A 72,089-nucleotide genomic window follows, 5' to 3' on the forward strand; every position below is an offset into this window, starting at 1 on the left:
ATGAGGAACAACGAGGGGAGAGGAGGAAACAGTCCACACAGGAAAGGAAAGAGCCACATTTAGAGGAGCGTCTGAGGGATAAAGACGAAGGACACACTTAAGGCATCTTGATCCCTGGAAACACTTAAGGCATCTACATCCTAGGCAATCCTCCAAGGGTTAAGTCACAGAGGGTAGTTAGGTTGGGTTAGATTTGCTAGTTTCTTTCCTAATAAGATACTGGACCTTTACTTCCCAAGGACCGATCCTTCAGCATTGTTGAGTACCTAACTTGTGCCAGGGATCTGCACAGGAACTGGATTTGCAAAGGTGAAAAAGAGCACAGTTCGTCTTCAAGCGTTTCTGGTCTTTAAGACAGAACACCCTTAAGAGGTAAGCGTAAAGGAGCCTGCTGGAAAAAGAGAAAGCAACTAGAAGCTTGGAAGAGTCCTCAGGGCACCACGGAGGAAGTGAGTTGTGGTCTGAAGGACAAACTGAATTTCGATCGGCTTTTGTATCTTCCGAAAATAAATGATAATGTGAAATGAACAGATCCTCCCGAAAGGAAAGGGTTGGGATGAAGGATGACGTATTATATGGATGATTTAAAACACATTTAACTGGAGCAAAAACTTACACAAACCAGTCCCCTGTTAAGTGGCGGGAAAGAGGGGTCTAGATGGCAAACGAGTGCTCACTTATCAAACTGACATTCCCCCGCGTGCAGCGTCTCCTTCAGACTTGCACCTTGCTAAATGTAAATCTTGACTGCTATTCTCGAAAATCCAGTTTGGGGAGGGGGGAGAGGGCACCCACTTTCACTAGATTTTGCACACAGCATAGGGAGAACCCTACTTGCATGGTTCCAAGCCCTTTTCTCCCCTCAACCTGTGTAGTTTTAAGGGTTGTGCGAGGTCTATCTGCAGGGATTTTAGAGATTCTCCTCATCCTCTTGAAGAGAAGTAATAAAAGCATTTAAATTAGCGGGAGGGCGGTTAACACCCGCAGCCCTGGCTCCACTGCACGCCTCATCGCCCACTGGGGTTCACTCGGCGCCTGCTCTCGGCTGAGTCCCAACAGCGCTAACGGCCGCCGGGCAGCAACGGCTCCCGGGCAGCGCGCGGCGAGCGTTGGGCGCTCGAGACTCGCAGGCCAGCGGCTAGTTCACCAGGCGCAGGGAGGGGGGCGAGGCCGAGCCGTGGGCGGCTCTTGACGAACAGCCCTTCCGGCCAATTGGAAGCCCGGTCGACTTTTCCCCCTGCCAATAGGGAGCAGGACCCAGCCTGAGGGGCGCTTCCCGCGGGCTGCGGCTGGATTCGATCCTGCGCGGCGGCGGCTAAGGCGGGGGCGGAGGCTCGGCCTGGGCGGCTGGGAGCGGATTAGGGGAGGAGGGAAGACCGGAAGCCACGGTCGCGTCCCCATCCTTAGATTCGCTCCCCGGGTTGGGAGCGGAGACGGAGGAGGAGGGAGAGGCTGAATGTTGGCTCCGTAATAAAGGGGAGCGGTTGCTCCGGAGCTTCCTCCCGGGGCGCCCCCCTCATCCCGGCCCGCTCCCTGCACCCACCCGGCTCCTGGGCGCCCGGCCCCCGAGGCCGGCCCGGCAGCGCAGACCTTCGCTGAAGACACTCGGCCAGTGGCGGGGACTGGCCGGCGGCGTCCGAGGCCCGCGCCCCGCCGCCACCCCCACCCGCTTGCCCGCCGGTCCCTCCGGCCGCCGCCATGTCCTCCTCCTCATCCTCTCCCAGGGAGACGTACGAGGAGGACCGCGAGTACGAGAGCCAGGCCAAGCGCCTCAAGACCGAGGAAGGGGAGATCGACTACTCCGCCGAGGAAGGCGAGAACCGCCGGGAACCGACGCCCCGGGGCGGGGGCGATGGCGGCGGCGGCGGTCGGAGCTTCTCACAGCCGGTAACAAAGCGCGGCGCCTTGTCCCCTGTGCCTGGCGTCTCCCCGGGAAGCAGGGCCCGGCGGCGGGGACTCGGCCCCGGGGCCTTCCGCGCGCCCAGTTTCCCTCAGCTGCTGCGCTGACCCAGTCGGGAAGCGCCGGCTCTTCTCTTTAGGGCTTTTATTCTTTGCCCTACCTGTTTCCCGCATCCCGACCGCGAACCCGGCTCCGGCCTGGCTGCAGGCCCCGCGTGCGAGTCGTCTGCCGGCCCTGAACTTGGGGAGGGTATCCGGGCGGGGGCGGCGGGGCGGCGTTGCTTCCGCTCCGGGTGGGCTTTGGGGCGCGATTAGCTCTTTGTTACTTTAACTCCGCCGGCGGCTAGCCGACGTCGGGACGACCCTTTCTGTCCCTTCTGCCCCTGTGCCCGCAGCATCCGCGCGCCCGTCTCGGTCACAGGATGGTTGCGTGGGTTCCGCCGGGGTCTCTCCATCTGGGTCCCGGGCAGAGCTGTAACCGAATGACAGATTGGGCTCTGCGCTCACACCCTAGTTCCCCTGAAGGTTTAATTTCAAAATTTTTACTCTTGGCAGGCATGGCGTGCATGCTTTGCTACCCAGTTTTAAGATTGTTGCTCAGTACAGATTTTAGGTCTTCGATTAAAAAAAAAAAGTGTTGGTAGGTATTAACACCATCCTTATTTTCAGGTAAAACAGATCTTACCAGATTTGCCCCAAGAAAGGAGGAACTGAACTCGTAACTGCATTAAACACACATTCTTACATTCTTGTTGCTCTTATCAGAAATGTTAGGTGGAGGCAGAAGGAATGTGAAAATCGTTTTACCCACAGCAAGCAGTAGTAACTCAGCTTCAGTGCGTGGAGACTTTAAGGAAACAAAGCAAAGCAAAAGTTTTTGCCCTTTTTTGGTGCACTTAAGATGTCTTAATGGCTTAGATGTCGTTTAAACATTTATCACATTTTAATTGTGATTTTTTGAAAAGAAACTTTATCTGAAGTTTGAGAAATTATACACATATATTCTACTCAGAATGTTTTTCACCATTTTATAAGAGGCACATTATAAGCCATTTAGCTGTTGTTTGAATTTTTATGTGAAAAATTCTGGTCAGTAGTCCCCAATGTTAGAGTTTCCAAATATGAAACAGTGACACACAGGTTTCAACACATTAGAAAAAAGGAACTTTTTCTTCCTCAAAATAAGTGTTTTCTTATGGCTAGATGTGGCTTTTGATTTTTTGTGCCTAGGTATTTGGAATATTCAAAATGTAGCTTGAACATGTGAATAAAGGAAATGCATGTTTTCTTAAAGTTTCAGTTCAAAACCAATTCCACTGTGGAATTTGGAAGCAGGAATATAGTAACTGATATTTTAGGTGGAGCCGATGGATCAGTGTGTTTCTTTTGCCAGAAGTCTTGAGTTTTTTGTGTAGTAGCATGAAATGTTTTAAGTGTCTTGGAAAGATACTTTAATTTTTTTTATGAGAATTTTTTTCTTTGAAAAATAGATTTGGTATTAAGGCAGTGGCATTATTTTGGATGTTGGGAAGAAAATAATACCTAATTAATATATCTAGAGTGAATTGTATCTGGCAGTGGAAATAGCACTGGGCAGGGCTTAGAGAGAGTCAGAAGTCTTAGCTAGCATAGGATCTGTGTGCCTTTGGGAAAGTCCGTTAATTACTATTCTTGAGTTCGTTTAGTCTGTAAAATATAAAAGTTGAACCTTTCCGTACCTGAAGTTGTAGTTTGGTGATTAATGTAATGCAGCTTTTAAATCACCCAGGTAGAAACTAATACATGCAGATTGAGTTATAAATTCTAATTTTTGTTTATCTTACTGTTGTTTTATTTCTTAGGGGAGAGTGAATTGCTTTTATTTAACTGTAGAACCAATACTGCACTGTCAATTTTTTTAAGATTTTATTTATTTATTTGTCAGAGAGAGTGAGCACAGGCAGACAGAGTGGCAGGCAGAGGCAGAGGAGAAGCAGGCTCCCTGCTGAACAAGGAGCCTGATGTGGGACGCGATCCCAGGACGCTGGGATCATGACCTGTGCTGAAGGCAGCCGCTCAACCAACTGAGCCACCCAGGCGTCCCCTGCACTGTCAGTTTTAATGAAATTTTATTTTTCCCGTTTTTAAACCTTTTTATTCATGTAAATTGTGGTGCTATTTTGAAATTATTGCAGCTGTGGAAACCTGCACATAATAAAATTTTATTAGGATAGGCATTCCCTGGATAGAAGTTTAATGTCTAGTGCGTCATCAGCCAGAAATATGGTAATGCATCTAACTGAAATGGGTTTGGCTCAACCTCAGTTGTCCTCCAGTCCAGTCAGGGAAGAAAATACCTTGTGGTCAAACTGTTAAACAACAGTAAATGCAGGTTAGGTACAATGATAAGCAGTCTTTTCAATTCCAGTTGGAGGTTTGTAAGGTGCAAAGTAAGACTTCAAAGATTTACATTATTTAGCTTCAGATAATTAAGTTCCCACTAGTGTTTTAATAATATATTAATTAGATTTCAAGAGAAAAGTGAGTATTTAGGAAAAGCAGTGTTGGGGTGCCTGGGTGGCTCAGTCAGTTAAGCATCTGAGCTATTGATTTCTGCACAGGTCCTGATCTCAGGGTTGTGAGATCGAGCCCCACCTTGGCCTCTGAGCTGGTAGTCTACTTGTCCCTCTCCCTTTGCTCCTCCCCTCTTGCGTGCTCTCTGTCAAATCTTAAAAAAAAAAAAAAAAAAAAAAGGAAATCAGTGTTTTTACAAATGCTCCTATTTAAAAATGAGTTGATGATTGTGAATGGTCATGATGTGTTAAGGTGCATGGAGAAGTGAGTTAGGAAAAAAAATGAGGTAGTAGGTTGAATGTGAGAAATAAGACAGTCTTCAAATTTATGGCTTCTGGCACTTAATTTGAAGATCAAAAATTCCTAGAGTGTTTCAGATTCACTGGGCTGCATTGTTGAACAAAGCTGAATTATGGAGGTTTGTGATGTATTATATATTTAGTTATTCTTAGAGTGAGTGGTTGTCTTAAATTTAGCAGTCAGGACCTTCAGGATCATATTAACGGTAAATTTTATATCTACTTATTTTTAAGAAAGCAGCTTGACTCCCAAATATTGGAGTTTTACTTGGCAAAACCAATTGAGGAATTAAATGGGGAGGTTATGTAGAAAAGATCTGCTTTTTTAAAGACTGGTATCAATAAAGATTTATGGAGTGCTAATTCCTTTTGGAGACTTTCAAGTTTTTCTTTTATTCTTTTCTGCCAGTGACTCAAGAGGCAAATTAGATTGTTAAAATGGTTTGTTTGCTGATGTGGTGAAAATTTAAGTTTCTCAACTTTTAATAAATAGACTTACAAAATGGCAAAATGCCAAGATAAAAATGTAGATCCTAGGATTTCCTAATGATATATATTAGGTAGAGAATCTAGTTTGAATTTAAGATACACTCCTATACTTTAAGGATCTGAATTACAGAGATGTATAGGAATATTATGATGGCTTATTGGATGAATATAGGATAGGAGATGAGATGAGGTCACTTTGTTAGCTAGCTCCCATAGGAAAAGTTTAGAGGCTGACAGTGAGCATAGTAACTACACTCTGGGCAATAAAAAAGTTAAAGGGTGTGTTCCCTGGAGGTAAGTGCCAGCATCTTGAGGCTTCTATAGCAATAATGTTCTCTGTCTCCTTTAGCTAAGCTATTCCAGTAGAGTGAGGTGAGGATTTTCTGGCTTAGTATTAGGGAAAAAGTGAAAAAATAATAGGTTTTACTATCTTTTGGTTTTAATAAATGACTATATTTCTTTGTGTTAGTACATACAGTTAAAAGAGCTCTTAGTAGAGCCTTAAGCCCAACCAAGGCAGGTGTCTTGGATCTGCTACCAGTATGCTTTGTGACTTAACATCTATGGAACTCAGCTATCTCATGAGGAGGTTGGATTAGATGAACACTGTGATCTCTTAACTGATCAAAAAACAATACTTGAGGCCCTTTTATGTGCTGACTGCTGTTCTCAGTGATGGAGATATAAAAGTTAAAAATTCCATATCTAAGAATCTGTGATTCATTTAGTGCTTTTTTTGCCTCTATGAATTGAAAGCAAGTTTGAAAGCTTGTAGTTGCAGCCACAGCAACAATTCAGGTGAGCTTAAAGCAATACAAAAAGTGGCAGACAGAGGTAGGGAATTTATTGGCCCATGTCACTGAGAAAGCCCAGTTGTGGCAGTAATAGGCATGGCTGAGTCTATGGATTTAGATGATGTCGCTGAGACTTGATTCTGTATGCTCTGTTTCCTCTCTGTGTTTATAAAGCTAGACTTACATTCTTACACCTAGCAAATAGAGAACACTCTTCTTCCCAGTGTCCATACATATCCCTTCTGATCAACACTTTTTATCTTCTCTCTCCCTGCAACTAATCACTGGGCTACTTCTGTGTGCATGACTGTGTGATTGAGAATACCAGTGGGACAACAGCGTTCAAGACGCACAAGTGTGCATGTGTCTGTGCGTCCGTGCATGTGTATTTAACCAGAAGAAGGGGAAAGGGGTTCTGGGTGGCCAAAACCGAATAATTTCTACTACATGAGCAAAAAAGCAAAGATTTTTTTAGAAAGTTATTTGAAGCATATGGCTGTTCTTTTTAATTTTTGTTATGTGATCAGGTATACCTGAAAATGTTAAATAAGAAAATTAAAGTATTTCCCATATTTTGGATCTGCTCTATTATTTCTTAAAAAAAAAAAAAAGGAAGAGAGAAATGGGTGCCTGGGTGGCTCAGTTGGTTAAGTGTCCAACTCTTGATTTTGGCTCAGGTCGTCATCTTAGGGTGGTGGGATCAAGCCCATGTTGGGCTCCATGCGGGGCATGTAGCCTGCTTAAGATCCCCCGCTTGTCTCCCACGTTTCTTCCTCTCTAAAAAAAGAAAGAAAAAAAGAGCAAGTAAAGAGATGTGATTGTCTAATAAGAAAAATCATATAGTGCAGCTGCCCCCTTAAATAAACTCCTTTGTCCTTGGTTTGTATGAACTATCCAAATAAAAAGGATAACTTAATATCTAGAAATACTGTATTCATTTCTTGGTATAATGTTGATAAATTCTTTCTTTCTTTTTAAAGATTTATTTATTTATTTATTTATTTGACAGAAAGAGAGAGATATCACAAGTAGGTAGAGAGGCAGGCAGAGAGAGGGGGAAGCAGGCTCCCCGCTGAGCAGAGAGCCCGATGTGGGACTCAATCCCAGGACCCCGAGATCACCACCTGAGCTGAAGGCAGAGGCTTCAACCCACTGAGCCACCCAGGTACCCCCCACTTAAAAAAAAAAAAAAAGATTTATTTATTTATTTGACAGAGAGAGAGAGAATTCTTTCTTTTTTTAATGTTGATAAATTCTAATGCATCCAGAGAATGATTACCAGAATGGAAAAGACACTTTAAATCTCATTATAAGAGGAATGACAGAAGAATCTGGGGCTGTTCAGCCTGATGGGTATATTTAGGTGTGGTTTGAGCAATCGTTACAAATAATTGGAAGGTTATCATGTAGAAGAAGGAAATGTAGATAAGGGTAGGTGGCACCATTTAATATTTCTTGAACCATTGCTAAATAACTACATCTCTCACTGTGCTAGACATTTTATATTAGCATATTGTATATTTATTTACAGTAATCTTACGTGATATGGATTTTTTTTAGATAGTGAAACTGAGGTTCGGCAAAGTAATTAGCCTAAGATCAATGAGCCAGTAAGTGTCCAAATTTAAATGCTGGTCTGACTTCAAAGGCCATTTTGGATACAGAACTACAGAGAGGGTGATTTGGATGCATATTATGAAGAATTTTCTAAAAATATAATGGATTGTCTCATGAGTAGTATGTTTCCTGTCATTGGAGGTATGTAAGGAGAAGCTGGATAATCACTTGGCAGTGGTTCTGTGTCTGGGGTTGGCAAATGAATTACTGAGTTTGAGGTTGGACTTTTTTTTTTTTTTTAAAGATTTTATTTATTTATTTGACAGAGAGAGAGATCACAAGTAGTCAGAGCGGCAGGCAGAGGGAGAGGGACAAGCAGGCTCTCCGTGGAGTAGGGAGCCAATGTGGGACTTGATCCCAGCACCCTGGGATCATAACCTGAGCTGAAGGCAGCCACTTACCTGACTGAGCCACCCAGGCACCCAAGGTTGGACTTTTTAAATCCTATAATTATAAGAGGGCAGAAGAAGGTTGTTCAGTTGCTGTTGAGCATGGAGTGTTGGGCATGGAGATGTTGGGAAAACAAAAAAGCCTAGAAAGGACATTGTGCCTGTCTTTACTGGTTTACAGTTGTTGCTTTACTATGTGAAGAGGCATTAATGGGCCCTTCTTATTTCTCTCAGAAGTTTCATTTATACCTTACTGAGCTTCCCTTCTCTTCAGAAGAGCGTGCTCTTTAATCAACAATAGTCAAAATTCGCACTTAAAGTTGTTATTATTAGAGTTGGTCCTTCAGATAGCCTTTAAGGGGCTGGGAGTTTGGAATGGTTATAACTAGACTGGTCTATAGCCTGCAAAGGGGACCAGATAATGCCTCCATTATAGTTGACAAAGTTTGCCTAAGGAAGGGATAGAGTAATTAAAAAAGAAAAAAAAAGTGTATGTAAAATGAAGGCATGCCTTCATTTGCTGAGTGCTCACTTGGGATATTGTTTTTAGTCTGAAATAGATCAGGATGGAGCCTACATAACTAAATTATTAGAAATGGAAGGAATTGGGGCTTCTGTATGAGAAAGGATTTAAAAAAGAAATTTTTGAACTGGAGAAGACAAAGTGTTAATGCATGCATGGGGTAGATAATACTGATTTATTCACCATTAGGAGTTAAGATGCATAGTATGATACTTAAGAAGAGGTAATTTTAGGGTAATTTTAGGGTAAATGAAAGAAGTTGTACACAAGTACAAGGCATCTGCCTTTGGTCCAGGTCATGATCACAGGTCTGGGGATCGAGCCCCACATCAGGCAGGCTCTCCGCTTGGCGAGAATCCTTTTTCTCTCTCTCCCTTGCCTGCTGCTCTGCCTGCTTGTGTTCTCTCTGTCAAATAAATAAAGAAAAAAAAAAAGAAAAAAAATCAAAATTTTCATGCCGAACATTTAATTGATGATTTTTTTCTCAGGTTCTTTTGCTAACTTGTGAATGCAATTTGGTTTGGGGTTTTGTTTGTTTGTTTGCTTGCTTGCTTTTTAATGCAGAATTGAATTTACTAAAGATGCAATTTAGACTTTTAAAGTTTTTACCTATAAATTATTTTCTTTTGCTAGGAGGCAGGTGGAAGTCATCATAAAGTTTCTGTTTCACCTGTTGTCCATGTTCGAGGGCTATGTGAATCTGTGGTGGAAGCAGACCTTGTGGAGGCTCTGGAGAAATTTGGGACAATATGGTAAGGCTCATAGGGAATTCATGTAGACTGAAAACAGTATGGTAAAAGCCTTGATGTTTAAGTATATATTGATGTCATAGTATATATTGTTTGCCTGTGATTGTATTTCTTTAGAACCTTTGTATTTCTTTTAAACCTCTTAGTTTTAACCTTCTGGGATGATGCATGGATGTATTTTTGTGGATCCATGATCACCTTTCACTCCTCAGCCAGGTTATATGTAAAATAGATTACGTCACCTTTCATCTGATTTTCAAATGAGTCCATGATTCCTTGTTAAACACTGCTTTAATGTTTAAATGAGTTGATTACACCCTTCATCTTTAGAATTTTAAGTAGTGGTACTTAAAAACTGATTTTTTTTGGTTGTTTATTTTGAAATATTTAAGAATTAATTGGTAAGTAAAAGGGGGTAGATTAAGGGTAGGCATTATTTGTGTAGGTTTGTGTTGTTGAGTTCTTACGCAGACCATGAGCAATCAGTGTTTTATCCTAGTTTGTTTTATTTTGTGTTTTGTATTCACTCAGGCTCCTTCCTCCTTTCACTTCCCACAGCTGCTGTATGCTTAAGAATATTGACTTAAGTGAAAACATAATCAGAAAAGTGAATTTGCTGCCAAAAATAGACACTCAAAAATTCCAATTATTTTTGGAGTATGCCCGGCTGTTGTTCTCTTCTTAGTATGGGTAGTCTGGAGTTGATTTTATTATTTTTTTCCTTGGTGACTATGTTTGGGGTTTTGGTTATAGGCATCAGACACAGACTAACTTAAAATATACAAACAGCAAAGAAATTTCAGTATATTTGCTGAGATTGTTTGATTGCTTGATTGCTTCAAACTTATAAAAATTTATGTGGAGTTCTGAGTTTTGAAAGGATGCATAAATAGATGGTGAGAGAGTGATCAGAGATGTCCGACAGGAATCGTTGCTTCAAAGTAGCAGTAGTAGTAGTGTTAAGTGACACCTTCCATCATGGCGTCTTTTTTATTAATTTTCTTGATGACCTTATAGAGAGGTGGATGACTTGGCGAACCTGTTATCTGCAACTTATGAACCTCAGAAACCACAGTTACATATTGTTTATTCTTGGAGGTATGAATTGGCAATCTACACAGCAGAAGAAAGCCCATTTCTTAAAGTGTCATTAAGATGAGTATCATTTGTTAGTCATTTGAAGTGGATATTGGAAGTTAAGTTTTTGTCTGGAGCTTCATTTATTGAAGCAGACCTTTAGCCTTATTTAGACCTTGCATGTTAGTGCTAGGCTAGCCCTATGGGTTGCATTGTCTCATGAAGTTAGAAAGAGATGGCTATTTCTGGTTTATTCTCCCCCCCCCACTTTTTAAAAAAATACTGGGCTTTTAAAGTTATTTCCTTAAAGTGAAGAAATACTGAAGCAATATTAGAAAACCAGTTGATGAGCAAATACTGGTGTAAACTTTAGAGAAATAATAACTGTGTTGATACTTTGATGTTAATTATGATCATGACCTGAATGTTGGGCATTAAAGAAATAGGACTGTTTGTTGAAGTTGAATTATTTGAATCACTTTTGAGTGGCCTGTCCACTTTTAGCCTGTGTACTTTTTGATATTTAGTCCATGGTAAAGTGTTTTATATGTGAATATAATTCAGTGAATTTGCATAGTGCATCATTCTGCCCTCAGGATTGGTAGTTTTGTGGATAAAAAAGTGAAATAATTGGAACAAATTGGTATATAATTAGAAGTTTGATAGGCATAAATATGTGCCATAAGAGTTTTTAACTGTATGAAGTGATCTTGAGTAAGAGGTGGCTGCTTTTAAAGCTGAAAGAACCTTGAATAGCCTCCAATGAGGAATAGGTGTTTTGCTTCAGAATGTTGCATTTTAGAACCTTTTTCTGTTTATTTCTTTAGTCGTGTGTGTGGGATTATGAAGATTATATAGAAACTGCTCATATTAAAAAGATGTGTCGCTAAATTCAACATGTAGTAAATTTATACCTAAAAACTAGACGTGTAGGAAAGAAGTTTAGGAGCAAGTACAATATGATGTTGGTTGTGTCAGTTTAATGAAATTCTATGTATTTTTTATCTTTATTCTGTAGTGTATCCATGTATTAGGATCAAAAGAATGTTTAAAAATCTTTACTGAGTCTCTCTTCCTACCTTTCCCTCTCCCATTAAAGGAGAGGATGCTAGGTATAATTAGCTGTATTGGTTTAAAATTTTATTTTATTTATTTTTTAAGACTTTATTTATCCATTTGACAGACAGAGACACAGAAGGAGAGGGAACACAAGCAGGGGGAGTAAGAGAGGGGAGAAGCAGGCTTCCTGCGGAGCAGGGAGCCTGGGGCTACCACTGGAGCTGAAGGCTGACACCCAACCAAGCCACCTAGGCGCCCTGGTTTAAAATTTTAAAACAAAACTTTTGGGACCTAATTTTCTTTTCTTTTCATTTTTTTTTAAAGATTTTATTTATTTATTTGACAGAGATCACAAGTAGGCAGAGCAGCAGGCGGGGGGTGGGGGAGAAGCAGGCTCCCTGCTGAGCAGAGAGCTCGATGTGGGGCTCTATACCAGGACCCTGGGATCATGACCTAAGCCAAAGGCAGAGGCTTAACCCGCTGAGCCACCCAGGTACCCCTGGACCTAATTTTCATTTAAAAATTGGTAAATGTGTTTTGAGTTATAAGTTGAAAGCACTGACCCTACTATGTCCCTTAGTCCCGTTGTCTATTTTTTTCTTTTCTTTGGTCTTCCAGTCTCCCTCATGTTAGTGCTTTTAAGGATTTCATATAAATTATGTGCCAGACAGTTTAGATGCATTCTGAAACGTCTGAAACATTCTAATTTCCCCTTTATCTTCATGTAATGACACTTTTTAACTTTTATCTGTGCTTCTAGTTCACTTACTGTAGTTACAGAAGGCAGTTTTACTGTGACCAAGTCTATAATAGGCCAATAAAGAATTTATTTTTGAACCTTTATAAGTTACTGTGTGCCAAAGAATCAAAGGGCATTATTAACTTATTTACTTGGTAATACCATTTAGCTATTCAACCAACATATATATTTGAGAGGAGAATGTTTGTTCTTCCTTAATTTCTTTAGCATAGTCCTAATTCCATGGTTTTCTATTTTTCATGCAAGACATCAGAATGTTAGCAAGAAATTTCTAAAAGGAATGCTTTTCTCTCCTGGTATTTATATTTTGCATTCATAATTGGTAAATCTTTAATTCAAGGTCTGTTGTTATTTTCTTTAATTTTGAACAATGTGGGTGGGAGAGCTAACAAGCCTCACAGACGAATGAATACTGATTGAATGCCTGTTACGCATCAGCTCTGTTTTCTTGATTCTAAAGATATGAAAATGAGGCAAGGCAAGCAGTTTGTATGCAGCAACATAATCTTGACAACAGTCCTTCAAGTTTTATAAATGCAGAAGCTGAAATTCATAATAAATTACATAATTTGCCAGGTTACCAAGTGGTCTGTTTCTTACTAATAAACCATTTACCACTTTCTAAAGGGTAGCGGTAGGTCCAGATGCTTATTGAGAAATAGTGCGGTCACTGAGTACCTGACATGATGATTTTTCTTCAGCCTTCTACTGTTATAAAACCATGATGATTGTATTTTAAAACATTTTTAAGGGGCTTGTTCTTATGAACAGAGATGATTGTTTCCCCTGGTGTGATCCACATGCTTTGATTTCTTTCTTCCCTTCCTCCCTTCATTGCTTTATTATTTCATATATTTATTTAAAATATGTTCTTCTCCAAGAGTATACAGTGAAATGTGAATAACTTCACCCTTTTACTCATAGGCAACCATGATTACCATAATCCAGTGAATATTTTTTCATGGATTCTTTGATATTTAAAAATATTTTGGAGGAGATTATTTGTATGAAATTGGTTGGTTTGGAGTTGCTTCTCTGTATCTTTTGATTCTCTTGTTTTTAGTAAGATAAATGAAAGTGTATAGTCAGTTCTTAGTTATTAGTGTGGGCACTTAGTTATTTAGCAAAATCGATAGAGGTAGTAGTTTCTGTTGTTAGAGTTCCCATCTGCTAATCTTCTGTTCAGTTTTATTTCCATTGGTTTCTATATGTAGATATTTTCTAATATTGCTTGGGAGTGGCAACCTGAAGAGTAAATGGGGCGGTGTCATTAGTAACTAACAGAGACTTGTGCTTGAGGAGGGCAAAAGGTGGAAAACCTCTCAGTCACAGGAGGATAAGCTTGCAAATACGCGTCATCTACCTGATATTTGGATGATTTAAGAATTGACTAACATTAGGTATATGTAGTGAAGAATACTAATCTGTATAATTTGACATATATTTTTAAAGTCTGCTTTCCTTGATTGAGATAAAATGATGTTAACTGAATTTATTATAATTGTGTATTCATTCCCAATCTCCCTTTCAGCTATGTTATGATGATGCCGTTTAAACGGCAGGCTCTAGTGGAATTTGAAAACATAGATAGTGCCAAAGAATGCGTGACGTTTGCTGCGGATGAACCTGTGTACATTGCTGGTCAACAGGCTTTTTTCAACTATTCTACAAGCAAAAGGATCACTCGGCCAGGAAATACTGATGATCCATCAGGAGGCAACAAAGTTCTTCTCCTATCAATTCAAAATCCTCTTTATCCAATTACAGTGGTATGCATTTTGTATAATAAACTAAATTAAAAGTGATTTTGAAAATTGCCTCTATAATGACTAACCTGTAGTTTTCTTCACTGCCATCTAGATATTTGAAAATAGTGTTTTTTAAAGAATTATTAAAATGAATGTATCATGCTTAACAAAGAAATGGTGAGCACTGAAGTTAAAATGTCAGAAGTGCAGTTGTAACAAATAAGCACTTTTCAAAATTTGTATTATTTAGCGTCAGTGTTAACTATTTCTGATAAGGAATTAGACAGACTTGTTAGAAATAATCCAAGAAATTTCTCTCACTCATGTGCCAGCACATGTGTTAAGACACATGTGCCAGCACATGTGTTAAGACCATTAGGTAAGGACAGAATCTCAAAGATGTATATATTAGTGTAAGTGATTTTGAGATAACTTATTAAAAACTTGTCTGATTTACTTAAAATTTCCTGTTTCACCCTTTAAAACAGTGATATTAGTAGAATTTTTACAAAGGATTCATGTTCTGAACGAATTAAGTTTTTTACTTCATAATCACATGCTGTTTCATAATAACCCAGTGACAAGGACACTTTATTTTTGTGATGAATAGAATATCACAGTAAGGGAAGCTTCAGTTAGTATGACTTCTAGTAAGGACTTATGATATTGGGACATAAAGCATAAGATACAGATATAAGATATACAGATATTAAGATATACAAGATATACAGATATAAGAATACAGATATTAATAAGTCTATAATATCCCTAGACTTATTAATAAGCAGTATTAATTAGTATTAATTACAGTATTTTGTGTTCAGGGAGAAAGAATGTACCTAATCTAGTACAAGTAGTCTGATTTGTTTATGGTTGTATCCCTAGAACCTAATGGTGCCGCTGTGTAATTGTATGTGCTCAAGAAATTTCTTAGTAGTTGAAGAATTGTTCTTAAGTAGGTGTTAAGTTCTCTCTTATTTAATTCAGGGATCTTGTTTGCTGACATCTAACATTGTATAAATGATCTTTCTGGAATCTTTTCTCTATATAGTCATTGTCCCTTGAAAAATAAATACCAAGTTTATCTGTTACTACTTCTTAACAAATATATATTTCTATAATTCAGGGGATTCTAAAATATTCCTGAGTCACTTTGGAAAACAAAACATAAATTAATTGAATATAGTTTTGGTTTACTTAGTGTATGTTGTCAGATGTTATTTTAGGTACCTGTTATAAGAATCAAGGATTTTGGGGGGAGATAAAGGTAACAGTCCTTTTGAAATGTTTCATGGTAACTTTTCCGATGTTTGTTATACTGTATGGGTGAGGAAATAACTTTAGAAGTATAACAGTTTTTAAAAGTTTAATGAGTAATGAATAAAAATGACATCTTGAGGGTATTTTTTTTTTAAGTTAAAAAAAGCAGGGTATCATTTTCTTCTTTTTCCAAATGTCAAATGTGAAAAAATTTTGTTTTCTTTCCTTCATAGGATGTTTTATATACTGTATGCAACCCAGTTGGAAAAGTACAACGTATTGTTATATTCAAGAGAAATGGGATACAAGCAATGGTTGAATATCCTTTACTTAGAAATTTTTTTATTGATGTAGAAGATTGCTGTGTAATATGGTCTTATTTTTTCCTGCTTAATCATATCTTGACAAGTGGTATTTATTCTCTGCTCTTCACCAAAAACCTACTTGTTTTAGATTTAAAAATGAAACTGCAGTACCCACAGATAAGAATAACTTGCTACCTAAAAACATTCCCATACTTCATCTCATAGTGTTCTTTGTCTTTTTAATAGGGAAAAAAATAACATTTTTTGATAATGTGTTCATTTGTACCTTTTTATTTTATTTTTAAAAATTTTTTGTTGTGGGGCGCCTGAGTGGCTCAGTGGGTTAAGCTTCTGCCTTCGGCTCAGGTCATGGTCTCAGGTTCCCGGGATCGAGCCCCGAGCCCCGCATGGAGCTCTCTGCTCAGCGGGGAGCCTGCTTCCCCCTCTCTCTGCCTGCCTCTCTGCCTACTTGTGATCTCTCTCTCTCTATCAAATAAATAAATAAAACCTTTAAAAAAAATAAATTTTTGTGTTCAGTTAGCCAGCATATAGTACATCATTAGTTTTTGTTGTATTGTCCAGTGATTCATTAGTTGTGTATAACACCCAGTGCTCATTTGTACCTTTTTAAAATGTACCCAGATAGACTTTTTTGACTCTCTCCTTAAAATAGGTAGTTTGGAAGTACCAAAACTTTAGAGAGTCAGTAATATAAAACTCTTCTTACCTTTTTTTGTTGAGTTTTTCAAATGGGTCATAGTTTATATAAGAACTTTGTTGTTGTTGTTGTTTGTTGAGTAAAAAGAGCAAGTTGCAAATATATAGGCAATACATACAAAGTATGTATTATATAATCCCATGTAAAAAAAATAACTATCCCCCCCAACCTATGTGTACATGTGTATGCATAGAGAAAGGTGGGGGTATACAGCAAACTCTTAATGGTGTTGACTTCAAGCAAGGTGTTTTTGCCCCCCCCTTTTTTTAAACCATTTTGGTGGTTTGATTTTGTTTTTTCTTGAACAACTATAGGCCGAAGTAATTTTTTAAAACCAATAAGATGAAGATAGTTAAATGATTATAAAACTCTGCCTTCTCAGAAATATATAAAAATCAAATATTTGCTTTATATAGTTTGTTCTTTTGGTAATGTTTTTCTCCTTTAAGAGTAAAATATTTCCTGTTTCAAGATAACAGAATGTCATCATTTGCCAGGGAATTGGATCATGCTCCATTTCCCCTCTTCTTTTCAGTTTATAAAGTTCTTTTGATGATTTAGAAGGGTTAATATAGATAGTTTGGTTTACTATGTTTTCTTTTGTGCCCTGGATCTTAAAAATAAATTCTCCTAAAATTCATCTAGAAATTTTATTGGTAAAACATTTCTGGAAGTGAGAGTTATAGTTGATTATTTTTCGGTCCTTTTCTTAGGCAGTGAATAATGATTAAATATTAGACACTTTAAACCAAATTTCCTTAATAGAGCTTATGTTTGAATCAGTCCTTTGTGCCCAGAAAGCTAAAGCAGCACTCAATGGAGCAGATATTTATGCTGGATGTTGCACACTAAAAATCGAATATGCAAGGGTAAATATATTTTCAACACTTTGCCAAAGAAATATTTATGCTTTGGTTGTACAGTTTGAGCTTATTTTCTTTTTGATCTTAACAGCCAACTCGTCTAAATGTTATTAGGAATGACAATGACAGTTGGGACTACACTAAACCATATTTGGGAAGGCGAGGTAAGTATTTTATGCATTTTAGAATGTACTTACATCTGCTGACAAATTTTTACATGCAGTTAGATTCCTTTTTCCTGAGGTGAGCTAGTGCATTTAAATGAAAACCTTGTTGGTGAATGCTTTTGTTGTGAAAGGCCATGTAATGCTGGAAAATAACCTTGAAATTAGTGCCCCCTACTGGTATGTGCTGAGTTATTTATATTTAGTTCAACAAGGAGCCCATACATACAGGCACGCCCGCAGTTCAAGGACTTGCATTTCTCCAAGCAGCTCTCTCTCTTTGGAGGAGAGGAAACTGATTCAGAATATTCCTTACAAACTGCAAACTTGCACACTGCTTCTCTATGGAAAGGACTTTTCCCCCAAGCTGGACGAGGCATTAAGAAGGATAGACGACTCCAACAGGCTGACTCTACACTTCATCATGCACAACATCGGCATCAGCAAAAAGCCCTCTGAAAAACTCAGACTTGCAATTCACCTTGACTGCATACTGCATGCACCATCACCCCAAGTTTTTAAAGGAGGACACTTAACAGTACTTCAGACTTGCATGGGATGAACACCATGATAGACTGTGCCCATTTATTCAAGTTGTATGTGTATATTGGTCTGATTTCCCTTAAGGTTCCAGTTGTAGAATTTAAGACTTTTCACTAACGGGTACTAGACTTTATTTACAATGTTGTAAATCTTAATGCCCATTAATGTAACTGTTTTCAGCTCAGATTCAAATTGTTAATTGGCAGATAACCAGGGCCAGTTTATCTATAGGTCTTGAGAATTGCTATTGCTCAACCAATCCACACAGATATTAAAGATAAAAGGTTTAGAAAGGTGCACATTTGCTGCACTCCAATTTACTCTTTTGGGTTTTTTTTCCTTAACTGTGGACATTGAGCACATTAACATAATGATGAAAAGTTGCATTATATGTAAAAGATGGTTTCTGTGTGGTTTGATTTTTTTTTTTTGTAAAGTGGCTGTTTATAAGTTGTCACTTTTTGTAACAATTTAAGGTTATCATTCATGTTAACTTGTGTAACTAGAAATTTTGACATTTCAAATGTAGGTGAAAGTAACATGTCTGTTCAAGATAGACTATATTTAAGCTTGATAAATCTTAAAATAAGAGCATTTCACTTGAAATGCATTTCCACCTATAACTTATAAATTTCATGAGCATAGGTTTGACTGATAAAATTGTTCAACTAACTGTGTGGCAATTCTGGAATATACAAGTTAAAATGTGGATCTTGTAAAAACAAGGGGGCTGCAGTATTGGCTACACCTCAACTACAATATCAGTGTTTGAACCACATGTTGAGAAAACTCACCAAGATGAGCATATCTATAAAAGTCCATAAAGTAGGAAAAACTTTTATGGCACCCAGAATATCTTGGGCAATAGGGACTCCATAGTGCATGTATTCTTAACAAAAGAAAACATCACAAAAGACAACACAGTATGATGATCCTTTGCATGTTGCAATATTTAGAACTTCGGATGATTGGCCCCTTTAATTCTCAATTCTTAGGAAACCATCTTGCCCTATGCATGGGGTTGCAAACAGGTTTGTATTGTGATGCAGCTTTGGCTGGACCCCACATTTTTCCCTACTTACAAATCTGCTTGGCATAGGCTTGGTACAGTTGAACACAGTATTGGAAAAGAAAACCTTAGTACTCAAACAACAGAACAAGTGGTTGATGAGAAATCTCTCACTTCTGTGAAATTACAATCTGTTATTGAATACTTTTTTTTTAAACTCGAAACAGTTTTGGTTACATTTCTCTTAATGTCTTTTAAAATACTTGTAGATGTGCTTCTTATTATAATAGTGTTTACATCTTTTTTTTTTTTTTAGAAGGTCTAAAGTTTACGCAGAGCCAGCTTAGATTAGTTTTTCATACAAGGAATTATAATCGGAAAAGGTTAGAAATGTGTGAGGTAGATATTTAAATAGTGAAATATAAAGAAGTAAAACGGAAGTTCAGTTAGTTTTCAAGGGGAAAATACTCTTGCTTTCTAAGTCTAGCAGTTTCTGTTATTGTTTTTGTAGTGACTTCATCTTCCACTCAAGTTGATACTGAATTGTAAGTTTTTCTACCAAAAGGAACTCTGTAATAAATACAACCTCATTTTTAAAAGTCCTTTTCAGCCCAAATTACACTTACTATAAAAAGTTCTTAGCCTGGACTCCAGAGAATCATTCCAGAAATGTTAAACAAAACTTGTGTATGTGTGCATTTTTGGGGGAGAAAGTATAAAGCTTCCATCAGATTTCAGATGAATTCATGAAAAGTCACAAACCACTATTTATAGACTAATGTAATCAGCATTTGACTCTTCTGCATACTTTTTGTTTCATGTGACCTTATATTAGGTAGTGAATGCTTCAGATGAAGAGAACTATTAATAATGAGAATGTTTGGCTGAAAGATACCTTGGGAGACCATCCACTCTAACTCCTTCATTTTATGAATGAAGATCGTCAGTTTCTGTGATTATACAGCAAGTTAGTGGTTAAATTGGAATCTTCTGATTCCCAGTCTAGTGCTCTTTCCTTTATATAGCACAACTGTTAACTGTATCAGTAAAACTGAGCCATGAAGACATTATGGTGTTTTTGGTTTAAGATTCCTTAGATTAGATAAGGAATTGCATGTAGTGTTTGGTAGCATGCTTAAGTAGAGGAATATTAACAGAAGGGATTAGCAGACTGGATTAATTCAGGAGGAGCGGGACTTAAATGATGATGCTGGAACCCATGTAATGGAAAGAAGGAACTGTGAATGACTGGAGAAGAAATGACTTTGGGGAAATGGAGGGAGGATCTTAATAACTTGGAAACATTTGAGAGGGTTTTTGGAGAGAGACTAAGTCTGTGAGTCCCAAACGGGATAGAAAATGGGTAGAGGACCAATTTATATACAATACAAAAATTATCTCGTTATTTAGGACCAACTGAAAATGTAAAGGAAGGTAGTGAAGGTAGTAAGTACATTGTTATTGGTATTGGGTAAGCAGAGGGCTAGATGGTTCCATTTGATAGGGATGGTGTAAAGAGAATTTATACACTGAATAAAAGGTGAATTAGATGACTTCTTAGGTCCCTTTTAATGCTATGCTAACTTGGAATAGGTACTTAAAATGGTACTTCTCTAGGCTGAAGTGAAAATTATTTCTCATCTCCCATAAATCTCATTTGTTTAGGTGACTAAGGATTTATAGAAAGCCTCTCTGTGAATTTTCAAAGATTAGAATGACCAGATTCATAAGATAAATTTAAAAAAAAATCTTATTTGGTACTATAATTTGATCAGCAAACTTTATAAAAGTATTATACAGTAATTTCTAAAATTTACCAACCAACATAGGAAGTGCTATTTTAGAAACTTACAAGTGATTTTTTTTTGGATGTTTCAAATTAACTTTAGGAAAATTGGCATGCCTTTCCTGAAAACATAGCTAGCATAAAAATTATTTTTTAGGAGTATTGTAGTACTCTCATCCAATAATGTAGCCCCCTTGGTTAGCTTTATCTTGGCATATTTAAACTTTGGGGGGTGCTCATAGTCCTGCCTGGTGTTAAGGTCTATAGACAATGACCAATCCATGATATAAAATGGGCCAGTGATGTGCAAATTTCCAGCTCTCAAGTCAGTAGGTGTTTGTAAATATGTGTATATACATTCAAAATACTCTGTGTTTACTGATTGTGAAACCATGTAATACAGGTTGTTGTTGGCTTATGCTGAACTTCTTGAAAGAAGCCCACTTTGAAAATGTGTTGCTGTTGAAGCTAATAGTATGATTCAGGTACTGTCTTTCAAAAGTACTGCACTTAAAGCTTGTTTTAAAGACATGTATTGGTAAAAACTTCTGTACAGTGTCAAACTCTAGCATTGTGTATGTTCACTTCCTGAAAAGTATCCATTCTTTCCTTAAATTTGAAAGTGTGATTGTATTTGGCATTTGCCAAAAAGATATTTTCAAGCTAAGTGGAATTTGTTAGATAGAATTACTTCCTTAAACTCTTGGTGTTTGTATTTAAATTGGATATGAATGGATGTTTAAAGTTAACCAGGAATCCTATTTCTTTCATGAATTGTAATGGATGTTTTGAATGGGTGTTTCCCATGTGAGTACTCTGTTAAGTACTTGGGTCAAAATTGTTAAAACCATGTTTCTACTTTTGTGTCAGATAGAGGAAAGGGTCGCCAGAGACAAGCCATTTTGGGAGAACACCCTTCTTCGTTTAGACATGATGGCTATGGTAAGTTTGTCAAGGCAGAAGGAAGGTAGTATAGACGAACTATTAGAATTTTTGCATTTCTGATGAAGAATGGCACATTTCTTGTCTCTATTTTTTCTGCTCACCTGACTTGGTTTATAGGGGATCAGTCCCTTATAATGTACACCCAAAGAGTTGTCCAGAATCCTTTGTTTTCTTAGGATATTGATTTATCATATAATCCTTGAGATGAATGAGAGCTATTGGTTGGGGGTTGAAAGCTTTTTTTACCATTTTGGTTTGGTTTGGTTTTGATTAGTAATGGGCACTGGTTTGTTAGAGGACCAAAAGGAAATATTATTGTTTAGTAAGTATATTTTCTTCCATTCTAGCAATTAGGAACAAAGAGGAACTTTGAGCAATAAAGGCAGAAAGAATGTGGCATTTGTCAAAAAGAAACATGTTTCTGGTTAGAGCCTAATTCTTTAGTTCTACAGTTGGTATTTTGGCTTTGGCTAAATTTGTTTGTACTTAATTCCTCTTTTAAAACTTCTCAGTTTTAACGTTAACTATGTTGGTAAGGTTAAATAATACTCTTCCCCAGGAAAAAGTTCGACATCAGACTATTGTTCTTGCAGGGGTAGATGTTGAGAATTGTTATTGATTAAACTTGCAACTGGTTATAAGTTCTGTGTTTTTAGATCTTCTTTAGTTTTTAGTAGTGGTTATTGACCCCACCTATTCTGTGGTTTAAGGCTGAAGTACAATGCTATAAGAAGCTGTAGAAGATAGAAATTGCTATATTGTACTCTTGGGATTTATCTTCTAAAATCTCCCGGTGTTGCCTATTGTCCGTAATGTTTTCAGATTGCCTACATGTTTGATGACTGTTCTTAGCCGTGAGTTTTAGCTATTCCTTAGTGTCTTTTTTTGAACTCTGGGATTTATTACCTGTGTGTTTGTGTGTATGTGTGTGTGTGCATATGTGTGTGTTTGTTCAGGTTGCTATGGTAGTCTGTCTGGAAGAAGTGATTGAAACAATCTCTTTGTTGTCAAAATAGTTAGTTTGGTATATAATGAAAATCTTCCTCTAGTGGTTTCAGTGAGTTCCTTGATCATTTTTCTTAGCTGTTTCTTTAAGACCATAAATATTAAATCTGGTCATGTAGATAGTTCTGCTCTGTAGTAAAGAAACACTTATTAGGAGCCGACTGTGCTTTCCATAGTGGGAGGTTACAAAGAATTGCTTATCACAAGTTTGTAGTATAGTTGTGGAGTGTATGTGTCATGGCAGTCGGCGGAAAGCTAAAAATTGTTTAAATATTTTGCCAAGGGGTCTAGAAAAGTCTGTGAAAGAATAAATGAAGGACAAAGAACCCTGCTGTGGTATTGTTGACACAGACTATTTTCTCATTCTGGGTTTTCAGGTTTGCCTTTCTTCATAAAATACATCTTACTGAATATTGATATAAATAAAAGTATATTATATGCATGCGTAGAAGAACTCTATATTTTTAAGAAGCCTATTGTGAAATTCTTTGTCAGTTTCATACCCTAATTAATTTTGTGTGTTTGTGTGTGTGTGTGTAAATTTTAAAATGTAAGCTTACTAAAGAGAGGTGCAAAATTCTTTGCATTGGCAGTTAAATAGGGTCCTGCTGAGGAGGACTGGTTGTGGGGTTGTGTAGGGACAGCCATTCTGAGCTGTATCCATTGAAATGTTAACTCTCTGAGGATAACTTGTTTAACTTCCCTAGGGGAGTAAGCAGAACAGAGTATAGGAAGAGAGAGAGATGAATACAAAGAGGTAGAGAAAGAGAAGTAAGGTGAGGAAATTGGGGGAAAAGCAAAGAAGATGGGAGTAGGTGCTAGTGATATATTGAGCCTGTTTAAAAACTGCAGATCATATCTGTATCCCTTCAGATCAGCAGTTCAGCAAAATAGGTGTTTTTTTGCATTTTGGTGTCATTTCGTAGGTGGCTTTTCCTTTATGATGGAATATGAGAATGAGGGAATAGAAAAGGTTTAATGACTTAATTAGATTAGATTTATTCATTGGTTTATTATAGTAGTATAAATCTGTGCTCTCAGAATTCTTTAAATCTTTTACTTGGGGAAGCACTATCCTATGAGGTGAACTGGTAGATGCCCTCATACTTGAAAAGTATTTTTACCACTTTTATACAAATTTGTTTTCTGTGGGTCTAAGAAAATTTTGTATATGAATTGCTAGCATCTTTGGATATGGCTCCTGGACCAGAGATTTTAAAGTATAAGGATGAGAAATGCCTTCCAGATGATAATGCATTTATGTAGCATTTTCCACGTAATCGAATTTTTTAAATACCTGAAGTATTAGCTTTTTTTTTTTTTTTTAAAGATTTTATTTATTTATTTGACAGACAGAGATCACAAGTAGGCAGAGGGGCAGGTAGAGAGAGAGGAAGGGAAGCAGGCTCCACGCTGAGCAGAAAGCCTGATGCAGGGCCCGATCCCAGGACCCTGAGATCATGACCCGAGCCGAAGGCAGAGGCCCAACCACTGAGCCACCCAGGCGCCCCTGAAGTATTAGCTTTTTAAGCATCAAAACATTTTCTATGAACTTTTTATGTATAGAAACCTTTAAAAAGATTTCTACTTTTTCTTCTTAAACAATATAGGCAACAATTTAAATAGTATAGATAACATAATTTAATCCTGAGGGCTAAGGTCATAATTACAAACATCAGCTACATTCTCTAGCACTGAATTCATTTGTTACCTATGGTAGTGGATCTCAACATTTTTGGACATTGACCAACTTAAGCAGAGTGGAAGTTTTCATTGCCCATCCACTACACATCTTTCTACTCTCTATGAAAAAGAAAATTTAGTGATAATAGTGAAGTATATATATATTTTTAAGATTTTATTTATTTGACAGAGAGAGATCACAACCACTGAGCAGAGAGCCCGACGCGGGGCTCGATCCCAGGACCTTGGGATCATGACCTGAGCTGAAGGCAGAGGCTTTAACCCACTGAGCCACCCAGGCGCCCCATAGTGAAGTGTCTTTAAAGCAAACGATGGTAGCGAAGGGATGGTGTAGTATGGATATGTACTTCTGCAGTAGGGATAAGAATGATTGATATTTGACCCCAACATATGTATAAAGTTTAAATTGGAGTTCAAAATATGTGTTGCTACTAACAAGTAACTCACCATGAGCTCTATTGTTTTGATAAACTACTAATCATCAGCAAGAAGGGCAGTTGATGGTTTAAGGCAACACTGATGATGCATTAATGAAGTGTTTCTTCCTCCATGAAATTGTAGGAACTCACACTGTGTTTATGCTCACTGGTAGTATTGCTGTGTTGTTATGAATGACAGCTATGTTAAGAATACTAAATAGTGAACTAGAGTCTGCATAAGCTCTAGTAGCATGCTATGAATACCAAAATATAGTTCTTGGTAACTTACTTAGTGGATGACAGGTGTCCCTTAGTTTTACATAAAAATGAGGTTCTGTAGCATTACATGTTCTTCTTGAGAAATGAAGAAAAGACTTGGGTCTTTGGATTGGTTTCTTGAACATCAGGAGGACCTTTCCATGTTACAAGAGTATGCTTCTGTAATCACTAACTCAGGAGTATCTAACATGTATGGGTTTATATTTCTGAGCTATGCCTCCATTTTAGTTGCTACTTTTAAGTCGAAGTATAGTTGACATACACTGTGACATTAGTTGAGTGTACAACAGAGAGGTTGATGATTCTGTGCCGTGTGCGGTGCTCACCATGATGAGTGTGGTGTACTATACAGTGTTATTACAGTATTACTGACCATATTCCCTCTGCAGTACTTTTCATCCTGGAGACTTATTTTTTTGTACTGAGAGTTGATACTTGATCCTCTTTTCCTATTTCACCCCCTCTTTTCTTTCCTCCAGCAACCACCAGTTTATGAGTTGGTGTCTTAGTTGCTTCTCATTTTTTAGAACTCTCTCTTCTTGCTGTTGTGAATGTGCCCTATGCCTGCCTTTAGTATCAGTTTCTCCAGACTCCCCCTTTCGTGTCTGTTCCATTGACTTTTTAGCTTTATTTTTCTTGTTACTTCCAATCTGTTACAGATGGGAAAATTGGATAAATCAAAGTTGTTTAGAACTACTCTAAAATTAGAAAGTTAGTTCTTAATAAGGATTCTCAGTATGAGACATAGATTTGTGTGTGTTTTGTGACAACAGTTTCAGCTGTTCAGGCATTATTCTGGGTTCTTGATGTTGTTTCAGATAATGCAGGGTGCTGCATAAATGATACCTTTGAGTCGATAAGATATTAATGAAATTAGGGGTTTTGTTTCCTAAATTAGAATTAGGGTAATGAAATACCGGAAAGCATGTTACAGTAAAATATATTCAAGGAGATAGCTTTTCAGTGGAACTAAAGAGGTGTTCTTTTTTTTAATGTCTGTATAGAGAGTTTCTGAGATTTCACTGTATATTTTATTGTATTATCCTCCAAAAGATGTTGGCAGAAGGTTTTTTGTTTTTGTTTTTTTAAATTTGAGATATAATTTATACACAGCGGCCCAAAGTTTTACACTGATTCTCCCCATCCCTGCTATCTGTGGCTTGATCTTACATACTTTTTTGTTAAATAGTATTTTTAAAGATATAAACTTTAAGCCCAATGTATATGCAGAGGTGTGCAGGTCAGTGTATCTTGGATCTGGTACACAGAAACAGATTTTATTAATCCCCACAGGTTATATTTGAATATTAATATGTTTGAGATTTCCTTGGACATACATCAAACTAGCTAATACTAACAGTTTACTTTTAGTGGTGAAGTGTATCTGCTAAGTTGTGTTTTGTTTTGTTTATCATTTTTATAGGATCCCATGGTCCGTTGTTGCCTTTACCAAGTCGTTACAGAATGGGCTCTCGAGATACGCCTGAGCTTGTTGCATATCCATTACCACAGGCTTCTTCCTCTTACATGCATGGAGGAAACCCCTCTGGGTCAGTTGTAATGGTTAGTGGATTACATCAGCTAAAAATGAATTGTTCAAGAGTGTTCAACTTATTCTGCTTATACGGAAATATTGAAAAGGTAAGTTTCGTTTTATATTAATTTCTTTTACTAGGATACCTAGTAGGAAAGTTTGAAAAGGCAGCAAATATATATGTCTTCTCCTTGTATTAGGAACATAAAAGTTCTTTTAGTAGTAACCCACATAAGCTAAAAATTTATTACGTAGGAACTTCAGAAATTGTTTTTTGTTGGTAAGTGATCAGTGTAGGTTATTGGTACTAAAATACTTTAATAAAAATAGCTAATGTAAATGGAAGTCCAAAACAATAGTTTAGTCAGTTACTAGCCTGTATTTTTTTTTATCATTGCCAAGTATTTCTAACACTTAACATTTGAACTATAGAATTTGAAAGAGCAAATGGAGCTTGGCCACAAGTCCTCAATTTTAGGAGAGTTCTAGATTTGAATACTTGCCTCCCAAATGCTAGAGTTCTAGTATCTTCTGAGGAACAATGTACTTTTAGCTCTATCAGTATTTGAAACTGACCCCCTTTGAAAGTATGTGTCCAAAACTATATCTGGAGGCTTATACTCAAAAAGTAGCAAAACACTTAAATTTTACATATTTTAAAGATCTTTAAAGCTATGACCTTATTTTTATTAGACAGCCATTTCCCCAGATCTGTGATATTTTGTTCATTGATATCTCATAAATATTTAAAATAGTTCCTATCATAAAGTAGATACTTAAACTATTTTCTAAAGAATCATGGAAAATTTAACTGGGGAAGTGATTGGTCATCTTAAGTTACCACTTGTTTGATACACTTGCCAGTGAGTTTCAGTACTGAGATAATGTTATTTTCTCTATTGTTTAAAGTGATTTTAGTGTTCTTTTCACAACAATAAAAAGGTACAAGCATGTGAGTCATAAATGTGTGGGAGCAGGAGCATGGCTTGAAAAGTTGGTACTCTGAGTTCTTGGTTCATTAATTCCAAAATAAAGGCTCCTTGAACTGAGAAAGCAACTCAGAAACTCTCTGAAACAAGAATTTCCTCATCATAACCATTTGACTGCATTTAGAAAAGAAAAAGAAAATCCCACATTTGGTCTAGGGATAACATATGGGGTATTTCTTCTTATATAACTTGCCAGGAATACATGAACAGATTTAGCAACATTGGGAGAAGTAGTTCAGATTTTTTCACACAGACATTTATCTTAGACATCTAGGTGTTAGTTAAGGTTTAGGAACTGCATGTTTGTTAACTAAATGGGCTTTAATGTATTTTAATCTTACCACGTAATGTTACTTTCCTGTTCGTGCTTTTCACATTTGTAGACAATCAGAATCAGTTTAATCAACATCTTTAGGATGTCTTTGTCTTTTCTGTTATGAACTAGTTGTCTCTAGATTTAGAAACCTAAATAACTTTGTTTAATAAACTTGAACAATTCCAGTCTCACATGTCAAAAATTTTTATGTATTTTAAACAATTATGATACATGAAACTTAAGCTATGGTAATCCTTTAAAAGACCTGTATAGGGGCGCCTGGGTGGCTCAGTGGGTTAAAGCCTCTGCCTTCGGCTTGGGTCATGATCCCAGGATCCTGGGATCGAGTCCCACTTCGGGCTCTGATTTCAAGTAAAGCTGAAAAGCCCTGCCACCACCAAGTTTTGTTCAAGTACAGGTATGGTATAAAAACATTGCAAGAGCCCATTAAAATTGGTAGTTGCAAGGGTGGGTATAAATGCTATGTGGCATGTGTTATGTAAATACATTTGTAGTTTTCTTTTAAGGCTAACAAATAAAAAGTATGTTCAAGGTGTTATGAATGTTAGTGGTACAGAATAGCTATTTAAGGAGTTTCTAAGGAGTAGGTACTGGCTGAATTATTATCATACTTTACCCATTTAACCCTTATTACGATCATGTTATCTACTAATATTAGAATAGAATAAGAGGATAAGTGTGGCCTCTGCCCAAGATGTCATGAAATATTGTGAAGTATGCCTGTTTTTAAAACTGACCCTACCTTGTACAAGCCTTCCTGCTGGCAGTGCTGTCTCAAGGCCATCATGCATTATTTCTTATAGCATCTTGTTTATTGCTGTAACAGCATTCTGAGTAGCTGGGAATTATTATTTACTTTAAAATTTTTGAGCTACCTACCAGAATATAAGTTTCAAGAAGACCGTGTCTGTTATGTTCACTATTAATCCCTAGTACCCAGCACAATGTTTATCAAAACACTTTAGGCACCTAATAAATATTTGTTGAATGAATAAATATTGATGAGCCCTACCAGATACTATCATTATCTCTGTTTTATAGGAAATCCTGTGACTCAGAGAAGAAAGTTGCCCCAAATCACACAATAAATAGCAGAGCCAGGGTAAACCTGTGCTCTTCTTCATTGTGCTTCACAATGGAATTATGGTCTTCCTTTGTAACGTTGTTGAATTACAAGGGTCTAATAGCACAGCAGAGTAAAGTAAGATTCCAGGTGATCTTCTGTATTTGACTTCAGCCACTTAAATCATACTCTCTTTAAGAAATTCTGTTATTGTAGAAGGGAAATAAATAGTCACCGTTTTGGGATTTTTGTATTTACAGGTAAAATTTATGAAGACCATTCCTGGTACAGCACTGGTAGAAATGGGTGATGAGTATGCTGTAGAAAGAGCTGTCACACATCTTAACAATGTCAAATTATTTGGAAAAAGACTTAATGTTTGGTAATTATCTTAAGTGGTAAATTTTAAAAGTATTAAAAAATCATTTTTATTAAATATTAATTTCAGTTTCAGAAATTTTAATGTAATTGAGAGCACATTTGAAACTAGCACCTATAATGTTACCATTTTAGACAAAATATGTTAGGGTCATATAATTCAGGTTTTGCCCACCTATACCTAGTTTTTAGTGTTATGATAAAACAGCATGTTAAAAATGGGCAAGTTTTATGTAAAGTTTCCCAATTTGAGAATATACCTAAACTATAAGAGTGATGGATGATAATTTAACATTCAAGTAAATGTTTAAAATATTAAATAATTAAATCATATTTAAATGTCTACATTTGTCTTATCTGTCAAAATTGATGCAGGCATAGATACTAATATTTTGACACTGCCTACTTGTTGCTTTTTGTCTAACAAGGTATGTTCTCTACCTTTTTCCTTCCCAATCCTTAGTGTGTCTAAACAACATTCAGTTGTTCCCAGTCAAATATTTGAGCTGGAGGATGGTACAAGTAGCTACAAGGATTTTGCAATGAGCAAAAATAATCGCTTTACAAGTGCTGGTCAAGCATCTAAGAATATAATTCAACCACCCTCATGTGTGTTGCATTATTATAATGTTCCATTGTGTGTCACAGAGGAGACTTTCACAAAGGTAAAGAAATCCTATTTATTATTTTAAAATTTATCATATTTTAGCCTCATTTTAAAGTCTTGCTTTATTCATCATCTGCATTTGATGTTATCAGTATTCTGTTATTTATTTCGGTCTTTATAGTTACTCTTTGACCATTGGACTTTTCTGGTCCCCAATCTGCCTTAGTCTTTTTAGTCTTTTGTTGGTTTGTGGCTCTTTTTTGTTTGTTTGTTTTAATTTTATTTATTTGACACAGAGAGAGGGAATACAAGCAGGTGGAGTGGGAGAGGGAAAAGCAGGCTTCCCACCAAGCAGGGAGCCTGATGCAGGACTCGATCCCAGGACCTCGGGATCATGACCTGAACCGAAGGCAGATGCTTAAGGACTGAGCCACTCAGGCGCCCTGTGGCTTGTTCTTTTTGAGAGCTGGAATTAGAATGAGATACCTGATTTCTCCATTCAGAAAGCTCTTTTATGGGGCACCTGGGTGGCTCAGTGGGTTAAAGCCTCTGCCTTCGGCTCGGGTCATGGTCCCAGGGTCCTGGGATCGAGCCCCGAATCGGGCTCTCTGCTCTGCGGGGAGCCTGCTACCCGCTCTCTTTCTCTGCCTGCCTCTCTGCCTGCTTGTGATCTCTGTCTGTCAAATAAGTAAAAATAAAATCTTAAAAAAAAAAACTCTTTTATTATGCCCTTAAATCTTGCCCATAACAGGGGGCGTCTGGGTGGCTCAGTTGGTTAAGCGTTGGCCTTCAGCTCAGGTCATGATCCCAGGGTCATTTTTTCGAGTCCTGCATCAGGCTCCCTGCTCAGAGAGCCTGCTTCTCCCTCTCCCTTTGCCCCTCCTCTCCCCCTGCTCATGCTCTCTGTCTTGTGAAAACAAATAAAATCTTTAAGAAACAAAATCTTGCCCATAGCAAAATTTTATGTATCCCTGCTCTTTTGCCAAACTCTAGGAAATGCTTCAGAAAAGAACTGATTTTTCTGAAACTCCACTCCCAACCTTGGATACTAGATATATTCTGACAACTCTGAGAATACATATTTTAGTTATAAATCTATAAATCTGTGGTTTATTGTATAGCACGAAATTATTTACATAGTTTATTGAACATCCCTTTTTAATGTTGATTTTCTCATAGAACTTAACAATCTAAAACATGTTTGATTTCATTCATTCATGCCAGACTTAAATGCTGCTATAAGGATTACTTTTTCTTTTTTCTAGAGAGAATGAGTAAGAACATGAGCACATGTGTGCACAGAGGGGTGAGGCAGAATCTTTTTTTTTAAAGATTTATTTACTCACTTGAAAGAGTGTGTGTGCGCACCTCAGTGGGGGAGGGGAAGGGCAGGAGGAGAGAGAATCTCAAGCAGACTCCCACGGAGCATGCAGCCTGAGGCGGGGCTAGATCTCACAACCCTGAGATCTTGATCTGAGTAGAAATCATGAGTCGGGTGCTTTTTTCTTTTTTAATTAATTTACTTTTATTAATAGATAGTGTATTTTTGTTTTAGGGGTACAGGTTTGTGATTCATCAGTTTTACACAGTTGACAGCACTCACCATAGCACATACCCTCCCCAGTGTCCATCACCCAGCCACCCCATCACTCTCACCCCCTCTCCACTCCAGCAACCCTCAGTTTGTTTCCTGAGACTAAAAGTGTTCTATGGTTTGTCTCCCTCTGGTTTTGTCTTATTTCATTTTTTCCTCTCTTCTCCAAAGGCCCTCTGCCTTGTTTCTCAAATTCCACGTATCAGTGAGATCATATGATAATTGTGTTTCTCTGATTGACTTATTTTGCTTAGCATAATACCTTCTAGCTCCATCCATCTCAGCAAATGGCAAGATTCCAGTTTTTTGATGGCTGAGTAATATTCCAGTGTATATATGTACCACATCTTCTTTATCCATTCATCTGTTGATGGACAGATAGGCTCTTTCCATAGTTTGGCTATTGTGGAAATTGCCGCTATAAACATTCGGGTACCCGTGCCCCTTCAGATCACTACATTTGTATCTTTGGGGTAAATACCCAGTAGGGCAATTGCTGGGTCATAGAGTAGCTCTATTTTCAACTTTTTGAGGAACCTCCATACTGTTTTCCAGAGTGGCTGCACCAGTTTGCATTTCCACCAACAGTATAGGAGGGTTCCCCTTTCTCCACATCCTCACCAACATTTGTCGTTTCCTGACTGGTTAATTTTAGCCATTTTGACCAGTGTGAGGTGGTATCTCATTGTGGTTTTTTTGATTTGTATTTCCTTGATGCTGAGTGATGATGAGCACTTTTCATGTGTCTCTTGGCCATTTGGACAAAGAGAGAATGTTAAGCAGGCTTCCTGCTGGGGTCCAATGCTCACAACCCTGAGATCATGACCTGAGCTAAAATTACGAGTCGGACACTTAACTGACTGAGCTACCCAGGTGTCCTCATAAAGTTTGCTTTCTAAAAGAAAAAAGGCAGGAATATTATTTTGGCCATATTTTTAATGGAGTTTCACATTTCTTTGACAGTTATGTAATGACCATGAAGTTCTTACATTCATCAAATATAAAGTGTTTGATGCAAAACGTAAGTGCTCATTCCTCTTTTTAAGGTTTCTGGTTAAGCTGATGACAAGCAAATAACTGGACTTGTATTTGTTTTGTTTTAGCTTCTGCCAAAACGCTTTCTGGGTTGTTAGAATGGGAGTGCAAAACTGATGCCGTAGAAGCCCTTACAGCACTTAATCACTACCAGATAAGAGTTCCAAGTAAGTAAAACTGTGTCATAATTATTCAGTAGGCATTACTTCAGAAACATCGACGGTAATTTTAAAATAACATTTACGGGGTTTTTTGGTTTTTGTTTTTTGTTTTAATATAGAGAAGTATGAAGGAAAAAGGCATATAAATCCCACAACCCACACAATCCTTACATTAGTTAACCTTTTACTGTGTAACAGATTACTGCATTTAGCAGCTTTAAACAGCAAACTGAGGGTCAGTATTCTGTGTGCAGTTGAGCTGGGTGTTTCTAACTTAGGGTCTCTTGAGGTTGCAGCCAGGCTGTTGTCTGGGTGTACAGTCATTTCAAGTCATGATTGGGGATTGAGAAATCATTTCCAAATTAATTTATGTGGTTTGCAAGTCCAGTGAAGCTACATGGGCCATTTCGTCATGGTAGCTGGCTTCCTTCAGAGTGAGTGATCCAAGAGGAATGAGAGCAAAAGACTAAAACAGAAGTCACAGTGTCTTCTATGACCTAACATTGGAGGTGACATACTGTCACTTACGCTGTATTCTTATGGTCATGCAGACCAACTATGGTACAGTGAGGGAGGGGGCTGTACAGAGCTGTGAATACTAGGAAGATAGGGATCATTGGGGCCATTTTGAATGTTGGCTCCCACAGTCCTGTTCATCTTTCTAGAAGAAAGTCATACATATATTTATATGGTTAAAAAACTTAAAACAGCACATGAGGGTACAAAATGAAAGTCAAAGCTTTCTACAACTTCTAACCTATTTGTCTTCCTTTCATTCCTCCTCCTCAGTGTATGTATATCTACATTTTCAAAAGTTATACAGAATGGTTCCTCTATACATACTCTTCAGTGCCTTGCTGTTTTCACTTAATACGTCTTTGAGCTATTTCTGTATCAGCACATACAAAGCTACTACTTTTTTTTTTTTAAAGCATGCCAGAGTAGCTATTCATAGTAGAGATATACCACAATTTGATTTACCCATTTCCCCACTGATGAATACAGTTTTTCCAGTTGTTTTTTCTACTACTGTAACATCCTTATCATTGCACATTTTGTGTTCTTAGGGCAGTTTCCTAGTATTGGAGAACATAAAGTTTTATATTCTGATAGATGTTGCTCGATTGCCCTTTAAAAAGGTTGCACCAGTTTACATTTCTACCTGTGGTGTGTGAAAATGCCCGTTTTCCCAACACTCTTTACCAACACTGAGTCTTGTCAGATTTTCAGTCTTTAACAAGTATGTTAGAAGAAAAATGGTATTCCATTGTTTTAATTTGTATTAAATGAAATTGTCACTGATTATTCTCTCCAGAATGGTAATGGCCTCTTTTTCTACCTCACAAAGTACACTCAAGTATTTAACTTTTGAAGCTTTGTGCTGTGTACTTTTTTTTTTTAAGATTTTATTTATTTATTTGACAGAGAGAGATCACAAGTAGGCAGAGAGGCAGGCAGAGAAAGGAGGAAACAGGCTCCCCGAGGAACAGAGATCCCGATGTTGGGCTCAATCCCAGGACCCTGGGACCATGACCTGAGCAGAAGGCATACTTTAACCCACTGAGCCACCCAGGTGCCCCCTGTGTACTTTATTTTGATCCCGGATCTAAATGGTGCTAGGTGATAGATAAATTGGGGTTTATCATACCATTCTGTGTGTTTTTTTATGTTTGAAAATTTTAATTAAAGGATAAAAACCAGGAATACCTACTTTCATTTAACTTTTTGTCACAAAAGCAAATTTTAAGTAGTAAATCAAGCTTAATATGTGTTAGAAGGTTTCTAAAGGCTTTAAAATTATATGCATATTTGAGACATACTCAAGATTTATTTTAGACTCCTTGGAGACAGGAATGATTATTTATCTTTTTATCCTCTCCAGTATCATGCAAGTACTTGTTAATTTATGTGCTTTTTCCTTTATAGGAATTAAGAATTTTTTTAATACATTAAGATACCAGGATTGTTTCTTTGCACAGTTAATTGAGGAGGAGTTATCTGCCTGGTCTGAAAAGTTAAAAATGGAAACATTTTTGTGGAGGTTTTTTGGGAGGGGGGGGGGTTTGAGAAATTTTAGAATTTAATACTAGATCTCCTGGAACTTTTTCATCTTATTAATATCTTCCTATGCATTCCATTCTTATGCCGTTTTCCAGGCTGTGTTTGAATGGGCTTTTTTTTTTTTTTTTTTTTTTTAATTGAATTAGCTGGGGTGCCTGGGTGGCTCAGTGGGTTAAAGCCTTTGCCTTCAGCTCAGGTCATGATCCCAGGATCCTGGGATCGAGCCCCACATCGGGCTCTCTGCTCTGCAGGGAGCCTGCTTCCTCCTCTCTCTCTGCCTGCCTCTCTGCTTGTGATCTGTCAAATAAATAAATAAAATCTTAAAAAAATAAATAAATAAATGGAATTATTAGTTTCAGATGTAGAGTTCAGTAATTCATCAGTTGCATATAACACCCAGTGCTCACCACATCACATGCCTTCCTTATTGCCCATCACCCTATTACCCCATGCCCTGACCTCCCCACCTCCCCTCCAGCAACCCTGTTTGTTTTCTAGAGTTAAGAGTCTCTCATTTTTTTGTCTCCCTCTCTGATTACTTCCCTTTCAGTCTGAACTGGCTTTTATAGAGGAATTGCCATTCTGATATATTCTGCAAAGTGAGCTTTGCTGATGGACATAAGCCTAATCCCGTACTGTTCACCTGTAATGATTAATTAATTCACTAAGAAATACTAGTGTGTCTATGTGTCAGATAAGGTTTAGAGCAGTAGGCATGTAGCAGTGGACAGAGTCCCTGTCTTCATGTAGCTTACCTGCTGGTAGAGATGTACAAATGTAATCTTACCCTTACCTTACCTAGAAAGTTTCCTTTTTTATGTTTCTGCTTCTGATTTTATAAAAAGGTGAAATAATTTACTCTAATTCAGGATAATCTTGAAAGTTTGATGAAATGAACGGTTAACTTTGTTTTTTAATTCTTACAGATGGTTCCAATCCCTACACATTGAAGCTTTGCTTTTCTACATCATCCCATTTATAAGAAGAGAAGAGCATGTTAGAATTTATGTTCACCTTTATTACAATTTTAAAGCTATACTTCATTAAAAAAAAATTCTAAGATTGTTGATCTAATGTTGCCTTGCTTACTTTGACTTAAGATCCTGTTCTGTAATAAACAAATATTTTGCCTTGAGTAAATTTGTTGTAAAGTTAAATATTGAATTGTTTTCATTTTAAAATAGAATGTCATAATGTAGACTATCTACAGGTTCCTTGTAGATTACACAAATATATGATTTCTAATCTTATTATTTTTCTTCCACAGTGAAAATATATTTGCATTCTTAATGCTGATTATCTGCAAGTATTTTTCCATTGTGTATGAGATTAATGCAGGTGAAAGTATTGCATTTTAATATTATAGAATTCCTATAATATGTTTAGATGTTTAAGTATGTTGCAGTTATTCATATTAAACATAACTTGTATTTATTAAGTATTTTAATCAAGTTTGAGAATAACATTGCACATAATGAATTTTAAGTACTAAAGATTTAGCTGATTTTATATTTCTGAAAGGCTAACAGACATGGATACACTTGTACAGTATGCACTCAAACTTATTTAAATTGGTGTAATTTTTTTTTTTTTAAGTCATTGTCCATTTGTATTGACATGCCTCTGTTTCTAGTTCCAGTTTGGAGATTTTATAAAGTTATAACAATGAGTTAATGTGTTCATCTTCATTTGTTGCATGTGACTTGATCTTAAAAACACATCTGGAATTTGGCATTAAGATTTTAATAGAAGTTATGATTAACAGTTCCTAACCTGAGATCCATGAATGGGCTTTAGGGAGTCCCTGAACCCCTTAAAATTGTATGTAGAATTTTGGGTACTTGCATTTTTTATTTTATACTCTTGAATCCATGAGTAATATATGTATTTTTCTACATGGTGCAAGGTGTAAGGATCTAATTTTGTTTTTATTCTGAACAGATAGCTGTTTGTTTCAACACCATTTATTAAACATTCTTTCTCCCACTGGATCTGTTTTTTCCCCTTTTTTGGGAAAGTAATATATAATAAGGAAGGTGTAAACATGGTATTAAGAGACTGTAGCACACTTGAGTGCTTTGGTGGCTCGGTTGGTTAAGCGTCTGCCTTCAGCTCAGGTCATGATCTCAGGGTCTTGGGATCGAGTACTACCTTGGGCTCCGTGCTCAGTGGAGAGTCTGCTTCCCCCACTCCCTCTGCCTGCCACTCCCCTTGCTTGTGCTCTCTCACTCTCTCTCTCTCTCTCTCTCGTAAAAATAAGTAAAATCTTTTAAAAAAGAGAGACTATAGCACACTTGTTATCAAATTCATTTTTTATTAAGATTTATTTATTTATTTGACATAGCACATAAAGCAGGTAGAGAAGCAGACTCCTCACTGAGCAGGGAGCCCAATGTAGGACTCGATCCCAGGACCCTGGGATCATGACCTGAGCCAAAGCAGTTGCTTAACCAACTGAGCCACCCAGGTACCCCAAATTCATAGCTTTTTTATAATAAAAATATGATATAGCCATTTTATATTTATCTTTAAGAAAAAGAAGAATGTTTCATCTACCCAAAATAACTGAAGTTTATATTGGCAATAGCAATTTTGTGATCTTGAGACTTTTAAACATTTTACAAATAGAAGTTCCATTTAGATCTTTTGTAAAAGTTTTATTTTGAATTTTAACTTTAAAAAGACAGTTTGCCTTAATCCTCTTATAAGTGATACAGGGGTCTAAAAAGTTTTAGAGCTATTGAATAGAAAGTTAAGATGGAACCTAAACACACATTAACATTTATTTCCCCTTGAATTTTAATAGCTGTGGACCAGTGTCCCTTTAGCTCTCTAAAGACCTAGAAAAATTTAAATTCAGTCTAAAGGCGTTTTAAAGATTTTATTTATTTATTTGACAGACAGATCACAAGTAGGCACAGAGGCAGGCAGAGAGAGAAGGGAGGAAGCAGGCTCCCCGCTGAGCAGAGAGCCCGATGCGGGGCTCGATCCCAGGACGATGGGATCATGACCTGAGCCGAAGGCAGCGGCTTTAACCCACTGAGCCACCCAGGCGCCCCATAAAGGCGTTTTAGACTCTTAATGATGAACACAGTATGTTTTGCCAAGGGTAACTTTGTGTGTGAACTGTTAAGAGTATGGTACTGGGTTGTGTACATACATTCCTCATTCATTCATTGCCAAATAATACCCAAGTTTACCTAACTCTACAATAAACAAAACTTTTTCCCCCTTCCCCTATAAATACTTTTCCACATTCGTTGCAAAATTAAGATGTCTTCATTTTAAAGTTTATGTAATAATTGTCTCCTCGTCTTCCCTTCTTCTGAAAAGTAATGGTGATGGTTATAGATTATTTTGTATCTAAGATTTTAGGAAACAAAAATTTGATTGTGACGGCTTATTTCATTTTGATTTGGTTTAAGTGGTATTAACTTTTTTAAAAATTTTTTTAAAAGATTTGTTTGTTTTAGAGAGAAGGGGCAGAGGGAGAGGAAGAGCGAGTCTTAAGCAGACTCCACAGTGAGCATGGAGCTGATGGGGGACTAGATCTCAGACCCCGAGATCATGACCTGAGCTGAAACGGAGAGTTGGTAGCTCAACCGACTGTGCCATCCAGGCACCCCTAAGTGATACTGATTTTTAGTTATGAACTCTCTCTTAATACTCTTTCCCCAACAAAATCATGAGTAAATTCTTAAGGTATAAAGTATGTTTTTTAAGAAAATATTTATTTCAGAGAACATGAGCAGGGGAGGGGCAGAGGGAGAAGCCGACTCCCCACTGAGCAGGGAGCCTGATGTGGGGCTTGATCCCAGAACTGTGGGATTGTGACCTAAGCCAAAGGCAGACGCTTAACTGACTGAGCCACCCAGGCGCCCCTAAAGTATGTTAAGTTGTACCTTGCTGCTCTGGGCTCTAGTATGTCAGCCCTATACTGTTGCTATCAGTATTGTCTTTGACACTTTACTTGGGCATCACTGCTGTTTATATCCAGTATTATTTGATCCTAGAATGGAATTGGCTTTGGCAATGTTCTCTTTTTCCTTAGCCTTAACAACAACATATCTTTCTGCTTTTACTAGGAGAACATGAAAGAGCAAATTCTATAGCTAGAAAGAAATAATACTAGCTTTGAGATTGTTTTTTGAGTATTGAAATCCTATTCCATACCTAAATTCCATTAAATATTTGATAATACATCTGTATAACTGAGTTAAGGAATATAAGCTGCTTATTAAGGTCCCCACTCTCCTGCTGAGGGTATTACCCCAAATAAAACAAAACTGCTGTTGAAGCTGACATGAGACTTACCAGCATCGTAGTGATTTGGTTATCCAGACTGTTTTCTAGGACTGAACTGAGAGAATAAAAATGACCAAATACAGTCAGTTTTTCATTTTTTTAAACTCACTATTTGTAGGGATAGGTTGCTAGGTAACTGCTTTTTAGTAGTTACCAGTGATACTGTATTCCTCTCTAGAGCAAAGCAATTTTGGCTGTAGAGCCTTCTTCCATAATTAAGAATCAAAGGCTCAAGGAGCTTTACTTCACTTAAAAAGTTCTTCAGGTGACAAAGGTCCCTGTAAGAAAGATAACTGCAATAAATCTTCCTGTCTCCATATGGCCTTTTGGCTCAAGAGACTTTGTCCATTAAGGGGCCATGTAAAGTAGCAAGCCTTTTTGGGGTCCTAGGATGGCTCAGTTCATTAAGCATCTCCCTTCAGCTCAGGTCGTGATCCTAGGGTTCTGGGACTGAGCCCTGAGTCGAGCTCCCTGCTCAGTGACAAGTCTGCTTCTCCTTTTCTTGACTCTCCCCAATTCATGCTCCCTCCCTCTCTCAAATAAGATCTTTATTTATTTATTTATTTTTTAAGTAGCAAGCTTGGGGCGCCTGGGTGGCTCAGTCATTGAGCATCTGCCTTCGGCTCAGATCATGATCCCTGGGTCCTGGAATCGAGCCCTGCATGGGGCTCCCTTCTCTTGCCTTCTCCCTCTCCTACTCTCCTACTCCCCCTGCTTGTGTTCCCTCTCTTGCTGAGTGTGTCTCTCTCTCAAATAAATAAAATCTTTTTTAAAAAGTAGTAAGCCTTTTATTCATAGTACCACTTGTTTGCTCATAGAATTAAATCACCCCCCCCCAAAAAAAAGTGAATTTAGAGGAAACAAATTAAGGTTCATAGGTTCTGTCCCTCAGCATGTTTTATTCTTTCTAAATTATTTCTACTATGATGATTTCCAATGTAAACCAAAAAATAGGTGAATGTGCAAACATGATTGTTGTTTAAAGCCAAGAAAACTATTGGGAATTTGAAATCTAGTGGATATTTAATTTGTAAATAAAAACAATGTCATTGCTTTTTTCCTAAAACCTAGTATGTCTACCAAACAGATTCAAGTGCTAATTCAAAACTGATATATTTTATTTCAGCTAATCATCTTTCTAGCCATCTCAATTTTAACATGCTTTGAACTTGAATACAAGAGACTTTGCTTTACTGGTAGAAATTTCTTGAATATAATAGCCCTTTATCTGAGGAAGCGCTTGAAAATCTCTTTGTGTTTTGTTCGTTTGTTTTTAAGCTTTTAGTTTAATCACCCGGTGCTCTCTTCATGACAAGTGGATTCCTTAATCCCCATCACCTGTTTAACCCATTCCCCACCCACCTCACCCTCTGATAAACCATCAGTTTGTTCTCCACCCCCCCAACCCCGGCTTATTTGTTTCTTAAATTCCACATATGAGGGAAATCATTTTGTATTTGTTGTCTTTCTCTGCCTGACTTATTTCACCTAGGATTATACTCTTGCTCCATCTGTGTCATTGCAAATGGCAAGATTTCTTTTTCATGGTTGAATAATTTTCCATTATATATATAGATTCCTTTATATATCTATAGATATATCACATCTTTATCCATTAGTTGATGGACACTTGGGCTGTTTCCATAATTTGGCTATTGTAAATACTGCTATATACATCAGGTTGCATATATCCCTTTGAATTAGTGTTTTTGTATTTGGGTAAATACCCAGTAGTGGGATTGCTAGGTTGTAGTGTAGTTCTGTTTTTAACTTTTTGAGGAATCTCCACACCTTTGTCCAGAGTGCCTGCGCCAGTTTCCATTCCCACCAGCAGTGCAAGAGGGTTTCTTTTTCTCCACATCCTCACCAGCACCTGTTGTTTCTTGTGTTTTTTATTTTGGCCATTCTGACAAGTTGTGAAGTAGTTCTGATTCTCATTTTCCTGGTGATAAGTGATAATGAGCATCTTTTCATGTGTCTATTGGTCATCTGTATGTTTTTGGAGAAATGTCTGTTCATGTCTTATGCCCATTTTTAAATTGTATTTGTTTTTTGGGTGAGATTTTTAGTTTTAACTTATGAATTATGAATGTATGAATTTGTTGCCTCTCGCCTTTCTTCATTTTGTAGAGTAATTGAGGTTTGAGTGAGCCTTACTAGTCTAGTTCCTGCAGCCCAGTGGCTCTTAATGCCCCCTTGGAGAACATTTTATCAGTTTGTAGGAGTGCTTTTTCACAGTTTGGGGGATAATACTACAAATATTTGATGGGCAGGGACTAGAAAGAATTGTCCTTTGTCCTTTATGAATTGCCAGTATCTCATCAGATATTATCTGATCTATTTTGTAGCTATAAACACTGTCTTTTTATATACAGTACAATGAATTTCCTGGCAATGCAACTGTCTTGTAAATCAAGGAAAGATGATTGTTTTGTTTGGAATATTTCCAAGAGTTTTTTGCTATTTTGGATAATCGTCACTACAGTATTTGACTTGACATTATAGCATGTCAGGGTCAGTTTTCATTTGCAACAGTCCTACTCATCTCTTCTATTGTAGTCATTCCTGATCATTTATGTATCATGGTATGCATTTATTATAAGTTTTATTTCCCTCTGGTAATAGAATTAAGTTTTTATGTTTTTCTTCAAATTGTGTGTGTGTGTGTGTGTGTGTGTGTGTATAGTAGGTAGGTATTATCACGGAATTTTATTTCAGCATAATGTAAAGATGTCAGATTGTCTGGGTTGGGAACTGTTGCCTTAAACTAATCTGGTTCTGGGTTGAATAGGTAAACCTAGGTTGATTTCAAAGATAGTGAAGCCTAGGATTTGTTGAAGATTGGACGAGGAGATGCTCTCCCAAAGGGGTATGGCCTGCATCTGTGAAGTGGACCTGAGACTGCTATTGCCAATTTGCTACCTTGAGAGAAACCAGCTGGGGGGGAAAAAGTAACAAGAGAGAGAACTAAAGAACCCCTAATTTAGACAGCCTGTGGAAGGCATTGTGAGCATAGGCTAGTTTGATCATGCTCAGTAGACTCCTGTCTTCAGAGTTCCCTTTTCAGTTTGAAGTCTTGACTACGTGTTTTAAGAATGTCTAAGTGCCTAAATCTCACCTTTAGCTGTTGTAATGTAAAACTGCAAAATCACACAGAAGAACACTGGGAATTGGTTGAGAGGTAGCCCTATTTATATTTTTAAAAATTTAATTATTTTTATTAACATATGTATTTGCCCCAGGTTTTTTTTTTTTTTTGAAGATTTTGTTTATTTGACAGATACAACGAGAGAGTGAACACAGGCAGGGGGAGCAGCAGGCAGAGGGAGAAGCAGGCTCCCCGCTGAGCAGGGAGCCCGATGCAGGACTTATCCCAGGACCTTGGGATCATGATCTGAGCCGAAGGCATCCCATTAATGGCAATTTCTGATTTGAAAACATACACAGCTCCCTTTTGTGATACAGTAATCACATAGGCTAGAGCTGCTCAACAACCCTGAAATGCTTGCTTTGAGTTGGTTTGATAATTTGGTTATCTTCCCACCCCCACCCCAGAAATACCAAGAGAAATCAAGAGCAATATTAATCCTTTTGGGGGAGTAGTTATGCTTATTGAGAGCCTAGAAAGTAAGCCAGTAAATGGCCTGAAATATTGTGATTATTACTATAATTTTGAATGTAGCTGATTAGACAGCTGAATACCAGAGGGATAATTTGGGGACTTGAAACTTGATTATGAAACTTGATTACAATTTAGGATTGTGAAACTTAGGTTGTTAAGATGATTATGGATGTGGTTTTGTTTATTTGAAATAACCCTTTTCTTAAGACAGTAAGAGAAAAACATGTAGATGATGCTTGTGTTGCCCAGTAATATTTGACAGTGATTTGGAACAGAAGAGAGGATTTTGTGGGGAAGTGGGGTGGTGTTGGCGGGTTGAGGGAGGGAAATGATTCCATTAGTACAAACCAGAATCATACTGTTGTCCTGGTCCATCTGCAGATTTTGACCTAATTGGACTATATATGTGTGTTTCTTTTTTTTTTTTTTTTAAGATTTTATTTATTTATTTGACTGACAGAGATCACAAGTAGGCAGAGAGGCAGGCAGAGAGAGAGAGGGAGAAACAGGCTCCCTGCTGAGCAGAGAGCCCGATGTGGGGCTCGATCCCAGGACCCCGGGATCATGACCTGAGCCGAAGGCAGAGGCTTTAAGCCACTGAGCCACCCAGGGGCCCCTATATATGTGTGTTTCTAATAGTTAAAGTAAATTGTATGATACTCACTGCTTTTCATTTGAAGTTTATGTTTATGATCTTATGATGTCACGAGGCATTAATGTAAAGTAGTTATAAGATTTTTGTTATTACTTAGAGTCACAAAGGACAAATGACAACAAGCTGAGCCAGCAAATAACAGTTTCTACAAAAACCATTCCAGAAGTGTCACTTGCAACCATTTGGCTTCTTGAACATTGACCTCATTTATTTTTTTTTAACATCTATTAAGTGCACAGAATATGCCAGACGTTGAAAGTTCAAGCAGACAGTTACCTTTTAAAAGTCAGTGGGTTAATTTGAGCTTACAAAGGAACCAACAGAAGAATGGCAAAAGTATCTTCCCAGATAGGAAACATTATTTCCTAAGAAGGAGGAACTAAAAATTGATTAGCGAATCTCTATTCTTTGAGTAATATAACTTAAATCTGTTCTTTTATGAATTCCGTAAGATGGAAAAATGAGGTCAAGGAGTGATTATTAGCACTGCATGGAGTATGGAGGAAAACAAATTAATGATGAGAGCCAGATACTGTGATCTGTTAAAAGTTTTTAAAAAAAGCTATAGGGAGGTTATGACCTGAAGTTAAATTGGACTTAGAATCCAGATGTTAATCCTTAAAATTCTTATATAAACAAAAAAGCCCTTTTGCTTCGTTGAATTAATTGGTCCTTCTCAGTGGCCGGCAGTATTAGCTATGTTAGCCCAAACTTCATTGCTGTGGCAAATGACAGCAGAGTAAGTGGTTGTTGAGCCGGGGGCAAGGGGGGTGAATGGGGAGTGATGGCTAATGGATAAAGGATTTTTAGAGGGGGTTGATACTGCTCTGGAATGAGATGGCGGTGATGGTTAAGCAAATTGTGAGATACTGCCATGGAATTATACACTTCTTAAACATGGTTAAAATGGTAACTGCATGTATTTTACAACAGTGAGGAAAAAAAAAAAGATCTGGCCCAGCAGCCCTTCAGTTTAGAACAAGGGTCAGTAGAGTGAGGGGATTCATGTAGCTGGTTAGATAGGTTGAGGAAGCGGGGGTGAGGGGGGATGTGGGTTAATTTCACCCAACACCACCCAAAGACGTGATTCTAGACCTGGCTTATGGTTATATTGCTCTGATGGCTGGCTACTTCTGTTCTGTTATCCTGGACTATGGGCCAGGGGAGCTGGAGCCAGGGAAGAGAACCCACTGGGGTCTTGTGAACAGTGAGCAGTTAGGAAAGAGAGTTTGAGAAGGGGAGAGTATGATTCCATAAGTAGAAAATAGAATTTCTCTATTTTCTAAACCAGAGTAGTACCTTAACTGCTCAGTTCAGGTTCTGCTGGGACTCAGTATACTAAGTTTTGAGCTGTCCCCACTTAATAAGCCCTAGACTACAGGCAGACATATTTATGATATACCCAATTTCCTTGAAAGTTAATAGACTATCTTTTCTAGTCTACCTGATTTTATTTAGACTGATCCATATGTTACATCCATAGCTGCTTCAAAGTTTTGAGAAATTGAATGAGACTGATTTATGTAGAAAATAATACATAAAACCAAAATGTTTATGTATATAGTATATAATTTCTTGCTCACAGTATGCTCAAGAGGGCTTTAGGAGGCTTTTATCTATAATGAGAATGCTAATATATTTTGTTTTATGCATCTGTAGGATACATGGTAAAACCTGAGCTTTTTCTGCCGAATACAAATTAATCGAGAGGACTGATTCCACTATCAGTGACCTCAATCATGGTAGAGCTTTTCTTGGTAAACTCTTGTAGGGATAAGTAATACCTACAGTACTGTTGCTAGTACAAATTTAGACGTGTTCTAATGAAATCTTGCTATTTGCAATGACATGGATGAACCAGAGGGTATTATGCTGAGCGAAATAAGTCAATCAGAGAAAGACAATTATCATATGATCTCCCTGATATGAGGAATTTGAGAGGCAGAGTGAGGGATTTGGAGTGTAGGGAAGGAAAAAATGAAACAAGATGGGATCGGGAGGGAGACAAACCATAAGAGACTCAATCTCACAAACAGAGTTGCTGGGGGTGGGGGGTAGGGAGAGGGTGGTTGGGTTATGGACATTGGAGAGGGTATGTGCTATGGTGAGTGCTATGAAATGTGTAAGCCTGATGATTCACAGACCTGTACGCCTGGGGCAAATAATACATTATATGTTAAAAAATTTTTAGAAGTATTCTAAAAAGGCCTCATACGATTATTTAATACCACAGTATTTCTCAGCAAAGTGCTATTATTTGAATTGAAATTTCTACCACAGGACCAAAAAGACCCCAAATAGTTACACAGCCTGTTTTACCTCCTCCTGCTGTCTAATAACCCTGGAATCCCTACAGCTTCTGCTCCAAACACCAGTCTCAGAATCAGTAAAACCCGTTATTTTCCTTAGTTCATTTATGTTTCTGAGAAAGTAGGACTGCTTTGGGGAATTATTTCCATTATGTGTGAATGGTTTATAAATTGTAGAGTAGGATGCTGAAAATGTGCAGCGAAACCCCTTTGGAGCCCCACCCTCAACCTACTTGCCACCGGGTGTGACACATTGGCTTGAGCTGTAACCCAGGGTTGTTTGGTGGGCTGTGACGCTCTGCCCATGAAGAACACGTGACTGTATAGTGCAAAGGGCAGAGAAGGTGAGGAAGGAGACCTGGATTATAGTAAGGGTTCCTAGGTCTAATTCTGCATCGATACAATGTATGATTTAGGCTGGATGACACTGTTCGCTCAAGAAAGCAATTCTATGTGGTGGTGTTTGTTTTTGTTTTCAACTCTTTTTCTCACCCAGGAGTTATCATTTGGGGAAAGGGGCTATCAAAATTATTTGGATAAAACGAGTAAAATTGTTCTTGAGTAACAACTTTCTTTTTGTCTGAATTACCCAGATAGGTTTTATAAATTGACCCAGTTACTCTTGTTCCTTAGTAATTTTGCCCTTGTAGCACAGTGAATAAAGGAATGGCTCAGGCTGCCCACCAGTTCTTGCATCATGAATGCTCACGTGAGGATCCTTAAAGCTGGTACGTATCACAGAGGTAACCTGAAGAAGAGGAAGAGATTTTTATCCCCGCTTATGGGAAGCTAGCTGAGGAGATCGTTGCCAAGCAACAGTGCTCCTGTTCCGTGGTATTCCCTAATGACGCCAGCCACCTCTATTCAGGTTATGGGTAAGATAGACGGGGCCAGGCTGTGGGATGGGTTGCTATGATGAGGGTAGGGAATGATAGTGTTGGCACTCCCCGGTGTTAGGTTTGCCTTTCTGAGCTTGAAGAAATATTTTCAAGATATTTGAAGTGCACCAGATCCTAACTCTGAGTTGAAAAAAGCAGCACAGTAGTTAGAAGTTGGATTTCCACCCCCCCAAAACTGTGTGGCTTTGAGAAAGATCTAGACATCTATGATCACAAGAAAATCTCACTGTGCCATTGGCCATCTAATGAGAGGGAGTGATCATAAACATTTTAAAAACAGCGCCAGTGGGAGACACTTTACTGGAAAGACCTGGCTTTATATTCTGTCTGGACTAGAGTCCTACTGTATCAACCAAAAGTCCTGCTTTGATCATGCATACATCTTGCCAACTCCCAACGATTCTTAGAAGAAATATCTTTTCTGTCCTAGCAGACAGGTGACTGGATCTGCTGCAGCAAAGAGCGGTATTTTTCAAGTAAGGCACAAGATTATACATATTTCAAGATAATGTATTGAAATTAAGAAGGGACAGAAACAGGACTCTTTCTACATTCTGGTTGTTTTGGATGAGTCAAAAATAATTCCTAGTAACTTTGAGGCAGCACTGTGTAATGGAACTTGTGAGACCCGACTTTTTGTCCCAGTTGTTCTACTACTGAGCTGTGTGACCTTGAGCAAAGTCATTTATGGTACTTTAAATATTAGGTCTTTTTTTAATGTAAAATGAGAACAGTAATATCTGTCCTACTTATCTCACAATGAAATAATATATGTAAAATGTGCTTCTGGTGGTAGTATAAATCTTCAGGACAGATAGGGGGTACTTCCATTGGAGAGGGCCTTAGCACTGCCCTGGGGTTGACACTTGGAAGGGAAATACAGACCGTCACAACCCAGCCATTGTCCTTTCAAATTCATGGTCAGTTGCTCCATTGAGGCTTTTTCAACAATAAAAATGGACTTTATAGATTAAAATGTAGTATAGCTCAGATAATAGTAAATCCAACAAGTTGGTGGTTTGAATTTTTACAACCTATCTGGACATTTTTATTTTCTTAAAGACTTGACTTACTCATATGATGTCCATAAAAGCCCTCCTAAATTCTAAAGACAGGCAAAATTAAATTTAAACTATTAAAGAGAAGTTTATGGGATAAAATTTCATTTTTAGTGTTGAATATATATAAAGTATATTTGTATGCACATATTAAATTGAGATCTCACACACAACCAGGATGTGGTACATATTGACCCTTTTTATATGTATGGAATTTTGAAGTCATAATATTGGATTTTCACCTATGTTGGCCATATCTGTCATTTATTGGACATAATACTCTCTTGGTCAAGACTCTTCATCATACTACCGGGAAATGGGAAAGAATGGGAAAAATACTTTAATTCCCAATGATCAGTTTATAAATTTTTTTCAGGAATCCACTGTCAAGAAGACTGATTGCCTGAATATTTCTGGCTAGCACTGCTTCATGGAAGTAGAGAGTTGGCTACATTTCTGCTCTGTGAAGAAGTACTTTAACAGGAATTTGAAAGGTGCCAAGTAGATTAGATCTAATAGTGCTGTCAGTCTTCAACCTGTCAGTCTGCATTGATTTTTTCCCCCTCACCTGTAACATTTCTAAGCTGAAGAGTTTCAATTTCTCTTTTTTTATTTATTCTCATGAAGTAGCTCTTCTCTCATCAGAGGTCCAGGATATCTTCCATCCTTTAGTTGTCTCCTTTCTGGGGCTTCTCAGGTTCCAGGATGTGGCAAGCAGAACTGTACACCAGTGGTGTACCTGCTCCAGTTCATAGGAAACTGTTTCTATTTTGGTTTCTAAACCCTTAGAAGGAAGAGTGCTGAGGGGGCAGGAATGTGGGGTATGGAGTCAGATGTCCCGGGTTCATGGCCTCCCTCTCGCCCTTTATCAGCTATATGAGCCTGAGGAAGTCCTTTAAAATGCCCTGAGCCTTAGTTGTTCATTAATCTATAAAATGGGGATGTTAATATCTCCTTATCTCATGTATCCACTTACAATTAAATTGCCTTAGAGTGGGCCTTGGATGCCATTTGCAGTGACCCTATTTTTTTCTTATTTTGAAAGGCGCCATTAATTAGACTAGGAATGCATTAAGGGCAGGAGCCTTTGTATTTCCTTTTCCTTCTCAGCACCTGACCCAGAGGGTCAGGGTCTCTCTTGTGAAATTGTTCTCAAAGATAAGAGCTGTCTCCATTGGTGCCAAAACTACAGCCTGACCTTCCTTAACTAACTTTGTGACCAAGATGAAGCCGCAAGTGGTGCTTATCAAGGGGAAGATAATACAAATCTAAAGTAAGTTAAAATATTGCAGACCACAGAATTGAGATTAAAAACTGACAGACTGTGGCCTTGGGTTGGAAACAATGTGATGAAATTTAATCGAGATAAGATAAGTTTCCTCATTTAAATTTAATGATAATAGCTAACAGTTATTGTGCCTTTATGTATATTAGGCACCTGCTAAGTACATGTAGTCTGTAGTTCTTATGAGAGTCAATTGGGGAAGATACCGTAATAAAGAAGAAATTTAAAGTAACTTGTCCAAGATTGCTCAGTTCTTAGGTGTTATAATCAGATTCAAACCCCTGAGGATTCCAAAACACACACGCTTAACTGCTCGCCAAGATGTCCAAGTTCTAATCCCCCACCTGTAATGTGTAGCCTCATGGCAAAAGGGAATTTTCAGATATGAGCAAATTTACGGACCTTAAGTTGGGGAGAGTATATCTGATATTAGAGAGTTTCTAATCACAAGAGTCTCTGAAATTGAGAACTTTCCTATCTGCATTGAGGGAGGAGATAGGAGGAGGAGAAACTTGAATGTGGGAAGAACTTGACCTGCTATTAGTGGTTTTTAAAAAGGAGGATGGAGGCTCCAAGTTAAGGAATCTCTAAAGATGGGAACAGTCAGCAAGCAAAAACCATGTTCTCAGTGCTACAGCTGCAGTGAACTGAATGAGGCGACAACCTGAATGAGCAAAGAAACGGATTCTTCCCTAGAACCTCCAGACAGGAGCACAGCCTTGCTGATACCTCGATTTTAGCCAAGTGAGACCAGTATCAGATTTCTGATCTATTGAACTGTATGGTAATAAATTTGTATTGTTTAAGCCATTAAGTTTGTGGCAATTTGTTATGACAAGAATAGAAAACTAATAGAATTGCATTCGTTTTCTAACAGAAACCTGGTTGGACGGCTAGGGGGCTTTTTTTTTTTTTTTTTTTTTTTTTGGCCACAGTCTAAATACAGGTATACCGCAGAGGTATTGCGGCTTGGGTTCCAGACTGCTACAATAATAGAGCAAACTGAATGAAGTTTTTGGTTTCCTAGTGCCTATAAAAGTTATGTTTACACTATACTGGAGTCTATTAAGTGTGTAATAGTATTATGTTTAAAAAACAATGTTCATAATTTGATTTAAAAATACTTCATTGCTAAAAAATACTAACCATCATTTGAGCTTTCAGGTAATCAGTCTTTTTGCTAGTGGAGGGTCTTGCCTGGTTATTGATGGCTGCTGACCGAATGGGGTGGTGGTTGCTCAGGGTTGGGGTGGCTCGCTGTGGCAGTTTTGTAGAATAAGACAATGAAATTTGCCCCAGCGGTTGACTCTTCCTTCCATGAACAATTTCTCTGTAGCATGTGATGTTGACAGTATTTTACCTGCAAAACTTCTTTGAAAATTGGAGTCCATCCTCTCTGCTGCTGCCTTATCAATTAAGTTTAAGTTTATGTAATATTCCAAATCCCTTGGTGTCATTTCAACAATCTTCACAGCTTCTTCACCAAGAGTAGTTTCCATCTCAAGAAACCACTTTCTTTGTTCACCCGTAAGAAGCAACATCCCATCCATTCAAGTTGTATCATGAGATGGCAGCTATCCAAATACAATAATGAAAAGGTTTGAAATCTTGCAAGAATTGCGCAAACATGTCAGAGACATGAAGTGAGCAAATGCTGTTGGAAAAATGGCGCTGACAGACTTGCTGGGTGCAGGCTGGGCCCAAACCTCAACCAGTGAGAAATGCAGTGCCTGCGAAGTGCTCTCAAGTGAAGCCGACGAAAGGAGCGATGCCCGCCTGAGACCACACTGTGATGAGGCGAAAACAGCACTAACAAGATCAGGAGAGAGAAACAGTAGTTTTCGGATGGTACCACTGTTTTGTAGGTTGGCCAGACTATTTCTGAAATATTAGGCCAGTTCTGAATGCTGTATTTGGAAAGTCATCAGCAAATCAGAGTAAATCAAGCATAATGAACATGGCGGAATGGTAACTGTAGGATTCACCGAATTTTAATATATTGGAAATGGAAGCATTTTTCACATAGCTTTGTTCTATTTCATTGTCTTCTGAAAGTGTTGATATATTTCATCCAAGTACATAATATACTTTTTTATTTGCTTTTTTTTTCCTGATTTCAAAGGTAATCAGACAAAAGTCAAACATCTCCAAAGTATGAAACAGATGATGAAAGTCCACTGTAATCCCACCTCCTAACCATATTGCAGTCTGCAGTCTAACATATGTACAGCCTACAACTTTCTGTTTTCATGTATATTAACCTATCTACATATTTGTGTAAATTTTTTGAATAAAAAATTTTTGAATAAAAACATGAGGTTTACAGATTATGAATCCTTATTTGAAAGACAAAAAAGACCTATTCTGAGATTCTACAAATATTTTTCTATAGTTTAATTTTTTTTTTTTAATTTAAGAGTTTTGGTCCAGTTGGGAATTTATTTTTGTGTACTGTGTAACGTAAAGATCTAATTTAATTTTTCTCTTTATGCACAACCAATTGTCTTTTTTTTAATTTTTAAAGATTTTATTTATTTATTTGACAGACAGGGATCACAAGTAGGTAGAGAAGCAGGTAGAGAGAGAGGAGGAAGCAGGCTCCCTGTTGAGCAGGGAGCCCGATGCAGGGCTCCATCCCAGGGCCCTGGGATCATGACCTGAGCGGAAGGCAGAGGCTTTAACCCTGAGCCACCCAGGCGCCCCATATAACCAATTGTCTTAACACAGTTTCTGGAATAATCCCACACAGGTGGTGGCCTTTACCATATGCTGAATCCCCATAATGCTTGTGTCTGGTTTTGTATTCTCTAATCTGTCCCACTGAACCAGTACTATGCTTTTAATTTGATATCTGGCAGAATAAGCTACCCTCATGCATCTTACTATTATATTTTTCTTGCCTGTTCTCAAATATTTATTTCTGTAGATTGAGGATCAACCTGTCAAGTTTTTAAAAAGTCCAGAATTTTTGGGACGCCTGGGTGGCTCAGTTCATTAAGCGGCTGCCTTCGGCGCAGGTCATGATCCCAGGGTCTTGGGATCGAGTCCCAAATCCGGCTCCTGGCTCAGCAGAGAGCTTGCTTCTCCCTCCCACTCTGCCTGCTGCTCTCCCTGCTTGTACTCTCCCTCTCTGTTAAATGAATAAATAAAACCTTAAAAAAAAAATCTTTTTTTTTTTTTAAGGATTTTATTTATTTGACAGAGAGAGGTCACAAGTAGGCAGAGAGGCAGGCAGAGAGAGGGGGAAGCAGGCTCCCTGCCTAGCAGAGAGCCTGATGTGGGACTCGATCCCAGGACCCTGAGATCATGACCCGAGCTGAAGGCAGAGGCTTAACCCACTGAGCCACCGAGGCACCCCTAAAAAAAATTCTTAAAAAATAAAAATAAAAATAAAAATAATTTTTTAAAGTCCAGAATTTTCATTAGAATTGCATTAGATTTACCCTTTGAGAGGAATCAACATAGTTTTACATTATTATATATTTATACTTATATAAATGTGATATGCAAAATATAAATATGTAATATATAAATACATGTTTACATTATTATTATGTTATTTACATTATTCTATCTAGGAGATTTAGGTCTCCTTTTAAGTCTTTCAGCATATTTTTGTGACACTTTTTATGTGGAGTGTAATATGTTTCTTGTAAAACTTACTCCTAGGTGTTTTGTTTGCTTATTTATTTATTTATTTTGTTACTGTGACTTGAACTTAATCCCAGGACCATGGGATCATGACCTGAGCTGAAGGCAGACTTTTTTTTTTAATTTTTTTTTTTTTAAGATTTTATTTATTTATTTGACAGACAGAGATCACAAGTAGGCAGAGAGGCAGGCGGGGTGGGGGGTGGAAGCAGGCTCCCTGCAGAGCAGAGAGCCCGATGCGGGGCTCGATCCCAGGACCCTGAGATCATGACCTGAGCCAAAGGCAGAGGCTTAACCCACTGAGCCACGCAGGTGCCCCTGAAGGCAGACTCTTAACCAACTGAGCCACCCAGGCATCCCATAGAATGCTTCTAGTAACAAAAGAACAGAGAACTATTAAAAACAAAACAAAACAAAACAAAAACCACACACACACACAAGAAATTAAAAAGTAGAACTCAAAATTTAAAAGTCAATAAATACTAGTAAAAAATAATCAGAAACTGAAAAAAAATTAAGTACCACTTACAATAGCATAGAAAATATCAACTATTTAGGAAATGAACCTGAGAAAAGATGTGTTAAGATCTGTGTACTGAGGGGCGCCTGGGTGGCTCAGTGGGTTAAAGCCTCTGCCTTCAGCTCAGGTCATGGTCCCAGGGTCCTGGGATCGAGCCCCGCATCAGTCTCTCTGCTCAGCATGGAGCCTGCTTCTCCCTCTCTCTCTCATTCTCTGCCTGCCTCTCTGCCTGCTTGTGATCTCTGTCTGCCAGGTAAGTAAATAAAATCTTTAAAAAAAAAAAAAAGAAAAGATCTGTGCACTGAAAACTATAAGTCACTGATGAGAGAAAGGAAACCTAAAATTGAGAAGTCTATCTTTTTTATGGGTCAGAAGACTCAGTATATTAAAATGTCAATTCTTGCCAATTGATCTATTAATTTAAGGCAATCCCTCTCAAAATCCCAGCAGACTTTTTTTTTTCAATTAAAATGTATAACCTGATTCTAAAAATTTATATGAAATGCAAAGGACCCAGAAGAGTCAAAACAACTTTGAAAAAGAACAAAATTGGAGAACTAAAACTATCTAGTTTCAAACTTATCAACACAGTGGGTGGTGGCACAAGATAGAAATAAATCAGTGGAACAGAACGAAGACTGTGGAAAGAGATCTACACATACATTGATGACTATTTTACAAAGATGAAAAGATAATCCAGTGGTGAAAGGACAGTCTTTTCAACAAATGTTGCTGAAACAATTGGATTTACAAAAGGAAAAAACAACAAAAGAACTTCTAATCCATGTTCTGTACCATAAACAAAAATTAATTCAAGAAGGGTCATAGACCTAAATGTAAGAAAGAGCTAAAACTATGAAACTTGTAGACAAAATATAAGAGAAAAATCTTTGTGACCCTGGTTTAGGTAACAATTTCTTAATTATGACACCAAATGCATGATCTATAAAAAAACAAACTCATAAATTGGACTTCATCAAAATTAAAAACTTCTGCTCTTAGAAAGAATGAAAAGACAAGCCATGGGCTAGGAGAAAATATTTGCAATGTACATATCTGATAAGGGACTTGTATCTAGAAAATATAAACCACCTTCAAAACTCAATATAAGAAAACAGCCCTGGGGCACCTGGGTGACTCAGTCAGTTAAGCATTGGACTCTCGATTTTGGGTCAGGTCATGATCTCAAGGTCATGAGAATCAAGTCCCATGTCGGGCTCCATGCGGGGCATGGAGCCTGCTTAAGATTCTCTCTCTCCCTCTCCCTCTCCAAGCCCCTGCTCGTGCACACATGTGCGCTCTCTCTCTCTCTCTCAGACAAAAATAATAAGGGATGCCTGGGTGACTCAGTTGGTTAAGTGTCTGCCTTCAGCTCAAATTATGATCCCAGGGTCCTGGGATTAAGTTCTGCATCCAGCTCCTTGCTCAGCAGGGAGCCTGCTTCTCCCTCTGCCTGCCACTCCCCCACTTGTGCTCTCTCTCTCTGACAAATAAGTAAATAAATAAAATCTTAAAATTTTTTTAATTAATTAATTTTTAAGAAAAGAAAGAAAACAACCCTATTAAAACATCAAAGATGTTAGAATAGACATTTCACCAATGAAGATACATGAATAGTCAATAAGCACATACATAGATGCTTGACATTATTAGTCATTAGGGAAATGGAAATTAAAACCCCAGCGAAATACCACTCCATACCAATTCAAATGGCTAAATTAAGAAGACTGACCATATTAAATGTTGGTGAGGTAGTGGAGGAAATGGAACTCATACGCTTCTGGCAGAAATGTTAAGTGGTACAACACTTTGCAAAAACTAGTTGGCAGTTTCCTAACAGTTAAACCATACACCCACCATATGGTCCAGCCATTTACTCCCAGAGAAAAGAATGTAGAGGTCCACACAATGACTTGTACACAAATGTTCATAGCAGCTTTATTTGTAATAGCATAAAATTGGAAACAACCAAACATCGGTCAACAAGCAAATGAGTAAATAAAGGTAGTATATTCTTATGCAACGTCACTTCCGCCATGCCATAAGCCTGCCCAGATTCAAGGGAAGGGAACACAGACCCCACCTCTCACTGGCAGGAGTGTCAAAGTCACAATGTAAGAAGGCCATATACAATGAGACATATTGTTGAACATGCCACACTGTGTGATGATGTAACCCCTTTTAGAGACCTCTACCACAGGTCAAACTCCGAACACAATCATTGTCCCATAGCCTGGCACAGTGTTCATGTTTGTTGAAGGCCCATTAACCAGAACACTTCTGCTTCTGCTTAATGAAAGCTCATTTCTGAGAGACAACAGTGTGTTTTATCATAAACCGAGTGCTATTTAAGCACTTCCTGAGCTCAAAGAAATGCAGTACAGGATTGTGGCTTGAGGGTCAGATGTGAAAATTATAGTTAGCTTAGGTCAACACTTATCATGGCTACTCTTTCTGGTGGACTATTTCTGGTTGCCAATCGTGTTTGTGCACAGACACAGATACTGCAAAAAGGACTCCAGAATTTTGGCCCAATGACTGTTAAACTAGCTCCTTAATTGGAAAATGGTAGAGGAAAAGAAATAAATTTAACTTGTCTTTCCGATAGGAACTGGTAACCAAATGGCCGCAGATGATTAGTAAAAATCTATTGCTACTTACACTAGGACAAGTGGGTCTTTGAGGTGAACCAGGAGGCATGGCCATCCACCAGCGGCTGTTCTTGCGCATCCCACAAGCAGCAGCAGAGCAGAATTGCCTGGGAGTAGGGGACAGATGGGGGCGGCATGGAACATGAGGACTCCCAGGCCCCGTCCCCAGAGACTCTGACTCAGTAGGTTCAGAATGGGCCCAACAATTGGCCTTTTTCCTAACTGCCCAGGTTTTTTTTTCCTTCCTTCCTTCCTTCCTTCCTTCTTTCCTTCTTCCTTCCTACCCTCCCTCCCTCCCTTCTTTCCTTCCTATCATCTATCTCTATCATCTATTTAAATTTCACTCAGTTAACATATAGTGCATATTGGTTTCTGGAGAATTCAGTGGTTCATCACTTACATACAACACCCAGTGCTCATCACCACAGGCGCCCTCCTTAATCCCCTTCCCCCATCCAGCCCATCCCCCACCCACCTCCCTCCATCAACCCTCAGTTTGTTCTCCATTGTTCAGTCTTGTGGTTTATTTTCCTCCCTCCCCTCTCCTTCCTCTCACCTGATGTTCACCTGTTTTCTTTCTTAAATTCCACATATGAGTGAGATCATGTGGTATTTCTCTTTCTCAGACTGACTGATTTCACTTAGCATCATGCTCTCTAGCTCCATCGATGTCATCGCAAAGGGCAAGATTTCACTCTTTTCGATGGCTGAGCGCTATTCCATTGTGTATATGCCACATCTTCTTTATCCATTCAGCAGTCGACGGACACTTAGGCTCTTTCCATAGTTCAGCTATTGCTGATAAAGCTGCTCTAAGCACTGGGGTGCATGTGCCCCCTCCAAATCTGTATTTTTGTATCCTTTGGGTACATGTCTAGTAGGGCAGTTGCTGGGTCATAAGGTAGCTCTATTTCTAACTTTCTGAGGAACCTCCATACTGTTCTCCAGAGTGTGCCCAGGTCATTCTGATGCTGGAACGGGTGAGGGAATCAAGCTTGCCCGCAGCCGTTTCTGTTGACACCACCACTGAGCAGGGACTGGTTAATCTTTGTGGATATATTTAACTGAATCTTTCCTCCTTCCTTCCTCCCTTCCTCCCTCCCTCTCCCCTCCCTTCCTTTCTCTTTCCTTCGGCCTTTCTTTCTTTTTCTTACTTTCTTTTTTCCTCCTCTCCTTGCCTCTCCTCTCCTTTCTCTCTTTCTTCCCCTCTTCCTCCTTCCCCCCCTTCCTTCCATCTCTCTCTCTCTTTCCCTCCCTCCTTCCATCCTACCTTCCTTCCTCTTCTTTCTTCCCTCACTCTCTCTTTCTTCCTTTCTTTCTCTCCCTTCCTCCCTTTCTCCCCATCTGTTTCTCTGTTTCTCTAGTTAATCACTCAGAAATCCATCAAATGTCCATTAAAGGAGATAGGAAAACGCAGTGGTTAAATGAATGGCTTTTGCAGTCCGATAGAAGTACTTTGAGTACCAGCTTTATTTAGCACCTACTAGCTGTATGATATTAGGTATGTTTCTTAACATCTTTAAATCTATTTTCTTGTAGGTAAAATAGGAATGGATATTGATAGGGTTGTTATGAGGATGAAACAAGATGATACATTTATAGCAAATAGAACGTCTCTATAAACAGTAGCTGTGACTATTATCACTCATACTGTAATGAAGGGACCTGGAATGCTCTGGGCTAACTCTGGAAGTTCTACATACGTATCACCTGCCTTTCAGCAAGAGGGTGTTTCCTGGAAAGCAAAAGGAGCTCCTCTTCCCTGACCCTCATGGTTGATTCATAAATGCTTGGAGAATAGCTTCTCACTGCACATCTGTTCCCTGACAGCCCCATAGAAGTCCATGGAATAATGGGCCCGTGTCTTTGGGGATGAGAGACCTACACAGCGCAGCTGCCTCAATATTTAGCTCTGAAATCTCGGGTCTGGTTACTGCAGAAAGGAAAGCTGAGGACAGAGACTAGAAGGTTCTCCAGTCTTTGGAATTCAACTTGTCCTTTCTGGCTACATTTTCCTTCTTATCCAAGGTAAGAAGGAGGCAGGGTTTTCTTGGCAACATAATTATTGCTACCTAATAAAGGAAGATGATTTCTTTTGAAAGATTCCTGCTGTTTTCCTAGCAGGCAGAACTTCTGTCTCTGCAGAGGCTCTGTTCTGTTCTTGTACTTCCTGGGTTTGTTTTTTCCATTCTGGGACAGGAAACAAAATATCCATAGGAAACAATTGGTAGTTCTCTCTCCATTTATACTCATTTGGTGGGGAGAGGGAAGAGGGTTGGCTTTTTTGTTTTGTTTTGTTTTGTTCTGTTTTGTTTGCTTTGTTTTCTTTGTCTTTTGTACTTCCACTCCATAACATTTTTTGGAAAATGGTATAATGTGTATATTTTTTTGAAAAGTTAAGAGGCATCATTTGACATACGGTCTGGTCCAATATTTGAAATAGGAACTGTCCCCAATACTCTGGAGGCTTCTGGTTACTGGGCTACTGCCTCCCAAAGGGTCTGAGCAGCTTCTCCAAAGACACATGGGGGATCAGAAATCGTGCCCCTGCTATGTTCTACTTTACCCTGTGTAAGGCCCAGGGGCAATCTTAGCCTGAAACTAATGGAAATCATTCTTCGGCCCCCTTCACTTGCCAGGGCCTGGCCTTTTCTAAGGCAGTAGGAGGGGGCCTAGTGATGATGGGTTCATACGTTTTTGGATAAATGGCAAAAATAAGATTTTTTTTTGTATTGTTTCCCATTAAAAACTATCTCAAAAATTTTATAAGCTGGATCTTTCCTGACCAGGGTCTCCTCTCTGTCCATGCCTGGTGGATTTCACGTTTATATAACCAGATAGTACACAGCTCCAACTTCAGGCCAGGGCAGGCTGGAATGCCAGGCATCACATGGGCATGTCAGGAAAGAGGCGCATTCACCCCCGGAATCACTGCCAGATGCAGAGAAAACTGCAAGCAGGACCAGAGCAGCCCTGAGGAAAACAAGCTGTGGACTCGGTATCTGGTGGCAAGAGTTCCCTCTTCAGGCAGCAAGTGTCACCGTTGCCTGTTTCGGTCTTTGAGAAACATTAATAGTCTCTATTAAATCCTCCAATAAAAATACGGTTGCCTGGGTGCGGAGCCCTCCACCCCCGAGCCCTGAAGGGCGTGCGTCCTGCAGTGGGGGGGCCTTGGGGTGATGGTAGCCCAGCTGCTCTGCTGAGACACCACGTGACTTTGACAAGTTCTCGATCCCTTCGAGCCTCACCCCATTTATCCTTTAAAACAGGGTGTTCGATTAGGCAGCCTTGCTCCGAAACTTGAATGATGTTATGGTGCGAGGGGTTGAATTTAAATGATTTCTGTAGTGATACAACAGTATTTCCATGGGAAAACCTGAGGCACGTGTTGGGAGGGAGATTGACATATGGAGAAAAATTGGACCATATGGGATTAGGAAATTAAAAATTATCTCCTCCTGCTCAGTAGATGTGCCAGATATGAGCCTCTCTTCCTAAGAACTGTCTTCCTTTTAGCAAATGGAAAGGAGACATCATGAGCATTTCCAAAATTAAAAGAATATTCATGTCATGTCAAATGTGTGATGTGTGTAGGCAGTGATGTGTTAGGTTCTAGGAAGGAAATTTGTATTTCAGGCATGGTCTTCGTTATTTAAGAGATTACAACTAAGCAAGACTAGCCCAGACGCAACCATTAGCAAACAAAGCTGGTGAGATAGAACCATAACCCATGATTCATGTTGGGCTAATTTTGTAAATTATGGTACATCAATTCTATGGAATACTATGCAGTCATCAAATAAAAGGAATGACTCATTGATCCATATTAACTTGGAAAGGTGTCGACGACATATTGTTAAGTGCAAATAAGCAAGTGGTAGAATAATATGAAGAGCAGGATCACGTTTTTGTAAAAAGCAAAAGTGAGACTATAAGTAGGCAACTCCGTATGAGCATAGAATAGCATGGAATGATCTATACTGATACGCTAACGTCAGTTACTTTAAGAGGGTGGGATTGGGCAGAGGAGGAAGAAAGGAATTTAAAAAAATCTTTCTGTCATTCGATTTGTTTAAATTGTTTCGGTGAGTGGGTACTAGAATCTTTAAAAGTGTTTTTGTAAAATGCAAAAATTGCCTGACCTTTGTCTGCAGATCTGTGGATGTCCGTTGGGTCATACAATGGTTACAGCTCTCACTCTGCAGTAGCCCCAGCTTCCACCAGATCGTCCCCAGTGATTTCAGAGCCAGCCCTCTCGGGTTTTGGGGGGCGTGTTAGCACACCATCCAGACAGAGGTCCCCCCTCAACCCCCGCCCAGGAAACGCTGTCTGTGCTCAGGGCTTGGCCACGCTACCCCGTAGCAGCGTGTTCCCTCAGATTCCCAAAGTGCCAGCAGCCCTCGGTTCTTCGGGAAGGAGGAACACCTTTCCTCCCCTCCCCCCTCCCCGTCACACTCTGCTGGGTGGTCACAGGGTGGGCCTGCTTGGGCTGCCTGTGCCCATCGGCTCTTCCACGCGGGTCCCACTCCTCTCCGGAAACACCTGCAGCCCTGTGCTGGGGTTCAGCCTCCGTGGGCCCGTGGACACACGGAAGAGGCAGAAATTCGGTGAAGGGAGAAAACCAGGGTCCAAACAGGGCCATGGGGGAGAGGACATCAAAGGTGTAACCTGTAACACCAGCAAGACGGAGGAAGGGGAGTGAGAGAAGAGAAAAGCCGCTGGCCTCCGCGATGGACTGGTCTGTGGTCCTCTCTTGTCGATCTCGCGCCACACCGGCCGCAGATGAGGCCACTCCGTGGCTGTGGGGGATCAAGACAAGAGCAAGACCCATCTGTCATCATGTCTGACCGTAATCAGAGGCACGAAATTGTCCAGATCACAAAAACGAAATGACCATCTACCATTCCCCTATTCCTGGGTACTAGGAGTGACTGCGGCTTCTTTCTCCGAGGTCGCTGTAGGCTCGCTCTCTCCTGCCACCTTGCAGGTCAGAGTTAAGGTCCCCATCACAGGAGCACCTCCGCTTCCCGCCAACACCCAACCCAGAGTGGAGCCCCACTTCCCATCCCTGCCCAGAATCACCGACCACAACCCCAGATCCTTCCGTCAGCTCCCTGGGGCGCCCTCTCACCGAGTCTCTGCGGTCTCCTTCAGCACAGCAAGCCCCTGACCCCACAGCTGTAGAGGTGTGTTTGGGAGGCTTTTGGCTGGCGGGTGCTGACGAAGGGCAGGCTCCCGGGGTGGGGGCTGTGGGGCATGCGATCGAAGGCCGAGGCCTCCGAGGCGTCACCCCACCATTTCCTTTCCCACTCGTGAGAAGCTCACGTACACATTTGCACGCCCAGTATTTATTCGTTGCCTGAAGGAGCACGAGTGTGAGGGCCTTTCAGAGAACGATCTGACTGGGGAAACGAGAAAGTTAGGTGGGGACAGAAGACTTGTCTGAATTCCAGAGTGCTTCACCAGTCTGTATTACCCTCCTGGCGGCAGTTGGTGTTGAGCGTGTGGAGTGTAGAATCAGCCCCTGCTCTGCGGCTTGCAAGGCGTGTGACCTGGAGCAAGTCTCTTTCTTTCTTTTTTTTTTTTTAATTTTATTTATTTATTTATTTGACAGACAGAGATCACAAGTAGGCAGAGAGACAGGCAGAGAGAGGGGAGTAAGCAGGCTCCCCGCGGAGCAGAGAGCCTGATGTGGAGCTCGATCCCAGGACCCTGGGATCATGACCCCAGCGGAGGGCAGGGGCTTAACCCACTGAGTCACCCAGGCGCCCCCCTGGAGCAAGTTTCTTAACCTCTCTGAGCTGCTGAGTCTGCGTCTCATGAATGAAGAGGAGACCACTGACCCGAGGCTTGAGTAGAATGTGTAAACCCCTGGTACGCAGGGCAGCGGGTACTCGCCGAAGATGCCACGTGTTTCCTTCCCAGTCGGCCGTGGACAGCCACTGTGGATTCCTGAAAGAGAAGCGGCCCCCGGACAGTCGGCGTCCTAGGAAGATAGCCTGAAGTTGGCGTGCGAGACGACCGGAGCGGGGAGGCTGTAGGCAGACCTCAGAGAGGCTGGGGCGCTCCGGCTCCCGCAGCAGACACTGCATTGTGTTCTCACAAGCAACACAACTGTCCTGGATGGATGTGGGCAAAGAATGAGGGGTGGGGACCGGCCACGCAGCGTGTCTTCCAGCAAGCCTTAGTGGCATAGGGTAGAAAGGAGAAATGTTCACTTCAGGGACACTTCTAGAAAGGCAGCCAAACTCTGGACTGGTTGGAACAGCAAGAGGAACGGACTCCCTCAGAGGGCCGCAGTCAGCAATGACATGCCCCTTTCTAACAATAAGCCCACAGGCCGTAACGTCTTCCAGTTGTGGCTTGTTGCCGGTCACGCAGAGAGCCTGCTTCAAAGAGGGAGGATGACACCGAGCTCTGAAGGCTGGCTTGGGCTTTCCTCTGTGTATTACTTGTTGAGTGACCCAGGCGGACCATTTCACCCTGACCCCAGGGCACATAAGTCCAAGGAGGAGAAAACGGATGATTGATGACAAGAGCTACAGTCGGCAAGCACGCTCCCCTCACTAGTTTCACCTCTAGGAGCTCTTTGATTTTATAGCTAATAGTACCCCAAGCATACCTCAAGCTGGCACATTCCTAACTTAGCAAGGAACTTTGGGGCCCGAAGCATTTGTATTAAAAAATCCAAACAAGGGGCGCCTGGGTGGCTCAGTGGGTTAAGCTGCTGCCTTCGGCTCGGGTCATGATCTCAGGGTCCTGGGATCGAGTCCCGCATCGGGCTCTCTGCTCAGCGGGGAGCCTGCTTCCCTCTCTCTCTCTCTGCCTGCCTCTGTCTACTCTGATCTCTCTCTGTCAAATAAATAAATAAATCTTAAAAAAAAAATAAATAAATAAATAAAAATAAAAAATCCAAACAAAACACAAAACCCCAGGCGATGTGTGAAGGGTGTAAAAAAATAATGGCAGCACGCGAGTTAGCTGCAGATGGGGTAAGAGCCAAGTGAAGGTGAAACCAAGTTGCCCCAATGGTCTGAGTCATAAAGTAAATCAACGTTTCTGGGGCAGCTACTTTCTAGGTTGGGCTCTGAGGAACCTGAAGATGAACGGGCTGATCTCCTCCTTCACAGAGTTGGTCACAGAATAGAGAAGCAAACAAGTCTATCAACCAATGGAATGCAAGGGCGTAGGAAATGTGCCCAAGCCGTCAAGGTCATGTGAAGAAGCGGATGATTACATCTTACTAGAAGTATCAAGATTTTATTGTGCGTGTGTATGTATGTACGTATGTATTTAAAGTAGGCTCCATGTCCAGCACGGAGCTCAACAACACAGAGCTTGAAGTCACCACCCTGAGATCAAGACTTGAGCTGAGACCAAGAGTTAGGTGCTGACCGAGCCACGCAGACACCCTGAAGGATCAAGATTTTCAGAGAAGAAAGGGATTCTGAGGAATTCTTGATTTCAGTTTCAGACCATCTGCCAACAGCCATGGACATAATGGTCACCTCCTAGCCCCTCTCCTGGAAGCATGGGACAGTCCTGGTTCCTACAAGACTGTACTGCCCTGGACTTTTGTGCCTCTGGCTTGCAGGCATGAGAGAAAGAAGGATTCAGGGGAGAGTCAGCGGCTGCTCAGCTCCGTGGATCCCTAAGGACTCTCATCCTCAAGGTGCAGAGGCCCTAGGCATTGGAGACCTAACCTTGTGGGGCTCTTGGAATCCTAACCCAGACACGAGAATAAGGATCAGCAAAAGGCATAATTGTGCTAGAGAGCTCAGCCAGCTTGCTAAAAGAGAACGGAGGAAAACTGGGAACTATATACCTAGGTCTAGACAGTCTCTCTGCTTGATATAACATAGTTACATTTTTTTCCTGTTTTGAGAATGAGAGGAAGACAGATGCCTACTTTATAAATATAACAAGAGAAAAGCACCAAGATGTGTACACCAGTGTTGATTCAGTGAGAGAATCCACTTAGCTCATTAAACTACAAATTAGAATACTGTGCGTGTGTCTGTGTGTATGTATTCCTGGATTCGTTTGCATTTTTGTCTCAGGGCCCTCCTTTGTAAAATGGTTATAATCTTAACTTCATAGGGTCGTGAGGAATTGTCTTTTCTTGTGAAAGTCCCTTATTAACAGCACTATAAATATTACAAAGTCTGAGACCCCCTGATGTTGGCCACTGTTATTAATTATACTGGAAATAGGATAACCCTTTCCATAGAAGCTCAAAACTATCCCACAGCGCAGTGTGCTCCTGCCTCCCATCACTGTCTGTCACTCAGGCAGTAATGACAGTAGAGCTGAATTTCAAAAGGACACAGGATACGAGACCTTATTATGTGTTTGGCTTCCATCTTTTTTCTGTTTCAAAGGGCTCTCAATGTAAGGATTATGAGGCAGGTGTGTATGGACCTATGTATCTTACATCAATAGTTTAAAATGTTAACATAGTTCCAAATGCCTTGAGGGAAAAAAATTGGTTAAATTTTCTTTGTGAAAGTGGCAGTGTAAGGAGCACTCTAGGCAGATAATGGTTTACCCCCTGAAGTGTTGGGTGTGTATCCTAAAACCTTCATGTGTCTGGAGAAGTGTTTTCCTTCTTGAAATGGATCATATCCTGCTCTGAGTGCAGGAATCTGACTTTGTAATTGGGAGAAATCTCCTTCCCAGCCATTCAGCCTGGGCTGGGTTTGCATGGATAAAAGATCAGCCTCTCTGTTCTCTCTGGGAGGAAGCCAGTGGCTGAAGGCAAGGTTCCTTCCTTAGAACACGTCTGTTGCGAAGTGGAAATACTTTTCCAGCAAAAAAACAACAACAACAAAAAAAAAACAAACTGTTGCTCCAAATTTTTCATTACTGATTCAGTATTCAGTTCCAATTTTTGTGTCAAACGCTGCTGTGGAAAAGATATTCAGTTTCATGGGAAATCACGGACTGATGAATACAACAGATTATTCACAGAAGCAATATGAAATAAACATTGAGCTTTAAAAATTACCGTGCAATAGTCAAGTGCATAGGAATGAAGTAATATGAGATCTGGGGTTTGCTTTAGAATAACCCAGCTGACGGGGGAAGGGGTCATGGGGTATAGACTAAACAGAATTGGCCATGTGTTGATAATTATTGAAACGAGGTGATGGGTCCATGGGGGTCCATTATACTATTTTCACTAGTTTTAGAAATATTTGAAAATCTCCATATAAAAAGATAACAAAAAAGCCCCAAATGTGTAACTTTCTCTTGTTTGAATGAAAGATTTTTTTTTTTTAATTAGTTATTCATAGGGCCCCTGGGTGGCTCAGTTGGTTGAGTGACTGCCTTCAGCCTGGGTTGTGATCCCAGACTTCCCGGATCCAGTCCCGCATCGGGCTACCAGCTCCTTGGGGAGTCTGCTTCTCCCTCTGACCTTCTTCTCTCTCATGCTCTCTCTCACTCATTCTCTCCCAAATAAATAAATAAAATCTTAAAAAAAAAAATTAGTTTTTCATAGAGGTTGCATACTGGAATACACATGTGGCTAACAGGGGTGCTCATTAGGTTAAGCATTTGTATACTATTACATATAACACTGTAACTTTATATAGATTATATATAATATAATTTATAGATATATATACTTATACATGTACATATATAATTTAATATGCACATATGTTTAACACACACATACATATGTAGTGTATCAATTCATTTAATTCCTGTTCACAACTCAATGTGTAGGTTCTATATAAATTATCTGCATTTGCACTTGAGGCCGAGGAATATGGAGATTAGTGCACGAGGTCATTAAGTACGATTCGAACGCATTTAGACTTCGGAACCCACGGTCCTTCTTAAACAGAGCCCTCCCCTGCTGTCAACAACCACGCCGTTCTGTACTATTACATTGTCGCCAACAACTTTCCTTATCACAGTTTATTTTTTATTTTTAAATTGATGCTAGGGTGGTGGGTGGGGTGGAAAGTTTTTTTAAGAGACTGTTCAGTAATCCCGCTGAAACTGCCTGCCCCTCCTTAGCCTCAGGCACGGAGCCGGTGTGACGGAGGAGTGAGGTCCGGCGCGTTGCTCAGAGCGGTCCTCGGTCCTTGGTTCCCTGGACCGCAGGGGCTCAGGCCACTCTGGAGCCGCGCCCTGGCCGCCGAGTGGCGCCACCTGGTGGCCAGAAGCCCCGCAGCGGGCGTCTCCGCGGCCGAGGGTCTTCCGGGCGGAGGGAGCCGCCTCAAGCGGGCGGACCCGGCGCTGCAGCCCACAGTGGGAGGAGGCCGGTCCTTCCCCGAGGACGAGGTAAAGGCGTGACACGCTCAGGACAGATTCGCCTTTGACCTTGCCGGGAGCCTCTTGTCCGGCAGAGCCGGCCTCGGGAGGGCGAGCTGGGGCCCCGGGGACGGGAGAGACTGAGTGAGGGCTCCCTCCAGGGGCCCGCCTTCCCTGCCCCAGCCAGCGCTCAGCGGGAGCCTGGAGAAAGTGGGAGTTGAGAAGGGGGTGGTTTTGCCTAAGGACTCTTAAAATGAGCTCTTTAACATTTCCAAGTACTTAAGATTCACGTATTTATGTACATAGACATATGTATATTTCTCTGTATCCTCACCTCTTTGCAGAAACAGTATTAAAGCTGGAATCGTGTCATACGAGGTTATTTTTTCCCTAACCACAGTCATCTTAGGCTTGTGAAGAACACAGACCTGCCGCCGCTAGAGCCAAGACCCAGGGAACAAGCCCACCCCAGGGCATTTGGCCCGTCTTGAGGTCCTCAGCCCAAGTTCTGAGCCCTGTAGCGCCTGCAGACGAACCCTCCCCCGGCCCCGGTTGCTGGAGGAAGACGGCCCAGCTCTAGAGCCAGAGTATGTGGGCGCCCTGGCAGAGGGCACAGTGCTCCATAGGGCACAGCCCCCATGCAGGCAGGGACCTGGACACCAACTCTCCCTCCTTCATGAACTTGCGGGGATCAGTGAGGTCCAAACAGGCGAATCCGCAGGGCTTCATGGGCTACCTGGACCTGAAGGCGGTCTCCGAGGCACGTGCTCTCTTTCCCGTGGCCTGCGCTGCTCCAGGGCTAAGCCTGTCCTGAAGGGAGAGGGAGCTCCTCGCTGAATGCTTGTCAGTGCTCAGGGCACCTTCTGTTACGTGAAGCAGCTTCTGGATGCCACAGAGGGAGGGCAGCCCCTCAGAGAGCAAGGCCTCATCCGTCGTCCAGAGCTGCCCAAAGTTACTGCAGCGGAGGCCCAGGTGCACGGAAGCCTGCCCTGGCCAGGGACTAGACTGGCCAACTGGTCTACTCTGTGAATGCGGCAGGCCACACCACACTAGGAAAAGGCAGGGTCCTAACTGAAGGGCGAGGATATTCATTATTAAGGCCACTCTAGTGAGGAGGGACATTTTTCAAATCTGATTCCATGACCTGAGCAGCATAAACGTGGGCAGGCAGCAGAGGGGGCACTGGCACTCTGTCTAGAGAGGGAAGATGTCAAGATTGCCCATGCAGGGCCTCCTGGGGGCTGGGCTGGAGGAGGGTGACCTCCATGTAGAAATGAGGAAGGCAAAGAGGGTGCTCGAACACTTGTATCAGATCCTTTGGGCACGTGCATGGGTCTCTCAGATAGCGACTGAGCTGGCTTAGAAGCTGAGGACAAATTAGATAGGTTGGAGGCAATGTCCATACTGGCAAGGCCATTTATCTTCGGAGAGCCAAGAGAAAATCAATGGATGAGGGAAGGGGGGTGGTGTCCACATTTAGATTCCAGCTGTAAGAGAAGGCTTTGGCCTGGGCACCGGGGCAGTGTTGACATGGTGACGGAAGCGAGAGAACCTAAAGGTTAATGAAGCCTAGGGGCTCCTTAGGCATCCTGTCCTCTTTGTCGTCTCCTTCTGATGCCAAAACTTGCAGGATCTAGGATTAGTTTTACATAGGAAAAAGTCATTCCTCATAATGCATGATTTCAGTAAGAGCCAAGAGTGAAACCAGTTCAAAAGGTGACTGCAAGGTTTACTTGTGGGACCAGCAGCAAGCACCTAGGCCGAGGACTGGAATCATCCACTGTAGTTACTCACTCCTGGTTGGTTGGTGGCTCTTCTGTTGTGTAGGAAGGAGGTGGAGATGGCTGGGTGGGCTTCAGCCATACCTTTTCCCTAGAAGTAAGTCTAGGCCAAAGGCAGGTGAAAAGCCTCTCTGGCCCCCTTTATCTGGCCTTTCGTTTTGTTTTTTTTTTTATAAAGATTTTATTTATTTATTTGACAGATGGAGATGACAGAGAAGCAGGCAGAGAGAGAGGAGGAAGCAGGCTCCCTGCTGAGCAGAGAGCCCGATGCGGGGCTCAATCCCAGGACTCTGGGATCATGACCTGAGCCGAAGGCAGAGGCTTTAACCCACTGAGCCACCCAGGCGCCCCATTATCTGGCCTTTCGACTTGGCTGATGAGAAGGCCTGGGTAAAGGGACCACAGCCCTTCCGGACCTGGAGTACAACTTTCAGCCAGCCACTTGGTATCTCCTTTGCCTGGCTTCCCCCTTGGGCCCTAAGGGCACGTTCTCCTCTCTGCCCACGAAGGAGGCAAACCCTGGTCCTTTTGATAAGACTAGAGGCATCTGCTTCCGAGAGATAGAGATGCTAACAGGGAGAGGGAAAGAAGCCAAAACAATGTTCAATTCTGTACCCTTTTCCAGGTTTTAGCTTCCTCCTCTTCCGGGGCAGATTAAAGGAGTTTCAAGTTTCCCCTTGTGGCTAAAGTGTGCCATGACTCTGGTCAAACCATCTTTCTAAAAAAAATGCATCGTACATTAGCGTACAGTTAACAGGGAATTGTGGACAACAGGCCTGGGAACCAAGAAACAGTTGCAGGAACTAAGGATGTTTGTTTTAGAAGATATGCAAGGACCAGTCCCTCTTTAAATATTTTGAATGTGGGGGCGCCTGGGTGGCTTAGTCGGTTGAGCATCTGACTCAGCTCAGGTCATGATCTCAGGGTTGTGGGATTGAGCTCCACATTGGGTTCGGTTCTTGATGTGGAGTCTGCTTGAGAGTCTCTCCCTCTCCCTCTCCTTCTGCCCCTCTACCGGCTCTTGCTCTCTCTCTCTCTCTCTGTCTCTCTCTCAAATAAACAAATAAAATCTTTAAAAAAAAAAGATAAAAAATAATTTGGAATGTGGAAGAGAAGGTATTTATTTGTGGAGGATAAGAGGGCAAAATTGGGACCACGGAATAAGTAGGAAGGGGATTTCTGCCTCAATATTAAAATTACCCCACTCCCACCCCCAGAAATATTTGAGAAGGTGCCCTGGGAAGGAACATCCTGGCTGGAAAGCTGCTCATTCCTGCAATCCCTCGTCACAGGCTTTCCAGTACAGTCCTATTTTCAATATTCATCCGTGATGGTGACTATAAATGATGCCATGTCCTGGAGACTCCATTATGCCCACGTGCACTCCACACCCTCTTGAAGGCATCTTACCTCTGGAAATGGAATAAGGATGTTTGCCTAATAGATCTTGACTTGTGGTTTGCAAAACATGGGCGAGGGGCTAGAGTTTCCCCTAATTCTGAATGTCTGTAACTCCGCATTTATCACAGGAGATCAAGTAACCACTTTAGATTACCTAGTGAAGCCGTGACTGACTGGGATCTAGAACCAAGGATCGGGCTCCTCTCTGGGTGTTATTTGAGACTTTTACAAGTTCTGACTCGAAGGAGGCTGGCTTCCCTTGATAAGATAAAAGAATCATCTCTGGGTTTGGAATCAGCTTTCCTTATTTAGCTCTGCCTGCTGCATTCTTCAGGTTTTCCCTTTGTCTTCCCCTCCCGTTAACACATCCCCACAGTGACGGCTTTCCTCTGCTCCCCGGGATGCCCCTGGTACAGTAGGAGTTGAGACAGAGCTCACTCCGGAGTGGAGCCGGGGTTTCTCCGGAGATGAACTCACATCTGTGTGTCTGTCTGCCTTGAGCAGGGACCAGCCGTGGTGTCATCCAGTGCCCCCGCCCTCCCCCTTGTGTATGGGGAGAGTCTGTTCTTGCCTTAAAGGCTGGAAGTCCTTGCACGCAAGCAACACCTACTCGTTACTCTAAGTCTCCAGGCAGCTAATAAGGTGTTACGCCCTGTGGGCATTTGGTACACACTTGGTATTTGCTCCTCTTCTCCCACATGTAATCTCAAGATTCCATCATCTGGGGAAGCCGTTCCACCTGTCACTCCTCTTCCAAGCCCCGCCTTGGGAGATAAGGCTTCCGAAGAGAAGTACTTCTTCCCGCAAACGGCTCTGTTTTAAACTCACTATGTTTATTTGACTATCTAGATACCATGGTGATCGGCGCTATAGAAACAGAAAGATTGGGGAGGCGGAACAGAGAAAGGGAGCACCCCAAACACCCGGAGGCTGGAAAGCAGTGTTTTGTGACACTGGTGTTTATTTGGAGCTGGCAGTATTATTTATTATGTCCTCCGTGCACAGATCTGTCCCCTGGGAATGTGCGTGCCGGCTGCTTCCTTACTCACATTTTCTGGGCCTTGACAGGAGAGACGCTGCCTTCGGCATCATTGTCGCGACTTCTTACATGGGTCTGTCACTCTATGGTTCGCAGTGCACGTTCAGGCCCATTACTTCCCTCCTTTGATCCTAGGACAGCGCAGATCGCATTCACCCTATTTCTTGATGAATTGCAGGTTCAGGGACTAACTTGTGCAAAGTCACATGGCAAGTGAGTGGTCAGAGCTAGTGTCCACCTGCTTCCGAGAGTCAGCCACCTTCCGCTAAGGTCGAGCTGCGCGGCGGGGGAGAGCTCGGGGCAGGCTGGACGGAGGCAGTGCGCTGCGGGCTGAGTCCTTCCAGGTAGAATGAGCTGCACCGAGTAGTCCTAGTCGCAGAGACACGGGGCGCTCCTGCACGGAGCCCACACAAAAATGTGATTGGCTGCAGAAGAAATTTTGCTAATTTGATGTCTGGAGACAAAAGAAAGCGCAGGCCGGGGTGCCTGGGTAGTGCAGTCTAATAAGTGACAGACTCTTGATTTCGGCTCAGGTTAGGATCTCCGGGTTGTGAGATGGAACCCCACTCCTCTCCCTCTGCCCCTCCCGCCACTTGTGTGTTCTCTCTCTCAATCTCTCTCAAATAAATACATACATACATAAATAAAATCTTTAAAAAACAAAAACAAAAACTCTAGACTCTAGATCCCCCAAACCCCTAAATCCCCAAACCCCAAAAAACCTTGACTCTAGATTGTGGGATTATGAATGTCTTCTATTTTCTGTTTTCTTTCCTGTATGAACAGATATGCCCTGTTCCATTCTCCTGTACTCAGAAAGACCTTCTTTTCATGTTAGAAGCTTCAGAAGACTGGAATGTGTGTTCCTGAGAGGCTGTAATGCAGGTCCGATGAGAATACTTTTTTGGAGAAGTTTGTCCATAATTCATGGGCAGTCAAACAGGGAGGATTTGAGGGCTTACCGTGCATACCCACCAGGGAACACCAGGAAGAGCACGGCCGTCTGAATAGACACGTCTAAAAGTCAAGTCTGCTAACCTGGAGGGGACTGTAAGGGCCTACTTAGCCAGAGGGAGCCATTTTGTTGTTTATGCAGTAAACTTAGATTGACGCTGCCCCTCCCAGAGGAACTTACTTAAAAGCAAGTCCGGGAAACCAGTCCCAGGTAGCAAAGCCCAGATACAAGGGCGGGTCAGGCCAGGTGGAGACATCCAGTCAGTGGGGCGCGCATGTATCTACTAGGGTAAGTTGAAATTCAATTGGCCACCCGTGTGTGACCTAGCATGACCGTGCAGTTTTCTCTGTGTGTTGCAATCTCATTGGCCACCTGTGTGTGGCCAGGCTCAACCACATGGCCTTTGCTCTATAAAAGTTAGTCTGTGAGGCTGGGAGGGGTCGCCTCTTTGTAAGAGACGACCCCGACCTGTCGGTTTGGTTCTCGATGCTTGGCGCGAAATAAAGCTTTGCTTGACCTTCGCTTTGTATCAGTCTCGATCCTTTGATTACGGTCTCGATCCTTTGATTACAGACCTAACAGGGACTAGGGACCATTTAAAAGTCAAATGAATGGTGCAGACAGGCAAGGTGAATAATTCACAGGAGGGAGAGATCTCGGGGCCGGGGTTGGGGGGGTGGCGACCTGAGAGTCTTCTTGGAGGAAGAGTCTTCTGGTAGGCACTTGGACAATGAATAGGATTTAGAATGACAGGGAGAGAAGAGAGGCACGGCCAGGCAAGGACAGTATGGTGAGTAGAGGTGAGGGAGAGGCCCGTAGTGTGCCCAGGGCACCAGGTGGGCAAGACTAATCAAGGAGAGTCTTCCTTGAGCATCTGACACAGTCGACCATGACTGGGGAGCCATGCTCCCCGCTCCTGCAATGGGGCGGGTCTGTCTTCAGTCACTAGGGACAGGGAGCCTCTCAGAGGATCCAGT

The 72,089-nt window shown here is 40.3% G+C and overlaps 1 protein-coding gene across 2 annotated transcripts; it reads left to right on the plus strand.

Moving 5' to 3' along the window:
• Positions 1-1,300: 1,300 nt before the first annotated feature.
• Positions 1,301-36,705, plus strand: HNRNPLL (heterogeneous nuclear ribonucleoprotein L like). 2 transcript variants are annotated; one of them, XM_080814584.1, is made up of 13 exons: positions 1,301-1,887; positions 9,197-9,315; positions 13,740-13,977; positions 15,450-15,530; positions 17,007-17,108; positions 17,194-17,266; positions 21,475-21,546; positions 26,380-26,597; positions 29,140-29,261; positions 29,721-29,922; positions 32,422-32,479; positions 32,562-32,660; positions 35,642-36,705. In XM_080814584.1, the coding sequence occupies exons 1-13, from the start codon at positions 1,699-1,701 to the stop codon at positions 35,695-35,697; spliced, it is 1,629 nt and encodes a 542-aa protein (XP_080670710.1). In that variant the 5' UTR covers positions 1,301-1,698; the 3' UTR covers positions 35,698-36,705. The 2 variants fall into 2 exon arrangements, with proteins under 2 accessions (XP_080670710.1, XP_080670711.1); XM_080814585.1 differs by having other exon boundaries at positions 1,343-1,887; positions 15,450-15,535; positions 17,012-17,108.
• The last annotated feature ends 35,384 nt before the right edge of the window (positions 36,706-72,089 follow it).

The sequence above is a fragment of the Martes martes genome (genome assembly GCF_963455335.1).
Source record: "Martes martes genome assembly, chromosome: 9".
Classification (NCBI taxonomy): domain Eukaryota; kingdom Metazoa; phylum Chordata; class Mammalia; order Carnivora; family Mustelidae; genus Martes; species Martes martes.

Excerpts from the sequence above, each read along its gene's own strand:
- HNRNPLL (XM_080814584.1), top strand. The coding sequence starts at position 1,699 with ATGTCCTCCTCCTCATCCTCTCCCAGGGAGACGTACGAGGAGGACCGC. Across the intron at positions 29,262-29,720 it reads GGAAAAAGACTTAATGTTTG|TGTGTCTAAACAACATTCAG; the intron begins GTAATTATCTTA and ends CCCAATCCTTAG. Across the intron at positions 29,923-32,421 it reads CAGAGGAGACTTTCACAAAG|TTATGTAATGACCATGAAGT; the intron begins GTAAAGAAATCC and ends TTTCTTTGACAG.